We start from the raw sequence: 69457 nt of genomic DNA on the forward strand, positions 1-69457 counted from the left end.
GCATTACGGGAATTCACTAATTACTACGGCCCATAGGGGCACCGCCGGAGCTGTTGTTTTACCATCGGTCCCAGGCAACTCCAGGGAGCTGCAGTACCCGGCGGCCAAAGCGGCCACCTCGTCGACTCGCAGGTCCTGTGGGATTCCGTGATGCTTCAGTGCTTCACCCACAGAAGCACGAGTATAGCAGTAGGATGTGGGGTTAGGTGTCTGTCCACCTCTTCCTTTTAGGTACAACGTAATGCAGCGCCTGGTCCCGCCGAAGCTCGGTATCGACCGTGACTTATTCATAACTGGCGGATCCAGGAAGCGGTCTTGGACACTACGGAGGCTTACCCCAAAAAGGTTTCTCCGAATTAATTTAAAAATTCGGATTTCGATTCCTTCCGTACTGCTTGCGTACTGTGAATAACCAACATTTCCTAAGAAAAGCTGTGAAGTTTTCTTTAATTCTCGAAAAGCGATTTCGGGCGCTGCCCCGGTTGTGGGGGAAGACATTTGCCCCAAATGCCTTCCCCTGGATCCGCCAGTGGGTTGCCACACCCCGAGCTTAACTAAAAACGTCTTCAAACCCCACCAGAAACCGATGGTAAGGTGAATTCAAATCCAATAACTCATCTTTGTCTGCCCGCCTAAATATACTACACATGGTACGGCACTCGGCCCTGACGCAGCTTTGAGCCGATCGTGACATTTTCGGCTTTCCCGGCCCAAGCTCGATTAGAAACGTTCTCCTTCCCCACCCGATTGCTGATGTCAATTAAAATTCAATACCTCATCTCTGTCTGCCCGCCCATAACCCAGTCATTGCACACCGTTCAGCGCCCGGCCCCGCCAGAAGTATCCTAGCGCGCTGAGCAGTTGCCTCCAGCCGCGTCATCCCGAGGCCCCGCGCGGCCCATAACTGAATACATTGCGCGAATAGCCGTGTCGCCCCCCTGGGTATGTCAAGCGCGGCGCACCCGCCGCTAACTCACCAAGGTCGACAGTATTCATCTATAAAATTTCAGCTCCAGTTATTGATTCGGTCTACTTGCTAGCAAATGCTGACGTCATAAACCCACTACTTATATTCTCCCGTCAGGGTTGCTGTCTGCTGACCAGGGTTAGGGCGGGTTAGGGGCTATAGAGCCTTGGTCAGGGTCAAGCCCAAGCCCTAAAACATGCCTATCAGTACGGCTCGAGAGCATAAAATAAGTCTGGAAAGGGATTATTTGAGGTCACGTTCCCCAAAACTAACTACCGTCTAGTGTAGGGGAGCGGGAGAGCGGCCGTACCAGCTTGGAGATTAGTTTGAGTCAGTGTCCGTTTTTAGTTTACCTTAGTTTTGTTAAAATTGTACGTGTGGGATATTTAGGCAGGGGTCTGAAAGGAGGCAAGCGCGGCGGGAACCGCACGGCCACATCGGCCGCCATCTTTAGCCTCGAGGCGGCTGATGGGGGCGTGGCCTACTCGGGCGAGGGACGAGACGAAAGCGGGGGCAGGGTATATTGAGTAGCGGGGGAGAGGAGATCGGGGCTCTTGGTGTCTGACCTGATGCGTCGTTAAACAACCAAGAAAACAAACAATCTTGGTGTCTGACTGGCGACTGCCGTCCGGTACGGACATCGAGCCTTGCATCGAGCCCCCGACTGCTCTCTGCTGCTGGCTCACCTGGCTCGAGGTAGGTTCCTGTCACGCAGGGATTGATGCTGGGCTCAAAGCACATCCCATAGTTAGGATAGGAGCACCGGGGTGGAGGTTCGTAGGTAGTTTCGGCGCGTCGGTAACCGTTAGGGTAGTGATAGGGTAGAAACTAGCGGAAACGGAAATAATCGGTCGTCTCGGATCCAATTCAATGCGCAGTCCTTTATGATGTTCGGTTTTACAATAAATGGGGTTTGAATTGACCAGATGCATTTGGAGATGGGTTGAGTCGGAGGAGAACGGAGGTTGAGCGGAGTCAGATTCATTCGGTGCCTAGTTAGTCATTGTGGCTCAGGAGCTTAGCTCCAAACCCAGGGTTCGCTACAAACCGCGTGTGCCCCAAAATGGCGGAGTTATTCACCTGAACCACGATGCATAGTTTAGTACATTTAGTTTAGAGGACAGTGGCCCGGGTGGCAGACGGGTAAAAGGCTGGGAGACGTCCCGGCCGACCACTGATCCTGTAGAGTAGAGTAGAGATCCGGAGGGGAGGTAACGAAGGGCCTACAGGACCGGCCTAAGCCCCCCCACAATAGGCGCGGAAACCGGGGGGCAGCGGGGGCAGCTTGCCCCCCCTCCAACTCAAGGGCCGTGGGGGCGGTGTCCCCACAACTTTGAGACGGAATACCGCACTTTTTTGCAAATGTTTTCTTTTTTGTTGAAAAAGCCAAGGGATGAAAAATAAGTGGCTTAAAACCGGCGTGAACATGGATTTGGGGGTACCCTAGGTTGATCTCTTATTATGGTGTGCCCCCCACTCTGAAAGAAGTTCCCGCGCCCCTGTCCTCCGATGTAGATTACAAAGGTGTGATGGTCTTAGACTCCCAAGGGAGCATCCGCTTTGACTGGCGAGGGGGAGGGGGTAACTACAGCAAGAGTCAAGAGTAAGACTGCTTCATTTTATGTAGGCACTGCATCAGGCGACAGGCGTGCCGCAAAGTCGGGTATCAGGTCTGAGCTACGTTCCCCATGAGTCACGATGCCCCAAAACCGATACGGCCGCCAGTCCAGTCCAGTCCACCAGTCCTATTATCACCACATATTGCTGGGCTCGCTCGATAAGCTGCCGGCACCAACCACCCGTCCGCTACCGGTGAATGAATCGGCCGACACTCAAGGCTGAGCTGCCGGTACTAGCGCCCAGTGTAATCTGCCCAAGAGCTACGCCTGCTGCTGCAAATCAGGAACATAGGGCTATTCAGCCATGTTTTCCAAAATATTACGTCTGTGACAGCGCATAATTGGACACCGGATTTATTTGCTGCATTATTTTACACATCCAACATTTGCACACTGATGTGCATTTTGGTGAACACGACGCAACACAGCTCATCTACTTCATTCCGTCGCAAAACAATGACAATGCAATTGAAAAGTCACAAGCATCTGACACAACAGTTTGATACTGCGTTACTTTTCTTTGGTGCGATGGAAGGAGACGGGTAATGATAAATGATATAAAGGATATGTTGCCCATCGACCGACTGTAACATGGCGTGGTGACTAAAATGCTATGCGGTCTCCAGCTAACAGAAAAAGGTTGCCGCCGGCGATATATCGTGTCACTATGAAGGCACACACTTGATAAAAACTAACTAAAATAAAATCCTTTTTAAATTATCTACAAAACAACAGAAATTACTTCACCAGCCTAAACCGATCCGCATACCGCATTGCGTTTACTGTAACGACAGCAGTTCACGAATCTCGATGATAAAGACACGTGTAACCGCGAAACCATATGTACACTTTCGAGCACCGACTACCACCTTCCCTTATCTCCCGAATGGAGGTAGCCGCAGCCCGCAGATCTCGCTTCACAGCCGCTCAGTTAGCCGCGCTCCGGCGGTGTTCGGCCTTCTCCTCACGGTCCACCATGGAGCTGCGCGCATGCGCAAACGCCGACTCCACGCGGGAGGCCGTCTCGCGCCAGGCGTCTCCGAGGTCGGGCAGGTCGGTCAGGTCCAGCGAGATGTGCGATGACAGCCGCTTGTACATGCTGGTCTCGCGCTTCTCACTGCCGGAGAGACGGGCACAGATGGGCCGTCACAATGACGTCATTGCATTCACCTATTTATTTGAGTCAGTACATGTCGCGCTGTTTTCCTAATTTGCCTGTTGCGAAATTGCTTTGGCAAAACTGATCTTTGAAAATTAAACTTACTTAAGAGAAAAGGCAAGCATGAAAGTCATAAAAATAACTACACTGATATCAAAAACATGATGGGCTGAACAAAGCAAATCAAGCAAGATAACTATAAACAACAAAAGCCAGCCGCGAAAAAGTTATCCAGTTTACTATGGTTGTCAGCACATAGCTTGCCATTGGCAAAAAAATTGAAGCGTGATTCGTTTCTTTGACCAGCTTTCATTGCGTTGGCGAAGAGCATCCAACTGGTACATTATGACCTACAAGTCAATGTGAACCAGGGGTGGATACTTCTGCTGAGCTGGGGTTTCACAAGCGCAGCAAATCCGCAGCGACCTTGACCTCCGCCGTCTATTGCGGCTCCAAGCCAAGCCCGCATGGAATTGGGAAAGCTCGTGCTACCCCAACTCGGCACAATTGTCCACCCCTGATGTGAACTGCCTTTAAAGTTATACAGTAAAGACCTTAAAATGTTGAGAAACTACAGTATAAATCATTGATTGACAGGAAAAGTAATGCAGCAGTGAGCACCCTAAGAAAGTTTTACATACATAGATTACTTATAAATTCCTCAAATATCACATAATATTCGACGATAACAATGTCCTGAAAACGATCAATTAGCATTCGACTTTGAAGATCACCTATAGCTTGCAATTAGCATGCAACAACAACCATAAACGTAAAACAAGTGAATGATGTTGCTAACGGCGGTTGAAAGTTGAAACATGCATTTAAACATGCAAATGTTGTTAAGAACTCAGACGATTAAGCTATAATCTATAAATATGTGAACTGTCCCGTTGATGTTGGCTTTAAAATCAATAAACAGCGTATGTACATTAGCGATGCGATGCCGAATACGGTAGCGCAACTCACCCGTTCAGCTCAGCTACTACCGCGATGGGTCGGGTCTGTCTTTATGTCAATGCTCTGTGCTTCGTCACTGAACAAATGAGGGAAATAATACAGACCAGTGAGCAGAGATTTACGTAAAAGGATCAATCCAACGAGCAACAAAAACAACACAGACATAGACCGTTAAACCAAAATGGCAAAAGCGCATGGAGGGAACAAAACAATACCTAACTATGCGTGGAATAAAAGTGGAAACTGTGATACTGCAACCAATTTAAAAAAGAAATGGAAAATCATAAAAGCAAAATAGAGGTCCGGCATATTGAGATGTTGAACGAAGAACAAAATACATTCTACGGAGGTTGAAAACGTGCTAAGAACAAATAGTCTATAGATAGTCTACGTCTACATAGATAGTCTCTACGATAGTCAAATAGTCTACGACAAATAGTCTATAGAGAACTGCTAACAGACGGAGATTTACACGTTCATCTGTATTTATGAAATATAGTATGAATTTGTCATCAAGCAATACATAATAAATACAATATCATAACAGTGCAGGCTGACTGTTTATCGATCAATGCTAGACGCTAGTGATAAAATATCGTGCATTTGATACATGTAAGGGTTCAATCAGTGTTTCTTATGTTCCAGTAACCTTTTCCGTTTCTCTTCATACAGAAGCTGTTGTCGGAAGAACAGAGAGTTCCTCAGGAGTTCTTGGATGTTCGAGAAAATCGGCTCTGCCTTCTGCATCGCCTTCACAGCACTGAGAACAAAATGAGAAATTAAGATCAGACTTTAGAGTGGTGCAGGTATAAGAAGAACGAGTGGTGAAAGCTCACTGAAAACTTTTTGATAGATATTAGAGAATAGTGAGGTAAAGTGAGAACAAATCCCTGAGACACGCAGTTCACAACAGTAAAACTAAAAACTTCCCAATTTGACGAACGTAATACAGTACCGTACCAAACAATGCCACTAACAAAGGTACGCCGTTGATTATGAGTTGACCCCCGTCGGGCCGTCGCCAGCCGCCGGCGCGCACCGGTGTGGGAGCACTCACTTGATGGCGTACTCGGCGTCGTAGCAGTGTCCCTGGAGCTGCTGGTGCAGCTGCACCACCTCGGCGCGCCGCTCCACGGTCGGCGGCAGCGACTTGCGGATGTGCTCCTGCATCCGGTACAGCGCCAGAGACGGGTCGTTCACCAGAATGTGCATGTTTTCGGAGGCACGCTCCGTCGCTGCCGGAACAGAAACTGAGTCGCAGTTCCTTCCTCTCAAGGAGAAAGAGTCGGAAGCCCTGAGAAACTCTCGATACTGTACTGTAGAATTACCACGGGCCACCGCCGCCAGCCATAATTGGGCTCAAAAGCTATGGAAATATAAGCAATTTGGGCACCAACTCTTGCATGCTGAGAAGTAATGCCCTGAGGTCACTACTCTGTCTGATCTTGAGGTTTGCTGGGCTGGGAGATGTTAATAGGTATGTGTTATTCAATTTCAAATCATAATTTTTAGAATTACATGTTAATTAAAACATAGATTTATGCAGCTTCTCACCTTTCTTAGCTCGAGCATCCAGGTGTGGATCATGTGGAACTGAAAAAGGTAAAATAAACAATTTTATACCTATTTCAAAAAAGGTTAAAATAGGCTGTGATAGGCTAAATAGCCTATCACAATTACATACTTCTGAGTAAGTTTTAAAAATCACCTGTCATTCAATGAAACAGAAATATAGCTCGCGTTTGCCATCCAGATATTCAGGGATCCAGGATCACCGGTAGTTCTTTGGTATTGCAGGGACCATCGATGCAATAAGTCACATTTCTAGAACGCTTTTGTTTCAAAAATGCCCCTTTTACTCATTGCCATTTCCGTTGTGCAAAGCGTCAGCCGTCAGCCTTAAGCACCAAATGATCCCGGTGATCAAGGAAAACTATCCAAATATCCGGATGTTGAGCACACGCATAGATACATACAGGCTGCAGCCCAAAAGTGTCAACAATCAAACTATACGTACACAATACACATGTAAGCTGAACATTGAACTTTGAAGAATGGTTAGGGCAGGGCACTCACCATTTGCTTCCCTGGCATCCATGATTGCGATATAGTAAGTCCAATGTATGTACAGTTTCTCATCTACCAGCCATTTGTTGACTTAAATATGAACCGATATACACAATATAACCGTTTCAAAATGGCAGTATAGCTCAAATGTCTGTATATCTATGGCTCAAATAAAAATAAAAAGCATAAATGCAAAGCACGGGCGGCACGGACACGGCCACAAAATATTTTTTACTTTATTGGTGTTCACTCTGATGTACTATACGCTAATCCTGCATGCGCACAAACTGTTTTCTTCAGGTGTCGTTGTCCGTGAGCATTCTTTACTAAAGTTTTCGAATACCAATATGTAGGAAAAGATGTATTTGTTGCGCTGAGAATGAAAACAACTTATGCTACCATATCACCCTAATAATGCTGCCAAACCTAAAAACATGAAATCCCGTAAATCCAAGTAGTAAAGGAATCTTGTAAATCCCGGCCTAAATCCTTTTCCTCAGCTTGAGAGCCAATATTACTTTTCACTTGCTTTTCACCATAAGGCACAATCACTCATCAGCTGAGATTGTAATGCCGCACATAACTAATTGCAGACTGATTCGTCAAAAAAAAAAAAAAAACCATCAGAAATGGGATCGCGGGAGGGACAAATGGGAAGGCGGAAGGGACAGCTTCCAGATTAATGGAGTAACTATTTATCCACCGGGCAAACGGACACAACAAAAATCCGTATACGCACTCCGAGCCTCCGACGCACGGTAGAATCAAAAGGCAACGTAATAAAACAGGAATGGCATTTATTATCATGGCAGCCGACAACAGCCTGGACCACATTCGAGGTGTCTTTGAAACGACACAAATGACATTAGAAATCCGTTTGGCATGGTCCCAAACTGGCATCATGAACATTTGCTGATCAATGACAATGTTTCATCCCCCCTCCCCGTCCTACGCTTCAGCGCAGCCTGGGACCACCCGCTCTTCACTTGAGCAGGCACCGTAAATGACCTAATGACACTATACGCAATGCCGAATCGTTTCCGCATTATATCTGCATCTGCGCAATTCGGGTTCAGTGCATCGCGGCAGAGCGTCGATCCATGTAGCGTGGCAATGAAATGGACCAATGAGACACGACAAGACCCTCGTCAAGATCTGGCGCCATGCCTCACCGAGAGTTGCCGCAGCGCAGCGCCGTCAGGGCCAGGGGTCACTCCGTCACCCCGCTCTCGCCAAGCCTCCCCCTCGGCGCGGCGCCGAGGGGGGGGGACGCCCCTCCCCGCTGTCTCTGCGAGCCCCGGCGGGGCGGCCGTCACACGGTCAGCTGGCTGACGCAGTGGATCACCTCGTTGTCGCCGCCACACACCAGCCGGTCCTCGCTGACGTCAAGGCTGTTGACGGGCAGCGGGCCGGCCGGCAGCAGCGATAGCACGTCCAGGTAGCGCTTCGAGGCGTCCAGCGTCAGCCACGAGGTCTGCGCGGCGTCCGCCGGCGGCTCTGCCGGACGGGAGAGAGGTCAGATCAACTGGTTTGCGAATGAAACAAAAACGTTGTTATATTTAACCGGACACATCATTAGAGGGACAAACTGCTGTCTGGGCCGAATGCTGCTGTTGATCCGTGACGGCCTGCATGACCCTCCAACTCCACGGAGTCGGTCAAGGCTGCCGTTCCCCAGCTCGGCTGTATGACTAACCCCTGCCGGAGGTGTGGAGGCGCGCGCTCGGCCCGCTGGCTGGGAGTAATACTCACCCCTGCCGGAGGTGTGGAGGCGCGCGCTCAGCCCGCTGCTGGGAGTAATACTCACCCCTGCCGGAGGTGTGGAGGCGCGCGCTCAGCCCGCTGCTGGGAGTAATACTCACCCCTGCCGGAGGTGTGGAGGCGCGCGCTCAGCCCGCTGCTGGGAGTAATACTCACCCCTGCCGGAGGTGTGGAGGCGCGCGCTCAGCCCGCTGCTGGGAGTAACACTCACCCCTGCCGGAGGTGTGGAGGCGCGCGCTCAGCCCGCTGCTGGGAGTAATACTCACCCCTGCCGGAGGTGTGGAGGCGCGCGCTCGGCCCGCTGGCTGGGAGTAATACTCACCCCTGCCGGAGGTGTGGAGGCGCGCGCTCGGCCCGCTGGCTGGGAGTAATACTCACCCCTGCCGGAGGTGTGGAGGCGCGCGCTCAGCCCGCTGCTGGGAGTAATACTCACCCCTGCCGGAGGTGTGGAGGCGCGCGCTCAGCCCGCTGCTGGGAGTAATACTCACCCCTGCCGGAGGTGTGGAGGCGCGCGCTCAGCCCGCTGCTGGGAGTAATACTCACCCCTGCCGGAGGTGTGGAGGCGCGCGCTCAGCCCGCTGCTGGGAGTAATACTCACCCCTGCCGGAGGTGTGGAGGCGCGCGCTCAGCCCGCTGCTGGGAGTAATACTCACCCCTGCCGGAGGTGTGGAGGCGCGCGCTCGGCCCGCTGGCTGGGAGTAATACTCACCCCTGCCGGAGGTGTGGAGGCGCGCGCTCAGCCCGCTGCTGGGAGTAATACTCACCCCTGCCGGAGGTGTGGAGGCGCGCGCTCAGCCCGCTGCTTGGAGTAATTATACTCACCCCTGCCGGAGGTGTGGAGACGCGCTCAGCCCGCTGCTGGGAGTAATACTCACCCCTGCCGGAGGTGTGGAGGCGCGCGCTCGGCCCGCTGGCTGGGAGTAATACTCACCCCTGCCGGAGGTGTGGAGGCGCGCGCTCAGCCCGCTGCTGGGAGTAATACTCACCCCTGCCGGAAGTGTGGAGGCGCGCGCTCAGCCCGCTGCTGGGAGTAATACTCACCCCTGCCGGAGGTGTGGAGGCGCGCGCTGAGCCCGCTGCTGGGAGTAATGCTCACCCCTGCCGGAGGTGTGGAGGCGCGCGCTCAGCCCGCTGCTGGGAGTAATGCTCACCCCTGCCGGAGGTGTGGAGGCGCGCGCTGAGCCCGCTGCTGGGAGTAATGCTCACCCCTGCCGGAGGTGTGGAGGCGCGCGCTCAGCCCGCTGCTGGGAGTAATGCTCACCCCTGCCGGAGGTGTGGAGGCGCGCGCTGAGCCCGCTGCTGGGAGTAATGCTCACCCCTGCCGGAGGTGTGGAGGCGCGCGCTCAGCCCGCTGCTGGGAGTAACACTCACCCCTGCCGGAGGTGTGGAGGCGCGCGCTCAGCCCGCTGCTGGGAGTAATGCTCACCCCTGCCGGAGGTGTGGAGGCGCGCGCTCGGCCCGCTGGCTGGGAGTAACACTCACCCCTGCCGGAGGTGTGGAGGCGCGCGCTGAGCCCGCTGCTGGGAGTAATGCTCACCCCTGCCGGAGGTGTGGATGCGCGCGCTCAGCCCGCTGCTGGGAGTAACACTCACCCCTGCCGGAGGTGTGGAGGCGCGCGCTGAGCCCGCTGCTGGCCGTTGTGCCGATATTCCACTGGCAGACGGAGCCGTCGTGGGCGGCCGAGAACAGACTGTCCGGACAGAGCCGGTGGAACAGCAGGTCGCTCACTGTCGGGGGAGGACAGACACAGTTTGATAAGACAGACACACTCACTGACGGACAGGATAGGAGATGCTAACTGTCCGAACAGAGCCGGTGGAACAGCAGGTCGCTCACTGTCGGGGGGAGGACAGAACAGGCTTACCAAAGGACAGGACGGGACAGACACAGAGCTGGACAAGAGATACAAACACTACCGGACATAACACTCACTGACCGTCAGGCCAGTACACACATCAACGGCTGGCGACGTGAAATGGCACGGATAATACGTTAATACGATATTCGATATCTGCATCTTCGGTCGGTTGATGTCAGACCGAAAGTCACCTCCCTGTTCAATAAAATTGACAATAAATACTACACATCTTAAACAAGTTATACTTGCAGTGTCGTTCAGTGCCGTTAGCTTTGAGTCGTCACCAGGTGCCTCAGCATAATCAAACAACGCTGGGTCACAGTGTTCAAATAGTCGCTTACCCTCGTCGGCGTGCGACTTGAGCTCTGTGACGGGGAAGCGCGGCTGGCGCATGTCCCAGATGCAGATGACGCCGTCTCCGTCACCGGAGGCGAGCACGTGGTACTGGGTGGGGTGGCGCGCCAGCGCCGTCACCGCACACTGAAAAACAAGGGTAACACCAATGACGGCACGACCGCCCAGCGCCGTCACCGCACACTGCAAACAAGGGTCAATTATGGCACACAAAAAAATTGCGGCACAACCGAACAAACGGCCCAGCGCCATCACCGAACATCCATAACTGATGACACAGCCATTACTGAACACTGAAAATATTGATCATGGAACACATCTGAAACAAAAGCCAAACTAAGATCGACCATTAAAACATCGTGCCCCATTGCGCCGGCCACTGAAATCACCGAAAAAAAAACAACAACATGGAAATGCGCATTAACCCGCGCCCTGCTGTGGGGGGGGGGGTGTTTGAGCCCCCCCCCCTTGTGGTTTTTCGCGAATATCTCAAAAACGGCGGCGCGGAGCGCCGCCGTTTTTGGTACACCTTATCATACATCAATTCTACACATGTTGTGAAAATTTCAGACCAAGGTCATTCAAGGTCAGGTCACCAGGTCACTTGAAGTGACCTCACCTCATAAAAAGTTTCAATGTCTGTCATAACTACACCGAGTGACCGATCGCTTTGAAACTTTCAGCGATTGCTGAGAGCAATAGCATGTACAAAATGTATATCTCAGAATTTTGATATCGATGACCTAAGGTCAGGTCAATTTTGCGACCTCCCCATTATAAGTCAATGGGAGAAAATTGAAATGCGCCTCTTTTGGACGTAAGACATTATAAACACTCCCAAACACTGAATTACAAGTGGTTTAGACACACTGAACATGAAAATGGTGTCTGTGACCCCTGTTTATACCCTGAGGTCATCTTAGGTCACGAATGGTATCTAACAGTTTTTCGCAAATAACCTTTGATAGAGGCATGCTAGAGCGATGAAAACGCCTTAGATGTGTTCAGCTCGACGATACGGATCGACTGATATGCAACATGACCCTTTCCGGTCAGGTCATGACCTTGACCTGAGGTCAAATTTTCAAGTTGACCTTTCAAGGTCAAATTATAGTTCATTCGATGCGTCTTGACGAGAGGAACACGATGCCGGTAAAAGTAAGCTCGTACAAGGCTTGGGTCAAAAGGTATTGCAGAAAAACTGTTTCCGAAAAAATCGGCTATTTTTGCAGTTTTTGCCCCCTGCAGGCAAAACCGTTGACGTTAGGTCAAATCTGAGAAAATTGCTCAGAAAGGGCGTTAATAGGGCTATCGAATGCGCTTTTGCGCGGCGCTGTAGCTCTATTGGTTCCCGAGTTATGCGTTGGCTTCTTGGAAATTGTCGACAGTCGACCTGGAAATCGGCGAAATTTTGCCTTCAATGACCTCTGGTGACCTGACCTTTGACCTGACCAAAAAATTGACCAAAGTGATTTCCTCATTATTTTTGACGCTCTTTCGAACGCCGCCTTCCGCGTATCGCTACGTGGCCCAGGAGCCGAGTTAGAAGGGGGGGTGTTTGAACACCCCCCCCCCCCCAGCAGGGCGTGGAAATCCAGGACCCCCAGCCGGGCGCGGGTTAACACCCCGCTCACCTTCCGCGCACAAGCTTCACCAAAATAGTTTCTCAAACATATAATAACAGAATGCATAACATATACCAAGCTATATAGCATGTCTCCCGAATCCGTTCCCCACGTCCCAACTCCCAATTCGGCGCACCAGGCCCAGGACCCTGCGCAGGGCCGAAAGCCCCCACCGTGCGGCCCCTGCCGTCACCGACCTGCTGCTGTGAGGCCATCACCGAGGATGTGGGCTCGTCGCTGTCGGCGCGCAGGTCCCACGACTTCAGCTGGCCGCGCATGTTGGCCGTCACCACGTGCGAGTGGGTCACGTGCTGCACGCGGTACACGCTGCACGTGTCCGCCGCTGCGGGGGTGGGAGGTCACGTGATCAGCACCCGGTACACACAGCAGGTATCTGCCGCTGAGGGGGAGGGGTTACGTGATTAGCAACGCTCCGATAAGGTCCAGCAGGCATACATTGACTCATGTCGTATTGACTCATGGATTTCAAACGCAATTATGTCTAATGCTGAGATAAATGACGAAGGTAATTTTGGGAAGTCATAGTCAAGGAAGTCATGGCAGTCAGAAGAAAGATAAAATAGAGGTCCCACTGTCGTCAGCCGGCGGCGTCTCACCGATGACTCGTCCGGGTTTCTGTGAGTGCATGTTCAGCACCACCATCCTGCCGTCGTCGCCTACCGAGACGAGCTCCTGTTCGAACGCCGAGAGCCAGGTGCACGGTGCCGCGCCGCGCCTGTGTACAGACGGGCACACGGCGGTCACAACGGGAAACACCGGGCGACGGTACTAACACACAGGTACTGAGCGATTGACACAGGACGTAGCGACTAAAAGGTGCTCAGTAGATAATGTATAGGTCATTGCAGCCTAAATTGCAATTAAATAGGTTAGCGATTACGTCCGTACGACACCCTGTCAGTGATACAGCTGGGTGTAAAATCGTCCCAGTGACCCCCTCCCCCCCGGCTTTTCCCCTGTGGCGGTGGCTGTCCCCGCGACCCATGTGAACCACGTTTCGTTTGCCTCTAAATAAACAAAAAGGGCAACGAGCGCGTTTCCGAGATAAGCTTCGGACCTGCGGCGGCAACGCCTGCAGGCCGCTGGACCTCCAGCTACCGCGCGGAGCTAACGGCGCTCGACTCTGCCCTCGCGTCCCTCCTGAGCGGGGGGGGGGGGGGGCGCTGAGGGCGCTGCTCCGCGGGAGGTGCGAATATGTACCGACTCCCAGTCGGCCCTGCGTCGCCTCGCGGAGGGCCCGGCGGCGCAGACGGGTGTCCTGGCGGACAGAGTCTGGCAGAGGCTGCTGGACCTAGCCGACCGCGGGACGCACACGTCCCTGCAGTGGGTTCCCGGCCACGCCGGGCTCCCCGGCAACGAGCTGGCCGACGAAATCGCACGGGAAGCCGCCAACCTGGAGCAGCGTGACGTGCCGATAGACCTCCCGTCAGCAAAAGCCAGGCTGAGGAGGCACGCCCACCGGGAGTGGGAACAGCGGCTGCAACCGACCCGCTACGCCCTGCAGAACGGAGTGCGCCCCCCCCCCCCCCCCGGCTGAGCGCCTGGGACTCTCCCGCCGGGAATGCGCGGAAGCCGCGAGACTTCGTACCGGCCACTCAATGATGGTGCGGGAGTACCGGCACAGAATCGGCCTGGAAGACGACCCCACCTGTCCTGAGTGCGGGCTGGGGGATGAGACGCTAACTCACCTCCTGACCGACTGCCCCGCCCGGGCAGATGTGAGACGAAGGATATTCGGAGATGACGAGCCGGAGATGAGGGAAGCACTGGGAGACCCGACGAAGCTGGTGGTGCTCCTGAAGCGGCTGGGCCGCCTGTGAGGCGTCCCCCCGTATGGCTTCCAGCCAAGGGCCGGAAGCACTTTAACTTCAACTTCAACCCATGTGAACCGAACTGACTCTGATTTGTGGAGGTTTGCATAGCCACCGCCCGTGACCCGAACTTACTCAGTGTGGTGGAGGCCGTACCCGTGATACCCCGTGCAACGAACTGACTTGGTGTGGTGGGGCCTGAAGTCGGTCCCAGCGATACCCCGTGAGGTGAGAATTGGACTGACTTTGTGCGGTGAAGTCGGTCCCAGCGATACCCCGTGAGGTGTGAATTGGACTGACTTTGTGCGGTGAAGTCGGTCCCAGCGATACCCCGTGAGGTGTGAATTGGACTGACTTTGTGCGGTGAAGTCGGTCCCAGCGATACCCCGTGAGGTGTGAATTGGACTGACTTTGTGCGGTGAAGTCGGTCCCAGCGCCGGCCCGTGAAGTGTGAATTGGACTGACTTTGTGCGGTGAAGTCGGTCCCAGCGCCGGCCCGGCTCCAGTCGCTCGGACACGTGACGGTAGAGCGTGACGTCACCGTCCGAGGTGGCCGCCGCAAACACGTCCAGCGAGACATACTGAAACGGAGACATAACAGCTGAAATCTTCACAAGATGGGTACCCTTCCTTAAACGACAGGTAATACACGCCCTTTACGTGCATTACCATGCCATAAGCGATGGCACCAACAACGTTTCTAAACTATCATTTTCGCCAAAAATATTTACCGAAATCGGAGCCCGACCTTTAGGTCATTCACCTGCCCTTAGAGGCTACTGGCTGATCTGATAAATAAAAACTGAGCACCAATCACTGCGACTCGTAATGGCTAGCATACTCGTTTTATTCAGTGCTTCCTCTAGCTTAATTAGGGTGAAACAGCGAGAGATTTGCACTCCATCCCCGTTTGATAAAATTGAATATATAAACAAAATATCGCAGAGGAGTAGGTTGAAAACCGATAATTCCTACAAGTATCAAGGCAGTTGGCAATTTTATGATAATGATACAGCAATGAGCATACGTCGAGCCACGGAGGTAGTGTGGCTGGTGCCTGCTGAAGTGTCTGTACTCACAGACAGACAGTTGACGTCTGGTCGGCAGGGGAGCCGGTGCAGGCAGCGCGGATCGTCCCCAGAGTCAGACCACTGCCACAGCTGCAGACAGTTCTCCTGGGGGAGGGGAACACACAGAGACAGAGTTACATGAGAGTGCAGGAATGCTCGTAACAACCCTAAAGCAGCAAATTTTGAATAGATCCTGGCATTACACAGGCCCACTCCCCTACCCTTACAGACGTGCATTTGCCTGCATTCATGTACTTATTCTTAAAATATTCCACTTTTGGGTGGTATTTTGCACTGTTAACAAGAGTTACCTTTCTAGGAGCATGTTGTGAGGGGCTCCACATTTACTGAAAATTGATTATGCAGATCCACCCCAGCTCTCTGCTTATGTAATTATTCATCTTTGGGAATGTTCATACTTATTTGGTACTCTTAATAATGGCCTTATATCACATTAACACTGATGGAAGCAGTACCTAGGGTATCTTGTTTGACAATAAATTAGTACCTACCTACAATGGTTAAGCCACAATGCATGATTTCGAAAATTGATAATAACCATGATCACTTTAATGACATATTAGGGAATATGTGGAATTTTATCTTTGAATAATATGATTTCAATTATAACAAGTTAAATGTCATAATTTAATTTAAACTACCTATTAATAATTTATAGAGTGGCACTTTAAACCATTTACAAGTTAATTGCATGATACATTTACACCTAACATTGTATGTTATGATAGTGGATATACTGTACCTCATCATCCCAGCTTCCAGAGACAAACTGGCTGGACGGTGTCAGAGTGTCTTGTGGTGTAGGACGCCATCTCACACAACTGATCTTGGTGGACACAAATGTGTTGATTCTTCTTATTCCTTCTGACATAATTGGATATCTGAAAAAATGCACAAAAATGTACATAAATTAAAAGTAGATAGGTATCTAGTATCTACCTTCAGCCCTACACAAAAAGTGCAATGCCTGCTTTCTGAGTAATTACCAACACAACGTCCAGAAAAATGCTTCCAAAAATGGACAGCCTAGTAAGCCAATTTTATTGTGTTTACAGAAATAATAACCTGCTTGCGTCTTTATCTTAAATTGCGTGGAATCTGAAAACAGGTCGCCTGCCGCCTGAGGCGATTGGATCAAGGACCTTGAAACTCGCTTGGCCTAATCATGTGACAATTAGCCTGTTCAGGGCACAAAGAGGAGGAGAATATCCCAATAATCCTGTGACTAAATATGCCGTCCGGCGTTCCGTTTTCAGATTCCACCTTAAAGGGACCCTCCCACCTTAACATTAGTTTTGAGTTGAGATAGCCAAGTTTGCGGCCAGGCTCAGAAACCACCATTTATCCCGGTCGCAACCCCCGCAGCTTTATGGTGTTCAAGAAATTTCTTCCCTTTACTTGCAGGGTGGGACCAGCGTGGTCCCTATCGGCTATCTCTTAACCATTACAGGAATCTGATGACGTCATCAGGCTTTCAAACCTCCGTTAAATGTTTGACTAAAACATTTTGTAGCACGCGGTGGTATATGCTGCTTTGAGCGCAACAAATGCCGCACTTTCAAATAAAGTCGCTAAGAACAGAGGAGATCCCAAAAAGTAAACAAAAGTAAAAGTCTAATATCTTGAAAACCGGTGAATATTTTTCGATGAAATTTGGTAGATATTCGTTTTTGCTCTTTCTGAACCGAGCGACATCACTTTCATGTCAATTCATTAACTTTTTTGAAGGTGGGAGGGTCCCTTTAAATTGAAATGGCTCAAGCCGGCCAAATCAAATAACCATACCTATATCTCAACATCACACTATGGTACCCTGTCTACAAAAATACTTTTTAGTACCGCCACCCACATTACACAGAGCCTTTTCCATTAAAGGGTAAGTGCTAAATTACCAAGTTGAAGTTACCTACTGACATAAAGACACTATCTCCTGAAGTCCCTCTAGCTCACAACAAATCCCCCGGGAGGACTTCAAAGAATTTCATGTTCACCAATTCTCTCTATATGCTATCTCAGCACATGAGAACAACTCGTTCCTTTTGAAATTTCCATTTTCTATAAACGGCCTTACTAAATTTGATGAAAATTATTGCCTTTTTGAAATGATCCGTTTCCAATGATGCACGGTATATAGAGAACTCAATGATGGAAAATATCGACAATAAGTATACAGCGCTAAAATATTTTTAAGAATGTTCATAGAAAATAAACGAGACAAGCAAAGCATGACTTTTGATTGGACAAGTCAGACCGAGGTCAATAAGCGAGGACAACTGAACACTATATTTTTGTAACAAACGCGCTATTTACGAATCACTTAGAAAGAGAAGTTTCTTTTTATTTTTATTTGCAAGTTATTTTGTCATGTTACAAAAGCCTTTTTCGAATTTTTTAATATTTCAAAATGAAATTTCGTGGGAAAATAGGTATTCAAAACAAAAAGAAAAAAAGAGAAATCCACTGAACGCACCTCTATGATGCCCTTTTCCGGTGGTGAGCCCTCAGCCGAGGCTACTGTCCGGCGATTCTGTGAAATTCGCCATGGTATGTGCATAACGCGTCCGGTATTGTGAATAAACATAGGTGGATGAAGCTGCTCTTCGATCGTGTACTTTATTTTATTTAACGTTCAGCTTTACCGTTGTATTTTTAGTTCGACGTGTGCGCCGCTTTTGAAACGTCATGCTGCATAGAAACAATGAAGCACCGTTAGCATTGCTGTTTAGGATTTAAGACATTAGAATGTCAAAAGCATGTTGTGCCGAAAATATAGATCTTGTGGTAAGAGAATATTCCTATTTAATTTGTAGGTGACTGTAGTATTCATATTGTATATAAATTACGCAGTACATTTTGAAAATTTATAATAATTCTTTAACTGCTGTTTTTTTCCAGGCTTTCATCAAGCTTGTCAAGAACAAGGCCTACTTCAAGAGGTACCAGGTCAAGTTCAAGAGGCGCAGGGAGGGAAAGACTGACTACTATGCCCGTAAGAGGTTGGTTGTTCAGGACAAGAACAAGTACAATACTCCCAAGTATCGCCTGATCGTCCGCTTTACCAACAAGGACATCATTTGTCAGGTCAGTCCTTTTTAAGAATTTATGTGCCAATTGGTGAATGCTTTATAAAAGATGACCACGATTGTAAAGGTATTTGAATTTACCAACAGTCCTATAAGGTGCAGTAGGTTTAATGTAATACATTATTCAGTAAAGCAGAAGAATGGTAGAATGGGAATACCTAGGAACCTACAACGTATAATTTCTGCTGTTGCGTTTTTGTATCAAGAGCACCATAATTGTAGATTAGACCTTTTCTGAACAAATACCTGAACTTGTGGGCACTTTTTGATGTGTGTTTAAGGTTAATGGTCTACAATTATATGCAGGACAAATTACATTGTAGGAAGTGGAACCATGGATTATGCCATCTGCGATGGCAATGGCCTAATTGTCACACCTGTGGCAGGTGTTGGTCCTACAACTAACAGCTGTGTCTTGTGTGGATGGTCCTGGGGCTGCTTTGGAAGGCAGATGATTTTATGGCCCCAGGCTAGTCAAAAATGTTAAGTGTTCAGCTTATGTAAATTCAAGCTCATGGATTTTGCCAAGTCTCCTGCCATGGTATTAAAACGTGCGACTGATATTTACCTCAAAATATGATTGTGGGCTATACACCTTTGCATGTGTCCAGTTCCTGTGTTTGACTGTGAAAACACAGGAACTGGACTGTGTGATTGACTTGACTGTGTGAATGAATAATGAAATTTAACTTCTTTTCTGGGACCAAAATTTAAAGTAAATATTTCATTACTGCCTTTCTTACATGCAGCATTTTGTTGAAACTAACTAACCTATCTGATTTTAGGTCTGGCTAGTTTATCACAGATCAATGAATGTTGGGTTGTCGTAACATGCAAGGGCCCTATTCAGCTAAAAATGTGAACTAAGGGAGTCACTTTGGTATTAGTATATATAAGGTCCGAGTGGCGAACCGATTATGAAAAGCATACTTTACGATGCATTTTGACCTCCTCATTTCATATCTGATAGTTATTCCTTCTGGAACCAAGTATCAAAGCACCTATGAAATACTTACAGTTACCGGAAATCGCTACCGCACTCCACACCAACTCCACACTATCGCAATGTGCCGGGCGGCAATTACTTGCGCAAAGCTGGCCAAGGTCAAGTAAATCAAGGATGATATCTAACAGTTGCTATTCAACTGTGAATAATGACGTCATAATACTTCTCGCGGCGAAGCAGCGCAGTGCCGAAGGCAATGCCTTAGGAGAGATTACAGGCAAGAGTAAATCAAATATTTTTAGGTTAAGTGGTTATGTATCTGGCTTCAGGCCGAAGGCCTGAAGCCTGATGCATGACCACTTAACCTAAAAATATTTGATTTACTCTTGCCTGCAATCTATTCCTGCAAGTAACTTTTTCCTTATCCCCGGTAGGCAAACATCAGTAGGTTAGGTCAGGTTAGGTTAGGTTAGGTTAGGTTCCTTTTTTTGCATTTATGACGTCACTTTCATCACACCATTCGTATCGTTTTCTTTTTCCCCACCCAAAACCCCTGTTCCTAAAATTTCCCCTGAAATGGCAGCAATCCATATATGGCAGCGCTACAACGCCCACGTTTTTCATTCGTCGCGTGTTAATGCCGCCGGGTGGTATCGTAGTGAAATGAGTTGGTGATTTGGTGTTTTTTCCACGTTTCCAGTACATGTAAGTATCATTTTTGGATTCAGGATGTCAAATAATGCAAGAATGTGAAAACTTTATCTTTTAACAGGCACTCGGACCTAATGTATACTTTTACCGTCACTTTTTTAGAAGAACATAAGCAGTAAAAACCAGGAACATATGGATCTTCAAGTCATTTCTGCATTTTTTTTTTTTGCAAAATTGAACATCTGAGGCAAGTTCTGCTTACACGAAAATCGCCAATCGCCATCCTTGGTTATTTTAGCGCAAAGTCGCCGATGAGTTTCGCCAGTCACGTGAAAAAGTTGATCATTGATGTGAAAAATAATGGAGACATCCTAATATCTTCGCTTCTGTTGAAGTTGAAAGGAAATTGCCACTTTTGACCTTCGCCCGTATTTGGGTTTGCCAGCCGCGAACGTATAGGGGGGGGGGGGAGGGGGGTCTGTTGGACCCCCCCTTGCCGTTCAGCCCCTGATCGAGCTAGAGCTTTGCGAAAAAACGAGCGTGTTACCCATGACCAGAGGAAGCCGATGATACCTAATTTCAAGGACCAAGGTCCTAGGTCATCCTAGGTCATTTTTGAACTTCCAGGTCAGGCCAATGACCAAAAAGTCTGGAAAATCGGGATGTTACATTTTCGTATTGTTAGTTTTTTTCGGGGTGCTGATCACGAATTTCATTTAAGTTATAAGCACAGCTGATGTATTTGTGCATTTAGGCCAGGTCTGGTCAGTTGAACCAGTAGGCGTCATGCCGGGTACTCGTAGTAGGTGTCAACCATCACTGACGGCTTAGTAACATGTTACGAAGGCACCAAAACTAGTTCTTAAATGTTCAAATTGTTTCTAACTTCGATATCAGTTCCAAAACTAGCCTAGCAACATGGTTAACTCGAAAAAGTGAACTAAGGTCATCAGAGGTCAGTGACCTGACCTGACCATCACGTGACCTTGACACCCACCAGCATGCATGCATGGGACCAGCACCATTTTACATGTTTGAACGCTTCAAACTACAAAAACACAGCAAACACGCGGATAATGTGAGCCGACATACGCCGAATCGCGATTTAGGCCAAACATGGTCTCGAGAAATAGGTCACCGGTCCAAGGTCATTTGGGTTAGGGTCATGTAATTTTCAGGGTACGTGTAAAATTGATTAACCCGAGGGTACTGAAAGTGTCGTCGCGATCGACCGCTTCTTACGCGAGTTATTCGCGAAAAAACACAGTGGGATCGTTCGACCCCCCCCCCCTTCCCCGCTATCCGTGCGATGGTTAACGTGGGGTTTTGAACTGAACTAGCAGTTTTGTAGCTTGGGCCGAGACCAGCACAAATCAGGAGCTTTTCCGGCCCAACAATCACCCTAGGAGATTTGGTCTTTCTCGTTTCGAAATCCTTGCCTTGTGCAGGAATTTAGTGCCTTACGAAAGAATGCCAAGAATGCAGCCACCTGTAGCAGAGGCCTGCGTCAACCAATCAGCATGCAGTTGGTTTTGAGCTACGCAATATGATTGGAACTGTCGTATTGTCGATTGCTCCGGATCAAAGCGTTGTGAATGTCACAAAATACGCCATTTGTTGTGGTTTGAGCGAGCTCGTAAATAAGCCCGACAGATAGCGAGGACGTGTGTTCGCTGCTTTATTGTAGGGCTTGACCTTTCCTGTCTAATGAGACCCTGCAGAGCCGGAAGAGTAATAAGAATGATGGGGGCCGGGGCGACATTGGTCTGGGCGGCTATGCCGGTACGCCGCTGGTGCTGAGTCTGTCGGTCACTCCATCACGCGAGAGCGAAGCTGTCGCATCGGAACTACTCACGACAAATGAGACCGCCCGGCCAGGATCGGGGAGGTGTGGAGGAGATGGCCTTGGTCCTGTCCTGCAATGTCTCACATCGAGACTCTGGAGATGCGTTATATGCAGCCTCGACGTGGGCCGGTTGGTGGCGCTAGCTGTCGCCGGCGGAAGGCAGGTGGCTCCCGTGACACGGAACTAAACGTGTGACGAGCGGCCATTCCCAGTTGACTTGTCCAACTGTCAGCAACAGAGTGCATTGATGCTTCCTCTGATAACGGTGTCTGTGTTTTCCGTTCGGCAGGTAGCGTACGCCCGTCTGGAGGGAGACGTGATCGTGTGTGCCGCATACGCTCACGAGCTGCCCCGGTACGGCGTCAAGGTCGGGCTCACCAACTACGCGGCTGCTTACTGCACCGGCCTGCTGATCGCGCGCCGGCTGCTCAAGAAGATCGCCCTCGACACCGTCTATGAGGGCAACCAGAACGTGGACGGCGACGACTACCTGGTGGAGCCGGTGGACGACGGTCCGGGCGCGTTCCGCTGCTACCTGGACGTGGGTCTGGCGCGCACCACCACCGGCGCCAAGGTGTTCGGTGCCATGAAGGGCGCCGTCGACGGCGGCCTGGACATCCCGCACAGCAACAAACGCTTCCCCGGCTACGACGCCGAGGGCAAGAGCTTCGACGCCAAGGTGCACCGCGACTACATCTTCGGCCAGCACGTGGCCAACTACATGAGGCACCTGCAGGAGGACGACGACGAGGCGTACAAGCGCCAGTTCGCGCGCTTCATCAAGCTCGGCATCACTGCTGACGGCGTAAGTAGACCGGAGGTCGGGAAATGGGGCTCAGACTTCGCCACCGGTGTTGTGATTTGCGGGCTTACAGTAATTGTGGTTTTGTTAAGTAATACGAGAGTTGTAGTCAATCAGTCATCAGTGGGCAAAGACCTAGTAGGCAACAGGCCATAGTCGTAACCGTCATGGTAAAATGTGTCGGGATGTTTGTCTAGTCTCTGATAACAATAGTGGATTTTTCTGGCAGCCCTTTTCTGTACCGGAACAGTCAAAGGCTTTCCTCTTATCTGGTCCGATTTGAAATAAAACGAAAATTGGTCCCGTGAGGGTCGTCATTTTATAAATTGCAGCTCGTATGCTCAAAGCTGCCGATGACGACAATGGTGGGGCAATGAATCACCGTATCAAAATGCATGTTATCTGTCGTAACGAGACATGTGCATTAGGGTGTTTCACATTTTCAAAGTGCCATATTGCGAGTCATATCGATGTTCCCCTCAAATGTCATCTGCTCACAAGTTTCTGTGTAAAATTTCACTTCATTCTGATGATGTTTAGAGGTCGCACATTTCTGCGACTTTTCATCTCTGATTTTGTTTCTGGCCGTAACATGAGTAGTCTTCCTGCGAACTGATTTGGTTGAGAAAGCCAGGCACTGGCGGCGGAATAGGGGGTGCAGGGGGTGCAGCTGCACCCCCATCGAAAAACATGGGGGTGCAAACATATCTTTTTTGCACCCCCAAAATCCATACAAGGGGCCCGTCGCACCATCCAATATATTTTCTCCTGAAAACCAGTGATCGGGAAACGAACACTGATGTGGAATCATCCGGGATGTCCGATTATGGTCAGGAGCGCCCCATGCTAGTCTTTGGGGTCCCCACACCGGCTAGAAGTGTCCCGAGCCGCGTTTGGTGCTCCACACGGCATCTGAGGGCCCCCACGACGGCCTCAGAGGGCCCTTTTATGACGATCTCTGAGGGCTCCCACCTGAGGGCTTTGTCCCCTGGGGCCCTACAACGGCCACTAAGGGCCCTCGTGACGACCGCTGAGGGTCCCACATAGGCTCCAGGGGCCACGCTGGCCTCTGAGGGCCCCTATGACGGCCTCTGAGGGCCCTTACGATGATCTCTGTGGGCTCTCACGACGAACTCTGTCCCCTGGGGCCCTATAACGACCACTAAGGGCCCTCATGACGACCGCTGAGGGTCCCACAGGACTCCAGGGGCCCCACTGGCCTCTGAGGGTCTCTACGACGGTCTCTGAGGGCCCTCGTGACGGCCCTAGACCCAACTCAAGTCTGAGGGCCCATTTGGCTTCAGGCGGCCCAGCGACGGCCTCTGAGGGCCCCAACACAACCAGGCTGCGGGGGCTATGCTGGCATCTGAGGGCTCTGCAACGGTCTATTGAGGGCGGCAGGGCCCTAACAACGATGGCCTGCGAGTCGTGGAACTCAACCGGAAGGCGCTGCCCAAGCGCACCAAGGAAGGATGTGCCCCCTTCTCTGTGTAACGAGTTTTGGTGACAAAAGTGTGCGACCCCTAAATATACTTAAATTTGGGTTTCAAGCGTATCAATCGATTCAGTTTTACGGGTAGAGTTGGGGCAAAGTCGATATGGCTGAGTTTTGAACCAACATTATTTTACCATAGTGTAATGAAACACCCTAATGTGCATGGATCCGAGAAAATGGATCTGGGATCTGATTCCCACGGATCCTGATCTCGTAACCGACAGGATCATAAATCCCAGTGCAATTTTTTTGCTTGATATCCAGTGAGATCATAGATCCTCACTTTTTTTTTGTCAACACAGAAATAAAAAACACTTGTTGCAACTCACAAACGTTCTGTTTTAGTGATTTTATGTGATTGCACGTCATAATCCATAATTTTGTGGAACGTATTGACAGGAACTCTATAAAACATCGTTCCAAATGTGCATGGTGGGATGCACTCAGAATTCATAGATCCATGTTCTTTGTTTATCGTGAGATCGTATAAGGTCATAGATCCAAGATAAATTATTCACGCAGGATCCGATGGGATCATAGATCCTAACGTGCAGTTTGCTTGGAGATCCACTGAGATCATGATCCATCGCTCGGATTCATGCACATGTCTGATCGTAACCCCGGTGAATGCACGGGTTTTGGACTCGTACCTTATGGAATGCATATAAAAGGGGCTGAACATTTTTAAATGGGAGTAAAGTAAGATACTTTTTATCATTGCTGTAGAGCTGCTTTGATAATTTCTTAAATATTTTTCACTCTGGTAGTTTAACACGCGCAGTGGAAGGGTTGCGAGTACTACGCCCAGTGGAAGGGGGGGGGCGGATGTCACCCCCCCCCCTAAGATCTCAGCTCCCACTAGAGCTAGAAAGACGAAATTTGGAGGGTAGGTGGTGGCCATGGGGAACTCTGTTGTGTGTGAATTTCATGACCCTAGGTCAATATCTTCAAGGTCAAATGAGGTCAAATGTGGTCAAATCTGCCATATTAGCGACTTTTTTGCGTTTACACCCCGATAACTCAAAAAGTTACCGGCCGATTTTTTTAATCTTTCACTATACGAAAGAGCAACATTTGTGAGTATGTATGGTGAATTTCTAGATAATCCAACAATAAATATGGCAGAAGCCTGCGAAGGGTACCTAAGATGTCGCCGGCTGAGGCGGCATCGGCCGACGCGGGAAACGCGGCAATCACAATTTTGTGTTAACACACTCATAACTCAAGTTGTTACCGGCCGATTTTCAAAATTCTTTGACCATATGATTGCCTGTACATTTCTCAGTCTTCTCACCGAATTTGACGCGAATCTAATATAATCAGCGGTAAGGAGCGCGATGTAAAGACGGAACCGTCCCGCCCCGGCACAGTCTACAATTCAGGCGGCGCGTAACGGCTAGCGCCGGCCGCCGCGGCGGCAGGATGTTTGACTTTACACCGCTATTACTAGAAAAGTTGTGAACCGATTTTCATACTTCTTGCACGAGAAGATCCGCAATTGAATTCTGGACAGGTAGCCGAAATTTCACATTGATATTATGCTTGCGGCGCGAGTTATTGGCGAAAAACAGGAGGGGTGGGCGAAATCCGCCCCCCTTCCACTGCGCGTGTTAAGACACTTCCACTGTTTCGTGTATTGTTTCATTTTTGGTAGTACGAGAATGAGTCGTATTGTGTGGTATGCGTGCAGATATAATTACGGAGAGCGTTGTATCTTTCGTCCATCTATCATTGGAGCGTATTGTTTCTGGTCAAATATGATCACTTGCTCACAAGGTCAATTGCTTGTCCGACTTGTTTTCTAACGTCGGTCAACAAGTTGTCATGTTTGGGCTAGAAAACAAACTTGTATGGCTTAACGAACGCTGATTGCTTCATGCTCATGTGTTTTGTAAGTGTTAGGCTTAGGTCATTGCATTTGCTATTTTAATGCAGTTTTTAACGCTTCCGTTTCTGATTTTGCAGATCGAGGGTATGTACAAGAAGGCGCACGACGCCATCCGTGCCAACCCCGAGTACAAGCCGGCGCCCAAGAAGAAGGTGGAGAAGAAGCGCTTCGGCGAGAAGAAGCTCACCTACGAGCAGCGCAAGGCCAAGGTCAAGAAGGTCAAGGAGGAGTTCCTCAAGCAGCTGGAGGCCGGAGAAGACGTCGACATGTCGTGATGGCTTTTTCGCTCTGCGCGGAAATAAAGTATCCGACCGTGATCCTGTGTATATCGATTTCTCCGGCTGGGCTGTGAGGTTTATAATATATGTGCTGACTTGTCAGTACTGTGGTATGCAGGCTGAGCGGGGGGAAAGGTAGACATTGACCGTGCACAAGCTGCAGGGTCAATTGAGTCGTCAATGGATGGAAGTGCGATAAATTTGATTTTGTCCAGGTTTTTGATGATCATGATGAGGTTTGCGATGAAATTAATTGACGCTCGGTGGACGTAGTTGAGCGCAAATGATTACATTACTCATGAAGTATCCATGATTAACTCGCGCCCTGGATTGTTTGTTTGTTTTTGTTTTGTTGGGTTAGGCCCTTTCGGTCGACAAGACCATTGCAGAGCCGGAAGGATGATAGGAATTAGGGGGAGACATTGGTATGGACAAGTGGACAGGCACCCTAGTGAGTCGCCGGGGCTGAGCCCGTCCAGAGGACAGGCCACCCAGCCCCAAGGCACTCACTGCACCCGGCTACGGGGTGCGCTCCCTCGGGAGCAGCGGTGCCGCTCCAAGTGAGCAGCCCGCATGAGATAAAGTTGCCTGCCCAGCCCGGAAGGGGGCTGTGGCGTGGAGGAGAAGGATTTCAGTATCCTGAGGATAGAAGCACGGACAGGTGGGCCCTGGATGTCTTGCAGCGATTTTATGATGAGCGATGATGGGGGGGGGGGGAGGGGAAGCTCGCATGCCCAAGGGACGAGCTAACACTAAAAAGAAAGCTTAGCACTTTTATTTTAGGGCTGGCTATAGGTAACGGAGCGCGTAATGTCAGACGTTCGTGTCCATTGATGGAAATACCGCTGCGAGGCCAGGCAGGTTAGTGCATGTAAAATTGTAAACCAACCCGAGAGAGCGTATTTATTCGATATTTTTCACACGAATTCAGTGATGAGCATCGCCTCCGACCATCCTTTTGCACGATCAGCTAATTTCCATGGCAACCTGTTGGATGAGGTGTCGCCTTGTTATATGACGTCACCAGGCAGTAAAAGAATGATTTTGTAAACGAGATTGATTAAGTGTTATGTGTTTCTCTTTTGTAGAAACTACTTTATAAAAAAGAGAAAATATTTCGTCCATTATTTTGTGGGACGTTCAGACGATTATTTTTGTATATATGGTACGTCATAAGATGTCTCCATTGATTGGCTCTGATTCAAGGCTATGTAAACGGTCACTGCTCAGTGGCCAATTGTGAGGGGTATCACCGTATCACAACTCTTGCTGCTCAGCAGTCAGCGGTGTTGTCCACTTTCTGTTTCTAGCAATAAGCAAGCTTTCTAGGCTTGTTTCTAGGGAGAAACAGCCTGTATGTAAGAAGGGTAGGGTAAGATTATAATAATACATTGCATGGGCATTGTGCATAGGTCTGAGGATTGGATGCTAGATCACTATCTGCAATCTCAGTGGATACTGGATCTTGCAATCGACTTGGGAGTGCATGCCGAACTTGATGTGATTAAACTTGTTTATATACACTGTGGTTAAACTCATCCAACATTTGTTATATCAGATTCACCTGGACAATGTGTACTGTGCTATAGTTGTGTAAATGCCATGTTCCATGATCCATATGCTTCCTGGGAACTGAAAGTAGGATAACATTATACTGGGATATTCGGAAGAAAATAGGATCAGAAGAACCCGTGGTTTTCCCACTCATTACTGGATTATCATTGTTTTCTTCTTTTCCTCTGTTCCATCATACATTGTACATTCTGTCCTTCCAGTGTTTGTCAAGTTCTTTTTTGAAGTTGTTTGTTGTGTCACAGTTGATTATGTCCTCCGGCAGGCTATTCCAGAGATCGATGTTCAAATTGGGTTCAAATCGAAGTCCACATTGTTCAAAGGGCTGGTGAAAGGTGATGTTTTGATGCAGCTTCAACTTCTGTCCTTTTTCAGGATCCCAATATTGAAATTTTGTTGGAATTTTCATTGAAAGAGAAATGGCTGGATGCTCTGGGGAGGAAACTGATGAATTCCAAAGTGTTTTTGGCAGTAGTGACTTTCAGCTTACTCCAGAATTAAGAAAAAAGGCAGAAGAAGAGCTTCAAGAGAAAGAAGAGTGGCGGGAACGAGACATTGCAGCACTGAGAGACCTTGTTGCTGGTACGTTTGTTGGTCTTGCTGTGTATGGCTGTAAGATAATCTACCATATTATCTGTCAGTCCACATCTTGGGCTTGCCTAGAGTCCTAGACTACCTATGTTTGGATGTTCCCCTTATTCATTGTTTGCTGTTGTTCATCTTGTACCTAGCTTTTGAATTCAGGTTCCATATCTTCAGTCTTTACCCCAGTGCAGCAAAGTTGCTGTCACATGGATGACCTAAACTTGCATACACATTGATGGAGAATACCTGAGACTTCCATTTTTAGCACCCTGTTTGTCAACTCTCCAACCATGGTTCATTGAATTATCCCAAATGCACTTGGTGCCACCCTTCTATGCTGTTTGCAGATGATGCTGACTTGAACTCAAGAATGGATGATGAATTTCTGCTCAGATTTCTTCGTGCTAGGAAGTTTGACTATGATAGCAGCTTTCAGATGGTAAGTTATTGCTCAGCAAATGCACTTTTTTGTGCATGGGAATTTCGTTATTTTAGTAATATGCTTTTGTGTTTCGATTATACTGCTAATTGAGCAGTTATTGAGAGCACCTTCCATATTATTTTGGTGTACAGTCACAAATTGCTCGAGGTGAAAGTATTTACACAAAGTACCTATACCTACTGTAAAGTGTGATACCCACTAAAGGATAAATGATCTCCTTGTGGCTTGTATCCATCTGTTCCATTCCAGCAGCTCTGCCTCTGTCCTCGACCCTGCTCGTCCTGTGGCCAGACTCCAGACAGCACATCCCTCTCAGCTTACCGCCTCCTCCGACCTCCGTCTCCGGCTACCGTCTCGACCTCAGCATCAGCGCGCTGATTATGTCCGACCGGGTATCCTCTAACTGTCCGTGCTGTCTGTGGTCGGACGGTGCAGCTGCAGCAGTACTACTGGACGCGCGCCCGCCACCAGCACCTGTTCGACCGGCTGCTGCCGTCCACCCAGGAGCGCGTGCTGCGCCACGGCCTGCAGATGGTGCTGCCGCAGCGCGACCCCAACGGCTGCCGCGTGTTCGTCTTCCGACCCGGTGAGCGGCCGCCGACGGGCGAGGGTGGACGGTTCGGGAAGACGGGGGGAGGGAGTCTTGGTGTGCCATTGTGCGAGGACTGAGACGGTTGCATTTGTATTTGCTTCCATTCTTATTAGAAATGTTGCTATGCTATTCTAGGATGAAATGCTGCTCGAACCAAAGGCTTAATTATTTATTAGTGACCTTTCATTATTGGATGTCCACGTTTGCTTCTTATGTGTCGAGACGTCATTTTTCATCGAATTTATATCGCTCTTGCCGAAGCCAGCCGTCTCTGTAGTCTGTGGGGTCACGAGTTCACGATGTTTTACTATCGCACTCGTTCCTTGGCTGACAGCTCTGTGATACAGCTTTCCACAATAAATAAATCCCTTACATGATGCCGTCAATTCAACTGTTAGCGTGCCTTTACGTAGCCTGTTGGTGCCTGCTGGCTTATGAAATGCATGCACACAGCGTGGTTCTCCCTCCTTCTCTACCACTCTCCCCCACTCTTTTGACTCCCCCTCTCTCCCCCTCCCTTCCCACCAGGCGCCTGGGATCCGAGCGCGGTGACGATGGACGACATCTTCATCTCGAACGTACTGCTTCTGGAGCACATGGCGCGGGAGCAGGCCACCCAGGTCAGTCGTCTGATGTGAAGCTGGTGTGGTACGAGTCGTTTGACACATCAGCAGCTAGGCCAGCTCGGCGATTCTACATCGAGTTCTTTTTTTTTGCAATTTGCTCTTCTGATAACTAAGAGCGCTAAACTTGTGCTTGAGGTGCGCAGAGTGCGCAGAGGAAACGTGTTTGACGGAATAGGATCTCCAGACGGATGGACGGCCGCTGCCTCCTCCCCGAGAGTGCTAGTCCGTCTCAGCTCCCCACGGAGAGTACTGGGACTGAACCGTCTTCCCCAGAGAACGCTGGAACCGTCCCGTCTTCCCCAGAGAACGCTGGACCGTCCCGACTCCCCGAAGAACGCTGGGACCGTCCCGTCTCCCCCAGAGAACGCTGGGACCGTCCCGTCTCCCCCAGAGAACGCTGGGACTGTCCCGTCTTTCTCAGAGAACGCTGGGACCGTCCCGTCTCCTGTGTGCGTCTCGTTGGCCGTTCGCCGGCGGCCGGTCCGACTCGAGAGTGTTATAAATCACGAACTGCGCGTGTGCCGCGCGGGCTGACCCTTGGACCGAGCCGCTCCCGAATGTTTGATAGCAATCGACGCTCGCCGTATATCCACGGCGGCAGAAAAAAAAAACGATTGGCGTCGCTGGCTACCTCGGTAACGGCAAAATGCGGGCGTCACTAGCCGCATTTCTAGACTTACGGCTGCGAATCTGAGCTTGGTTTGTTGAACTGGCTTTGAAATTGTGGTGGATAGGGGTCATGCCATTTCCTTCCTACATTGAGATATGAACCAGAAAATGACATTTGGGGAAACTGGAGACTTAAATCAGACGTGTCATGCCCGGCAGTTATGTAACTGAATCAGATGGAGCGGGGTTATGGGGGAGGGCTGATTGAGCTGATGTGTTGAAGTGGAATAGGCACCCACTCTAAGCTGTCACTGTGTGTATCAGAAGAGCTTTGTAGGCGCACGAATCTGTCTGAGTTCCCACACGCGCGTAGCCTTCTGATAACGCCCGATTCTCACCTTGCCGTGCTATCAGGGATGAAGTTAGCTGCATTTAATTCGGTACGGGCGGGTTTTTCACAAACCTAGTCTCATGTCGTACGCTGAAACACCTCGAACGGTTTGTTATGTCAGGTGTCGACGGACTGATGTATCAACTGTCAGCAGTGCTTGGTATAACTTATCACGCTGTGTGCAACTTGTCTCGCCCGTTACCCGTCCACTGTCACGTGTATCCCCCACTTATCCGCCGATGTGCAGGTGATTTGAACGGTGGTCTGTCTCGCTCTCGCTCCAGGTGTGCGGCGTCGTGGCCATCCAGGACTTCACCGGGTTCGGGTTCCACCAGATGAAACACTTCACCACCGAGCACATCAGGAGGATGATCTCTATTCTGCAGGTGAGGGGCCGAGAAAACGGCGCTAACACTGCGCAGTCTGGTTTGATTGATTTGTTCGATTAGTTATGCCAATTTTACCCGATTCCTTGGTTTTCGAGGGTAAATCGGTACCTTGTCAACAGCTGGCGCTGGTCTATAAACGGGTCAAACACTCTTCAAAGATTGGGACAAATATCTCAGCTAAATGCGAAACGCTGTATGGTCGGTGGCGGGCCGCCTCTCGGCGCTGTGAACGCTGGCGACCTCTGTGGGTTTTGTTCAGAACTCCTCGGTTACTGCCGCCACCAACCGTCGGACGCTCGTCACCTGGAGACCGGCCTGGGAGGTGGCGCCACTCACACAGGCGTTTTGGCATCGCTGGGACCCTGTCCCGTCGGAAACGGAGCGGTCTGTTGACTAGTGGGGTCTCGGGAAAAAAAAAATCCTCGTAGAATCACCGACTGTTTATAATTGCTTTCCACAAAAATGTGTTTTATTGCAACTTCAGTTGCATATGGGTTGTGCTGAAGTGGGGTCGCGCTGTTTCCGCAAATCCTGCCGCACCATGCATCGGTCACGTGGGACTTTTTTTGCGGAGTGTTGCGGTTGTTGTTTTAAGTTCCATTTTAAAGTGCTATAACGAAAAGCAAAATTGCTGCATTTGACATTGGACGTGCATTTACTGCTTAAAAGGTTTTGGATAAGGTAGCTTTTAGAACTCGTCAACAACGCTGCTTTTTATACCACAAGTTTTTTATGGTGGGATGTTCGGAAAGAGCTGCGATGATAATAATTGGCGGCGCCTGGCCGGTGTTCAGTCACACGACTCCTTTAATGGTATTTTTTTGTGTGTTCTATCACAGTCACGCGGTTATCGTTCCTCGTTTCCTCTCTAGCTCGTTATTCTAGCGGTGTTGCGATTCCAAATTAAAGAAGGTATAAATACACCAGGCGGATGTATTTTTGATAGTCAGCAAAATGAACAACCATGGCAGGGCAGGGCTCCGACTCGGCCCAGTACAAACTCTGCACCAAAATAAGCCTACTCCATGAAATGAGAGCCTCGTTCATGGCTCCCCAACCCGTGAATATCCTCCCTGAATAGGCGCGTTGCCGTATGAAATAGCGACCTTGCAAGGCACGCTCAAATGTTACGAATGTTCCGCGAATATGCTCGCCGAACAGGCCGCTCAGACTAGTACGGCTGACATATTCACGGCGCTGTGCTATCGGTGGTTGGGGCCAAAAAGCGAATGAGGAACGAGCCGGACAGACTCAGTCCCAGATTTAGACCCTCGAATGTATATGCGTCGCCGAGTAAGCCGACAGCAAGCCTCTCAGACGAGTCTGCCGACGTCCCCAGTAAACGCATATAACATTCGAGGTCCCAACGCACCAGCCGCGACAACAGACATTGCCCGACTGCCCTCCGCCGGCGCACACTCACCCGACCTCGCCTCACAATCACGTGGTCAGCAGCCGACCAATCACTGCACGAGTCCGCGCCGCACAGCCCCGCTCCAGCGAGAGATGCTGTGCCGCAATACAGCGGCCGCGCGTCGGCCGGGAAGCTCAGCCGGCGGCCGGGCGAATCACTGATCACAGCAAGATACAAATATTACTTAAAACCACTCATGACCGAATTTCAACATTCTCCCCACCAAAAATGGGGTTTACCACATTTTTTTCACGCAAATCACTCCGGGAGAGAATCGCTTCACACGCGTGGTCCTCTTAGCCGCGACGACACGATCACTGTCCGCGACATCCCGATCGGCGCTCCGAGGCTTCGGCGCCCGCTCGGGCATCCCTCGAGCGGAGAGGTCATCACTCCGACGCGCCGAAAACGCGGCACGTTCAGGTGCAGCACCGGCGCATCTTGGCACGGTGCGGCAGCTTTGTCGATTTAGCAGCACCGGGCGCATGGTCGCATCCCTCGGGCGGAGAGGTGGTCCTTCCGACGCGCCGAAAAAGGCGGCCCGTCCAGGCGCAGCATCGACGGCGTCCCGGCACGGCGCAGCAACCATGCCGGCCCAGCGGCCCGGCGTACGGCCGGTAAAGGAAACTGAAAATAAGAAAGAAACAAACGCTTCGTAAGTAGAGGGCAAACATAAACATTTAAGGCAATCATGGCAACAGGGCCACTGCCAAATGGCCACAGACTCAGCCGCCAGACTGAGTTTGCCCTCACAAATAAACAACATTTATACACTTATCCTAAGCATTAAACAGATAACCCTCTAGTTCTCAGGGGATCAAACGGTCCCTTCTCAGCTGGGGATCTGTCAGGGCACTGCGGTTCATGGCCAGTTCTTCCCCACAGCGCGTTTCACTGCCAGAAGGCTCCCCACCATGGGACAGCCTCGGGGATGAACCCAACTGGGGCGCGTTGCGGTGGGTTCACCCACGACGGCGCCACCGATGCCACCGCCAGATCCCGCCGGGGTGCTTCCTCCGCACGGACGGGATGGGTCGGGGGCCGATGATCGAGGGCGCCTCACGGCACCACGACGGCCGGGAGCAGCGGCCATATGTCGGCCTCTCGTCAGAGCCCCAGATCGGGGGCGGCTCGTGCAGCTTCTCACTCATCAGCTGCGGGTTGGAGTGTGAGTCGCACATCTCCTTGTCATGAATGCCAGTTGGGCTCGCGTCCCAGTCAGCAGCATCGGGCCGACTAGAAGGGCACTGGCTCGTGTGGGGACCATCATTGTCTCCGCCTTTCAGCTCATAGTCAAAAATAGTATCAATGGCTCTCAGCCCATCAGCCTCCAACTGATCCTGTAGGACGACCTGATGCACGTCATCAGCCGCTACGAGGACGTCAACCTCACCACCCTGGAAATCATCAGCCATCTGGATCTCAGACGGCAACCGAGGTGGCTGAGCAGTTGGCAGCGATGAGCACAGCACGTCTGTGCTCTTCATGTCAAGTTTGAATGACGGGCTTTCGAAACGACTTTCAATATCAACCTCATCTCGATCATAGGCGCAAGGCTGCTCGGTTCTCTCATGGAACCCGATACAGGCAAATGTGTCGGAGCCCTTATCAGGTAGTCCCAGCTCCAGAGCCAGGGAGCTCCTGACATAGGAGGCGTCAGATCCTCCATCAAGGAGATCACGTGCCGGCGTGCGGCCATTGGGACCTGCTGCCACAACAGCAGCGGTTTGCAAGAAGCTCTTTCCTGTAGAGCTGACATTATATCGGTGACGACTGGGCAGCTCAACACCGTGCGTCTCAGCCTCTGCACAAGTACCCGGAGCAGGAGGCTCAGGAGGCTGGAGTGGTTCAGCATCAGGGCTCAACTCAGAAACTGCTGAGGGTGAGCGCTGCGTTCCAAACTCCGCATCATGCAACAGCGAGTGATGCTGGCGGCCACGCTCAGCACACGGACTGCCCAGACATTCCCTGGCCAGGTGTTCAGAGTCGAGGTCTCTGGTGGTCACCGAGAACGTTGCTGGTGGGTCAACAGCAGAGCATTCACTATTCGGGCCCCTAGCAAGCTCTCTGACCCGAATTTCCTCCTTCAAAAACACCAGGAAGTCATCAAAGTGGTGACTCGATCGTCGGGCCCACTCCAGACGCCAGTCTTCGGGGATATTGCCCTTCACCATGGGCAGCAGCAGGCTGGATAGGCTCTCTGAGGAGACACCCAGAGTGCTGAGAGCTCTCGTGTGCGCAGACAGGTGATCTATGAAGGATCGCATGGCCTTCAAGTCACCGTGGCGGACTGATGACATGTTCATCAGCTCCTTCAAGAGAGTCTCCCGTCGCACATTCTCGAGGTCAAATCGCGCTTTCAGAGCTGACACCGCCTGCACATACCCGTCACCCGTGACTGGGATGCCCTGAATGGCCCTTAATGCCGCTCCGGCAAGATGTGACCTCAAGACCACGAATTTCTGCACGTTGGCATAGCAGTGGTTGTCGTGCACAGCAATCGAAAACAGTTCCCAGAACTCGGGCCATCTCATCACATCACCATCGAATGTGGGAATCGCCACGGTGAGTGATGATTTCAAATCGGCGCTACCAGCTGCCTTCATCGACTCTGCCCTGAACTGGGCCTCCTCTGCCTTCTCGAGGCGAGTCAAAAGACGAGAACCGAGGAAAGCCTCATCCTCAAGAGTCTGAACATGATTTGTCTCATCGGCCTGACCCTGTTTGTCCAGCTGGACCTGCAAGCCCTGCAACTCAGCATGGATCTTCTCCACATGATGGAGTTTGAGGGCAAGCTGGTCCTGATCTAGGGAGGCCCGATCTCCTTCCCTGTAGGCCCGGAGATCGTTGCACGCTTTAGTAGCCTTTGTGCGGAGACGCGACCTAGCAGCCAGTAGCTCCTCCATGTTTGAGTGAAATGGGAACTAAATCAAAGTACAAAGTGGACTGTATGTTCAAAACAAACCATCAATTTACCCAGTGGACTCAACAAATTTAATGTCCGGTAGCCATGGGGACTGTGTCCTCCACTGAATAAATGATCCGGCCCCGGTGGACTATGTTGCGATTCCAAATTAAAGAAGGTATAAATACACCAGGCGGATGTATTTTTGATAGTCAGCAAAATGAACAACCATGGCAGGGCAGGGCTCCGACTCGGCCCAGTACAAACTCTGCACCAAAATAAGCCTACTCCATGAAATGAGAGCCTCGTTCATGGCTCCCCAACCCGTGAATATCCTCCCTGAATAGGCGCGTTGCCGTATGAAATAGCGACCTTGCAAGGCACGCTCAAATGTTACGAATGTTCCGCGAATATGCTCGCCGAACAGGCCGCTCAGACTAGTACGGCTGACATATTCACGGCGCTGTGCTATCGGTGGTTGGGGCCAAAAAGCGAATGAGGAACGAGCCGGACAGACTCAGTCCCAGATTTAGACCCTCGAATGTATATGCGTCGCCGAGTAAGCCGACAGCAAGCCTCTCAGACGAGTCTGCCGACGTCCCCAGTAAACGCATATAACATTCGAGGTCCCAACGCACCAGCCGCGACAACAGACATTGCCCGACTGCCCTCCGCCGGCGCACACTCACCCGACCTCGCCTCACAATCACGTGGTCAGCAGCCGACCAATCACTGCACGAGTCCGCGCCGCACAGCCCCGCCCCAGCGAGAGATGCTGTGCCGCAATACAGCGGCCGCGCGTCGGCCGGGAAGCTCAGCCGGCGGCCGGGCGAATCACTGATCACAGCAAGATACAAATATTACTTAAAACCACTCATGACCGAATTTCAACAAGCGGTCTCCAACATTTTAAAGATGCTGACATTTGTTACGAATGACAGTCCTTTTACACATTTTTTTTGTCGTGTATTTTTTGGTGTGAGTGAACTCGTCGTCATTTGTATCTTTTTTCTTATACCTTTTTAGATTCACAGCTATTGCTGAACTTCTTCATCCTCAAGCAATTATGCCTCAGTTAGGTGACTAAAACACGCTTTTTTCCAACTGCCATTGGGTACATCATGCTTTCTTACTACCGGTGTTGCGGCGTAAAAGCCCAGTAATACGAGCGGGCCGACGTTTCGTTTGAGCTCCTCCCGACCCAGCCTCGGATCGGTTATCGACACATCTGATGAGCCTGTGACGCCAGCCGTGACGTCAGAGCGCTGAGGGCGGTCCCGTCCAGATGACTCCCGTGACATGAGAAATTAAGTGTGTTAAGTGCCCGTTAACTTGGACACGGAGATGAGGGTCTGGCTTACCCCGCGATATGCTGTGATCCCGATACGTTCAATATTCGGCTGCCGAGGCGGAGTAATTGGGTGGCCATTAAATGATACTGAAACAACAGTTATTTCTAACACGGATCTAGCGACAGGCGTATTCGATTTTTTGCCACATGTATTTTCGTCCACATGTATCGGCTTGGTTATATTTTTTTTTTTTTGGATGTGACAAAAAGTGGTCGACTTCGAAATCCCTAGATCATTTTGCTTCGTAGGTATCACAATTCACATAAAGTCATCTATTACTTCTGGAGAAAGAACCGAGTCTTTGATAAATGAACCTTTTTACCCACCCTCACATAACATATAGTATGCCTTGCAATATTAACTATTTCTCTCTCTCTCTCTCTCTCTCTCTCTCTCTCTCTCTCTCTCTCTCTCTCTCTCTCTCTCTCTCTCTCTCTCTCTCTCTCTCTCTCTCTCTCTGTCTCTGTCTCTGTCTCTGTCTCTGTCTCTGTCTCTGTCTCTGTCTCTGTCTCTGTCTCTGTCTCTCTCTCTCTCTCTCTCTCTCTCTCTCTCTCTCTCTCTCTCTCTCTCTCTCTCTCTCTCTCTCTCTCTCTCTCTCTCTGTCTCTCTCTCTCTCTCTGTCTCTGTCTCTCTCTCTCTCTCTCTCTCTCTCTCTCTCTCTCTCTCTCTCTCTCTCTCTCTCTCTCTCTCTCTCTCTCTCTCTCTCTCCGTCTCTTTCCCCACTCCCTCGCTCCCACATCCCCGCAGTAGGAAGGTGCACGCTATTGTTATTACCGCCGCCCGCAATTTCGTGCCCCTGTCCCACAAGCCGTCAATGCGTAAGCCGGCAGTCCGTCCCCGGGTGACAACTGCCGCTCTCAGTGTCGGTGCTGAGAGCCGGCGGCAGCAGCGAGCCGTGCGTGGCCGGATGGCCGTTTCACCGGCGTGTCATTAGCATTTAATCTCGGTATCTGAGTCGGTCCGGCCGCGGTCCGTTTCCGAGGAGCCTGTCGGCCGGCGCGGCGCATCTCAGCGGTCTCCGGCCGGTGCGCCAGTGCGCCGGCCGGCGGCGTTTTTAGCCGCCTCTCGCTGCCGCGGACGGCGACGGCTCCAATAAACACACGGCTCGATTACGATCGCGGCCGAGTGGTCGGCGCGGAATGCGTGGGTGATGCCGCGCCGTCGAGAGCCCGGGCACCACGCCCTGGGAGCGGGGAGAGGGCGGCTGTGTCGGACCACCACGCCCTGGGACCGGGGAGGGGGCGGCTGTGTCAGGTCACCACGCCCTGAGACCGGGGAGAGGGCGGCTGTGTCGGGTCACCACGCCCTGGGACTAGGGGAGCTGAGAGGGCGGCTGTGACCTGGGGAGAGGGCGGCTCCCGTCATCCCGGCTAAAGCTAAAATGCTGGGAAGGATATGGCAACAACCTATATCGGAGGGACTGTTTGCGAATTAGTGAAAAGCAGCTTCGGTCAGTCGGTGATCTTGTATAAGCTGGCCTTCTTTTTGATGGTGTTGATGTAGATTCAAGAATGACATCCTATTACATTTATTATTATTTTCTCAGCAGGACTCGGACTCATGTTACATCTACCCGTCCAACCTTCATAAGGACGTTGGCCGTATGAGCCGCCTTGTGTTTGTGTCATTTCACCAACCTGTCTACCAACCGTCAGTCGATCTGTCGCCCGCGGAGTGACCCGTGGCTATCATCTCATCCCGGCGACATATGGATTTGGTGAAAACTAGGAGCGATTGTGGGAGCTCCCATCCTCCCGGCAGCGCGCCTGTCTGTCGGTAATTCACCTCCATGTGGAGGTGGCCATAGCCGGACGTCAGCCCGCCGTATTTGGATGTCAGTCTGTGGATTCCTTTTCACTCATTGCTGGTGTTAGCGGAGGATGACGCGTATATTTTGCTCGGACGTCACGCGCGGGGTGCGTGCCGTCGTTTTGTCCGTAGAGGGCCGCCCGCCCGCGGCGTAATGGTTGTATCCGTGTGGTTGCCCGGCCCGGTACGGATGCACCGACACACGTCTGGAAGCGCCGAGCAACTGACGGAGAGCCGTGAAGTAGTCCGTACCGCGTGACAACGCCGCCTGATTTCATTTCGACGAGTTAAGGAGGAAGGGTGGAACAAGACGAGTGCAAAATTGCATAGTTGGCGAGACAGAAGATAGGTTCCGAATTGTTTAAAAAAAAAAAAAAAAGAACGCAGCACGTGGATATTAGCTGTTGGATTGTAAATGTACGCTTGTGTTGGTTGTTAGTCATTCATGGCTCAATTATAGTGTTGTAAATAATGTTTTTGTTATTTATTGTGCTACGGTTCAATGATCTTAGTTCACAGTTAATGGATGTAGAAGTTCGGTGCCTAGAAGCCCCTAGAGTTGTTACTAATGAAGGTAGTATTTGGACGGCGCCACCTAGTTGCAGACGCTGTTACCTCTGGTCCGGAGAGTGCGTCCGATGTCTCGAGATGATATCCAGTACGAAGGGTATCGAGGGAAACTCGGTCACACGAATAATGACAGACAACAGTGCCCTCGCATGCGTGCGAAGGCACACCCTGGCAGGTCCAGCCGAGCACGATAAGATGTGTATCGCTGTGCCCACTGCCTCAGTTGCGTGCGCATGCTATGAACTCCGACATGGCGATCGGTCGTAAGGTTTCTCAATTTGATCCCGGATGAAGATAGAGCCGCTAAACGTCCGAGTCACATAAATCGTTAACTGGACACATTTAAACACTTTCCTGTGTGGAATGTGTTTACCCTACCATTTTCAGCTACACATCTTCTGTAACTAAGCGGCCACATCTTGCCCATTCACTACCAGCGTAAGGCAGCGCACGCGCGGGTGATAAACCACCCGGGGCGGCGGCCGTTTTCTCTCCGGGGACGTGTGTAGTGCGGCACCTCTCCGCCGCGGGGATGGATCTGCTGGCCGGCGGCCGCTGCTGTTTGCTGCATCGTGCCGCGGCGTGATAACGGGGTCGCCGGTGGGCGGCGGTGATGCATTGGTGTGTGCCCACCGGGCGCCGCCCCGAGATTTACTGGGATGTTGGTGGTGCTCCGGCCGTTTTTTATGCAAACAGAGGACTTTCTACATTGTTCGTGAAAGGACGAAATCTGATCTTAATCAACACAGCAACCATCGTTTCCGTTTACCGGCGTGAGATTTCATCGAGTAACACTGATATCGTCGCTGAGCTATCCGGCGACAGGACCATTTTCAAACTCCCACGATTGGTGCTCTCTGTTATTCTCACGGTTTGCTTGTTTAATGGAAAGCCGATGGAATCGGCATTCAGCTGGCATCCCAGAAATATGACGGGCCCGTGGAAATATGAAAGGTACCAAAATAGCTGATATAGTCCGTTACATTCCTCACACGTCTGGACGGGCTGGTGGTGGCGGCAGCCGGTCCATTGTCCCAGCACCCTCGGTACTCGGTAGTCTGTCCAGTGTCCAAGCGCCCCCGGCAGTCTGTCCCAGCACCCTCGGCAGTCTGTCCCAGCACCCACAGCAGCCTGCCCCAGTACCCCCGGCAGTCTGACCAATGTCCCAGCACCCCCGGCAGCCTGTCCCGGCACCCAGAGCAGCCTGTCCCAGCACCCTCGGCAGCCTAACCCGGCACCCACAGCAGCCTGACCAATGTCCCAGCACCCTCGGTAGCCTGTCCCAGAACCCTCGGCAGTCAAACCCAGCACCCCCGGTATCGTGTGACTGCCGAGCCGAGCCGGCTGCTGAGGATGGTGGCCTTGTATTAGGGGCAGAGGCGGTCCGTGGCTCACCGGACACACATGCATGAAGGAGTGAATGAATACAGTGGCGACAGAGCCCGGAATGTGACTGAGATGAAAGAACTCGGCTCTACCCCAATGTCAACGTTGACGGACTCGCTACTAAATATTCGGAATAGGAACCATTCCCCCACCCAAAAAAAAAGTGTGAAAGTTTGCTAGTCAAAATTGTAACTGCTAATTGGCTGGCTTGGAATTAAGATTCCTCACAGTCACGTCTATTGTGGCAGCTCTTCCCTCTGCCGATGTTACGTATTTTGTGACATAGCAGCCAGCTGTTTTGATAAATGATGACTCAAAGTATTCCAAAATCCATATAGTCTTCTTTGCTGGTAATGTAGTTATGCGCCTCATTTCCTTCGGGAAACCACTCCTGTCTCCTACATTTCACTTAGCCATTCAGGAAGTCTAGCTTTTTACAGAGATTTCGATAGATAAGTGGTCCTTTGGGGAACATTACACATCAGACTTTGACCCTTATGATGGTGTTATGGCATGTTGGTACGATTACTACGTAGTGTCAGCTATCTTTTTCTGTATTTTGACGGCGGTTCCTCCTTTTGCAGGGAAGCTTTCCGCTTCGGTTCAAGGGCTTTCACTTTGTATTTGAGCCGAGGGTGTTCTACTGGGCCTTCGCAGCTGTGAAGCCCTTCCTGAGCAAAAAGCTAGCCGACCGGGTAAGTGTTTACGGCGCCGCGTACCCTGTCATGGTTCATTGGATAAGATGGTACGGCTGTATTACCACCTCAGTACCTTCAATGTTGTCCTCGTCACACCAACCTTTGGTCAGATTGTATCGGGACATGGCAAGTTGTGAATCGACTTCTACAACTCTTCCTCTTTTTATTCATTTTTTGTCTGCATGACATCTGTACTTTCATCTCGTATTTTTATCGCGAGGCTTATTTGTTTTGGCAGTTGCTCATGCTCTTCTGTCGTTTTAACCCTGGGATTATAATGTAATGTGACACCATTAACGTGTTTATTACCAAAGCCCTTTTGCTCTGTGTGATTTGGCGTTGGCAACAGCATTAATGCTTTCGTGGAAGGGATGCATATTGGTTAGATGATAAGATACGGACGTACCGCTAGCCCACATTGAATGCGGCCCGTCCGTTTTCCGATACGATCGGGCAGGTCGGTGCTCTGAAGAGTGACGGCAGCTCTCGGAACTGCTTGCCCGCTGGTTTATTCACCCTTCACTGTGCCGACTGTTGCGAAACGCGTGTTCCCTTTGATTGGGATGCAAGACCGCGCTGGTGCGTCCCGCTCTTGCATTCAGTGGTACCGCAGGGCGTATGTTTAAAGCTCTAACTGCATTAGGAGGACATTTTCCGCTTGATCACAGTGCAGTTTCTTGTTCGCTCGCTGGTGATTATTTTAATGGATGTAACTGGCTCAAAACGGATATGGCGCACCGCTGCACGAGCGCGATGATACCATACCTTTTTTTTTCTTCCAATCGATTGTTGATTTGCTTTTCAATCAGCTGTTGACTTATGACTATTTCTAAAATAATGTTTTCTTGTCTCCCCGAGCCGTTGGCGCTGTGTCTCTGCTGTTCGTGGTAACTCTGTGTCCCACCGTGTAAACCACGGGTCACCGCTGACACTGCGCGGTGTCTGCGTCGGCAGCTGTACTTTCACGGCAGTAACCTGAAGTCGCTGCACGCGCACTTTCCGCGCGACTCGCTGCCGGCGCAGCTGGGCGGCTCGGCGCCGGGCTACGGCGGCGAGGAGCTGGCGCGGCAGCTGCTCGACAGCGAACACTACTTCGCTGGTGAGTGTGGCCTGACCCCTTACCCCCTGTAGCCGGAGACGGGCGGCGGATGCCGGCTGTACTCTGTCACACATAGTATCCGCTCAGCTAAATCACTGCAGCTTGGGGCTGTTTTTTTTTTAGTTTGGTGAACACGAAACATTGCTTTTGCTCTCAGCCCACGCTAAGCACACTAGTTGTGTTTTGAAATAATTGTCAGGTCTTGCTGCCATTTGTTGATCAAAAGTAGAGCGGGCTCTGCCGATGTAGGTCAGAAATACCATGTGACGCCAACGCGGAAATAATCCGGAGCGGACGCTGCTCGACAGCTTTCATACCCACAGCACATTAAGAAAAAATATATCGATCAGTTTTTTACACTTTCCGTAATTGGATTGTGTTTTGTAAATCTGCGGCCCGGCGCTGGGCGTGTGGTTGGTCCTCACCGCGATATCTTGTCGCCAGGCTCCGCCCGACACGCGCGTACCTCGTGACTCCTTTGGTGTGAGCGTCCGGGAACTCTTAGCTAGGAAACCTGTAGAGATGGGAGACGGGATACGGGCTTAGGTGGTAAATGATTGATACGACCAGATACGACTATGTAGTTTGAATTCACACACACAAAAAAAAATGTCAAGTCATTCTAACCAGTGTGAGAAAAAGAAAAGTGCGGTGAAAATAGGTTCGCTGATACCGCCTAGCGACGAACTGGGTTTTGGTTACTATGCGAAATATTGTGCTCTTTTCTCACTCGTTTTTGAAGATCTCTTTTCTTGCGCATGTGTATATGTACAAGGAACAATAATATCGGCCCCATTCCAGCTCCAGCGATTTACATTGCTGTCCGGCCGGTTTCACGTCAGTGGCAACCGTTGCTGGCGTCTCATGTGAATTTAACCGCTGATCGCGGGCCGTACTATATCATCGGGCGGGCGGTATGCCGACGTGCACTGTACGGCGGCGAGTATGGATTATGGAGACGATGACCCGGTGTCGTACCCACGCGGTGACGGCCGGCCGTCGGCTGACGGTATCAGGGCGTCCGGGAAGGGTAACGCGCCGATCCAGGCACCGGCGGCCCTGTGGCGCTGCCGGCCGGCCCTGTGACGCTGCCGGCCGGCCCTGTGGCGCTGCCGGCCGGCCCTGTGGCGCTGCCGACCGGCCCTGTGACGCTGCTGGCCGGCCCTGTAACGCTGCCGGCCGGCCCCCAAAGGTGCAGCCGGCTGATTGAGCGCTCTGCGGAGCTCCGGTGACGGGCCAATGTGTCAGTCCCGCCTGCCGCGGCCGGCGTGCGCCTGTTGCCGGGCGAATCGGCGCGCGGCAGAGGGGCACGTGACCGGGCCGCGGTCCGCCGTGGCCCCCTATGCCGGTGACACGTGGGGCGCGGCCGGGTCGCTGAGCGGCAGAGCGCCGTGGCCGGCCCACTTCCCGTCGCGCCGGCCTCCTCGGGCCATCAGGAGCCGGACGGGCGGACGAACGCTCCGATCAGACAGGGCTCGCCGCGCGATGTATTATGTATTGTATTTGTGTCTGCCGGCGGTCCGACGCTGGAGAGGGTTCCGTATCGCGCTGGGACCCAGAGGTGTAATTGATCCGAAAACGTTTTACCAGAGACGGCCGACAGTCTGGTAAAACAGATGGAACGCGAGCGGAGAAATGCCTGATGGGCGTTTGGATAAACCCATATGGCCACTAACCGCTACTTTCATTGACGTAACCGTGTTGTAACCTCGTGGCTTCTTTGAACTCCAAGGACTTTTGGGTTCGGTGCACCCCGAATGGAGATTACAAGGCACGCTTATGGAAGTTTCTTGTTCTGTTCATAGAACTTCGTTGGCCGATTAAATAGAGGTAATAATGTAAAATGCTGTGCAGCTCCTCCCAACTCGGCAGTTTGTCGTTTCGACTGACATCTGTGTGTGTGTGTGTGTTTTCAGAGCACAACCGGTACGGGTACACGGCCGACTCTGGTGGCGTGGCGGAGCCGCCGGCCGCCTGCCGCCCGAGGTATTACCCGGGCGCCTTCTGCATGCAGTCGGGCGACGAGGATGACTAGACGCCCGGCGGAGCGACGCCGAGCGGGCCGAGAAGAGGGGGGACAGAAGGGAACTTCAGTGAGACAGGACAGCAGTGAGTAGAGGATGGGACAGAACATGGGGCTGGACTGGATAGGGCACTGGACATTATGCCCAGAGCTGGCTCTGCGTGGAGTCCACTGCTCGCGGGTGCTGCTGCCAGGCGGCGAGTGCGGTTGTTGGCCGACCGTTCCGCCCGCCCTCTCCCAGCTCCAGTTCGGTCCGGTCCGGGACGCGCCTCGCTCGGTGATCTGTCGAGGGGCGGTTATATGCAGAAGATTCCAACTTCCCGGGGGTACTGTCATGGACCAACGGCGAACTGCGACCGTTAGTTCCTCGGTGATAGATTTGATCGATCGGATGATGTAATGGGTACATTGAAATATCAGTAAGTGGCTGCTGTTAACCGTACAAACGGCGCATACGCTGCGCGTACAAATGATCGTCATGACTTCTTACTCCGGGACCAAGTGCCAATGTGATACCCGAGCCCGTGTCAGTAATTGCCCATGTCAGAGCAGTCAGTGAATGCTCTGTTCGCTGGAGGCAGAGACACGGAATGCCCGCAGTGCTCAATGTGATGCGTTAGCTCCAGGGCCGGTGTCCCTGGAATGTGACGTTTTATTGTCTGGACGGGTTTCGGGCACACGTTAATACGGGCTTATTTACCTACTTATCTTTATGGGGCGTAATGTGATGAGAGCTGGGGACCAATGATGAATATTTTCACCCAGGGGTGAGAGACATATCAGTGATTGTCGCAGGTCTACCCTGCTTGTTGAGCTTTGATGAATGTTGACGTGACTGTATTTAGTCGACTAATCTGCGTTCTTATAACGCCGTAGGCAGCTGTGATTTATATCAGTGAATGTTGTGTCTAGCACCAAACAGTTCCGCGTAATATGTCAGTAATTTTTATATGTGGGCAGAAGCACTTGAATGTTTCAGACTGCCCGCCATAACCAAAAAGGATGGTTCGACTATGATAGTGTTCGTGCCCTGCTGACTGATCGGGATAGTGGATAAGGTTTATGATATCAGTGGATGCGCTTCGTGCATGTTTGCCCGGTAGTTGCTGTCATTTGTTTATACTGGTGTTTTGGCGTCTTGTCATTCCGTTCCGGAGTAGTACCCTGTATCATGCCTGTTTTGCGACATTCCCTTTTGACCTCTCTACGTGCCAGGTATACCCACCAACTCTCACGGAGCTAGATGGTGACATTCCTCGTTTATTTCGTTGTTATTTCCGCCTATGGCTGATTGACACAGTATAGAAACAGCAATAGGTGTGTTCAATGTTACTCGTTGGTTGCCTCTGTCCAACACTCTGAGCGCCGAACAGTGACTGGCGAGAGCATATCCGCGCGAGTCACCAGGTCACAAACGTCTGTGTTATATGTGCCATCGGACATCGAAGATGATATTTGGGTGGGCAGCGGTGGTCTGTCTGACATGTTATGCTGTTGATGAAATATATATTTTATGGAGAAATATCTGCAGTATCCCTGATTACCTCCTTGCTGGTATCAGATGAAGTTTCAGGTGCTCAGCTGATCTCGCGGACCTCCAAGCCTTGGTCCAAGCCGAGCTGTGGTCGAAATCAGAGGCAAAGATCGCTTAGTTTAAAGACGCTGCAGGTCATATTTATATACGCTCATCGGGGGAATCGGAATCGGAATCGGATAGTTGCACCCGTGACCCCACCCGGCATTTGGCGTCATGTTAGCCGTTTTCACGACGGGCTATCTGGCGAATGCACCTAATTGAGCGAATTTGCACCAAATCTTACAACAAATATATTCATATCAATTTAGTTGTGGTTAGTCGAAAATAATGTATGATAATTTAAAAAAATAAGGTCTATAAGCATCTGTGCAACCCATACTGACAGCTCTTCATTGAACAAAATGAACTTAATTTGACCAGATCTGCACCAAATGTGTACCAGGTGGCCGTCGTGAAAACGGCTACTAGTCATCAAATTAGCCCTCGCCGGACCTATTGGTTTTCTACATACGCGCCGGCCGAGGGAGGGCGGCGCGTATGTGGCGGCCCCCTCGCCGTTTCGCCCCTGGTGGAGCTAGCGCGTCGCGGAAAAAACGAGCGTGTGCGCCGTTACGAGACGCAGAGATTGGTACCCGATTTTAAGGTCCTAGGTCAACCGGTGACCTCTGAGGTCAGGTCAAGTGCCCCAAGGTACGGTTCAGTTTTTGGCGAATAACTTCGCAAAAAACGGCCGCAGAGCCGCGATTTTGGCAGCATCGTGTTCGCCTCGCTCAGGCGCGTCGAATGATATACTTTTTGTCCGGGTCAGGTCAACTTGGGGTGTTGACCTCAGGTCAAGGTCAGGTCAGCACCCCTAGGTCACGAAGTTGGTCGAAAGAGGTCATGTCGCATATCATTCGATTCGGCAGGTCTTCCTGAGCCCATTGGCGGCTTTCCCGACTCGCTAGCTCAATTTGTTCCGGAGTTATTGACGAAAAACTAATATGACCTTGATGACGTCATAAATGACGTCACGCAAGGTCAACATTGCAAAAGTGACGCATCTTACCTTGCAAGGAGTGCATCAAATCACGATTCTGTGTGCTTGAGATAGTTGGAGATCGTTCCCGGCGCCAGAATAGCAGTTTGAATTTTTCCCCATTGACTTATAATGGTGAGGTCACGAAAATGACCTGACCTCATATGACCTTTAGGAAAAATCCGAGATATACAAGTTGTGAGAATCATAATGGATACTAGATCCTGCAAGTTTCATTTCCCTGTGACATCTCCTCTGGCAGTGAGGGCGTTGCGAAGTTGCGACATCTGAAGACCGTGCAGAGGTTCACTTATGACGTCATAGGTCAGTGACCTGACCTGACCCAAAAATGCGGTTGGTGTCAAAAGATGTGGCCTGAATCAAAGGTCAGGTATGCCAAGTTTCAGCTCTCTATCGCCAGCGTGTTCGGAGCTATCGTGGGGCGGCACCCGCCCCCCCCCCCTCGGCCGGCGAGGATTAGATCAGCAGTTTCTCGACGACGACTCATGTAAGAGGCATGCTAGAGCGATGAAGGTCCGTAATGTTCATCAAGAATGTTCTTGAACCACGCACCGCCGGAGCACCTGGATTTCTAGTTTCTACGTCGTGCATACGGGCGGCTCGAGCACGCCACTCCGTACAATGCACTCGTTGAGCTCGACTCCTGGGTCATGTAACGATGCTTGTAAAGCGTCTTTCGAACAGCGTAAAAAACGAAATTAGGGTATTCAGGTCATTTTCTTGCGTCGGGTCAGAGGTCATGTCACCAGAACTCATCCAAGTTCAAATTTGGCCTATTTCAATAATTTTGGGTAAATCGGGCAAAGACTCGGAGACGGGTAAAGCCACAGCGCTGGGGAAACGCTTTCGATAGTTTTTAATGCCATTTCTGAATAATATCCTCAGACTTGGACCTAAGGGGTTTAGCCTTCAGAGAGCAAAAGCTCCATATGTTTTTGCGGAAACTTTATCTGCAATATTGACCGACTCGTGACCTGGCTGTATTGCCACAAAAACGTTTTAAGCACGTAGCTGATGGTTCCCATACCCGTTTACCCGTCCAATAATTCTGCAGTCCACCATCTCACGCCATGCTTCTAGCCCAGCTCGGATCAAGCCGATCCTGCCTCTGGTCCCGTTGTTGTACTGAGCAAAAACGACCACGAATGATGCATTACCAGCGATCACTGGCAGAAGCTTCCAAGACAGGTCTGTCAATTCTGTCAATCAATTATATAACTAGGACTTCTAACCGTCAGATTTGTCTTCCAAATAAGTCAGCCTGTGGAGATTGCTTAGGGAGGGCACTTTTAGCAGGAATAGGACGGTGGCGGGTGGAGAAACTGTGCGTTACTAGCGCTCATTTGCGGTTACGTGCATTCTTACATATATAACTTTCAGCGGCGTTGTTGCATTTGCATTTGCGAAATAGGACATCGGTGTTATGTAGGGCGGCCGTGCTCCACCCTGGCTGCTTTCGATGCACACCTCCGACTTGGTTGAAACCCGTATCGACCTAGCTGACACACAAAAAGCTCTAAATAAGCCTCCAGCCGGCCCACTGGTGCATTTGCATCGATGTTTCTCAGTACATTAACCAGGCCTGTGTCCTCTGACGTCTGACCAGATGAAATCAGCCGTCGTTGAATAAGTCAACGTGTCGTTTCGTGCCCGAGAAACTGCGGCCAGTGGGTGATTTTTAGCCCCGTCCGTCGGCGGGCCGATGACCCGGGGCAGATAGGGTAGGCTGGGTCGTCAGAACCGGGTCCGGTACTCGGCAATTCAGCATTATTGGCGAGACTTACAACCCAACGTCCGGGGGCTGATGTTTCATGCACCAAGTGGAACTGCATGCCATGAATTTCAGTTTCCAGGGGGGATTCTTGAGACAGAGTAGGTAGTATAGTCATGCTGTGAGTGCAGGGACATTATCATAAGTGATATGATGACTTGCCGGCGCCTCCAGAGCAAGAAAACTGCTTCTTTAAATATTGGCCTAAAAAATAAATGCTCATTCACGCATGCCATGCTTCATATTCGATCTCTCTGAAAGTCATATGACGGAGTGAGCTCTAAAGGGGTGCGGTCAGGTGTTCTTAGGGTATAACTTGTTCAAAATACCTAACCCTCACCTATAACTTCGTTACGACTTTCAAAAATAAAAATCACTTATTCGTCAATGCTATTGTTGTTCACCGATTAATATGTCCAAAGTTAGCACATGACGTCTACTATGCTTCTTATCTGTCGCGCGCCGCACCGAATTTGGCACACTATCTATTCAACGTCCGACGGCCCTTTCTGAGCCTGCATAGTGCATAAGTCTCGCAACCAGTATCTGAACGAGGTCATCAGCCTGAAATTTGGCTCGGCGCTGGCCTGAAACATTCAACGCTGATGCAAACTTGTGATAGACCGCCCTACACTCGGTACCGTTAGGTGCCCTTTTGTCACGGTTAGCTCATCTTTGCTGTCGCTTTAGTTTTGTGTCCGCCTTTCGACCAAACATCTGTTGTTAACCGAATAAGTACTCTACTTAGTACTTACCACTGACAAGCACCAAATATCTATCGTAAATGAGCAGCTTTAACCTTTGAATTTCCTATATTTTTTTGCTTAATGTTGAAACATTTCAATGTTAAAATGATCAAAATATTGATGAGTAAAGTGCTGCAACGTTCCTTGCAGGGCCTCGGCTAACATGTTAACTACTGGGGCAAATGCCCCAGTAGAGTCGAGGAATGCCCCAGTAGTGGCCAGGCTTTGCCCAACCTCCACAAAATGAGAATATATCAATATTAACGTACATTCTTTCATTCGGGAGCCGCTGAAGACGTTTGTGGCAAGAAATCAGGGGCGGCGGAAGAGGGAGTGCACGGTGTGCAGCTGCACTCTCAATTTCCATCCAAAAACATAGGCGTGCATTGGCAAACATATCTTTTTGCACCCCATAATCCATCTTCGTTCGAAAGAGCGTCAAAAATAATGACGAAATTACTTCGGCCACTTTTTTGGTCAGGTCAAAGGTCAGATCATGGTGCAGGCCAAATTTCGCCGATTTTCAGGTCGAATATCGACAGTTTACAGGATGCCGACTCATAACTCGGGAACCAATTAGAGCTACAGCACCGCGGAAAAGCGCATTTGATAGCCATATTAGCATGCTTTCTGGTTATTTCTCTTAGATTTGACCTAACGTCGACGGTTTTGCCTGCAAAGGGCAAAAACTACCAAAATAGACGATTTTTTCGGGAACAGTTTTTCTGCAATAACTTTTGACTCATGCCTTGCACGAGCTTTCTTATACCGACATCGTGTTCCTCTCGCCAAGACACATCAAATTAACTGCAATTTGACCTTGAAGGTCAACTTGAAAATTCGACCTCAGGTCAAGGTCATGATCTGACCGGAAATTGTCATGTTGCATATCAGTCGATCTGCATCGTCGAGCCAAACACAACTAAGGCGTTTTCATCGCTCTAGCATGCCTCTATCAAAAGTTATTCGCAAAAAACTATTAGATACCATTCGTGAACTGAGATGACCTCAGGGGCATAAACAAGGGTCACGGGTGCTATTTTCATGTTCAGTGTGTCAAAGTCACGTACTGTGTTTTATAGTGTTCAGAATAACTTTCGTCCAAAAGAGGTGGTTTTAAATTTTATCCCATTGCACGATAGGACCGCGACCGGAATTAGCGCGACATTGGTGGATTTGGCGACCTTTCCCAAATTGAGTTAAACTGTGTCACGTAGTTCAGAAATGTCCATGGACCACGAATCTGCAAATATTTTTCGTCCATAGTGTACAGCGTCCGCGCCACATCAGCCCAAACACAAAGTTTTGTGCCAAGCATCGTAGACCCGTTTTCGTACGGAGAAAAATAGCTGCTAATGTAGGCAAAAAATATATCTATTTATTAAACGGCTTTATCAATATTTTCGACGTCTAACCTGATAGTTTAGACCATGGGCTACACGATGGAAGAAAAAACTCGTAGCGGAATATATAAATACGCTTCAAATGCTAATTTTTTTTTTTTGGTGCTTTAAAATTGTTAGTTAATCTTACTGTTATAGATATTCTGGAATGCCGATATAAAAAGTCCCGCTAGGTACCGCTATTCTTTTATCAATATGGTGTTTACCAATCAATTGCCTTTCAGAAAATTTATAATTTAGCTGCGTCAGCCTGCGGCAGCGAAAATGAGGGGCATTTTTTTTTACTCCCAGGTCGCCGCGGCCGGGAGCCGCGAGTAACAGAACCTCAGGAATCGAACAAGGTTGCCAAGTACCAACTATATTAAAGTTTTGTCCGGACATATCCGTACCTTCTATCGGAGTTTCTGATACACTTTTCTGACCCGTAATAAATTTGTTATATAGGCCATCAGATTTCCATCTATTATATGTTATATATATAGGCCATCAGATTCCCATCTTCACGGTTTTGGTGGCTACATTATTTGCTTATCGGAATTTCCGGTGCCGTCATGACCTGGCCTGACAGGTGCTGCCGTCTTATCACGTGACCGAGCGAAGTCGAGGTCAGGGCAGGTCAACCGATTAATTAATCAATTAATTAATGAATTAATTAATGATTAATTAATTAAATTAATCAGAAATTGCTTAGAAAGTACACCGATTACCATTTTTATGATTCTACCATCCTTTTCATGTGAAAAGCGGGCACGAAATACGAAAAAGTACCGATGTCGCGCTAATTTTCGCTCCGGTCCCATTGTGCATTGACTTATAATAGAGGTCGCAAAATTGAGCTGACCTTAGGTCACCGATATGAAAATTCCGAAATATAAATTTGTACATGCTGATGCCCTTATCAATCGCTGAAAGTTTTAAAGAGATCGGTCACTCGGTGTAGCTACGGCATACACTGAAACATTTTATGAGGTGAGGTCACTTGAAGTGACCTGGTGACCTGATCTTGAATGACCTTGGTCTGAAATTTTTACAACACGTGTAGAATCGATGGATGATGGAGCGCCGCCGTTTTTTAGATATCCGCGAAAAACCGCAGGAAAAACCGCAAGTGTTCAAACACCCCCCCCCCCCCCATCCAGCAGGGCGCCAACACACTTTGACGATTTGCCCCAGTAGTCAAAATTCCTTAGCCGAGGCCCTGGTTCCTTGGTTCTGAGCTTCTGCGGTAAATAAAAAGAGGTCTTTTCTCGACGAGAGCAGTGCGGGATCGCGCTACAATGTTTTTACTCATCACAAAGCGCGCCTCATAAGAGCGTCGTAAAATATCGGCAAATCGTTTTTAAGAAGATGCCTACCTATAGTGTCAAGTTGACGTGTAAGTTGAGCTCCGTATTAGTCATACCCACAAATATCTTTGTTATTTTAACAGTGGAATGTTTTCGCATAAAACGGGCCAAACGGGCGCAATAATTGCAAACAGATTCCATTTTGGGCCACTCGTGTCGTAGTGAAGCATTTTATCCTTTTTTTGTAGGCATAAACTAAAAGGCTTTATATAAGGGGTTTAAAATGCATTGTAAAATATGTTATTAAATGGTGACGCATAAAGTCACTGAAGTGGGGCATCACAAAGGGCTGTCTCCTACAGTGGCGGATCCAGGGGTGGGGGGGCAAAATGGGCATTTGCCCCTCCCAAACGGCATAATTTTAACATTACGCCTATGGACGAGGCATGGAAAGAATCGATAAATTGTTATAGTTTGCCCCCCCCCCCAAAAAAAAAACTCTGAGCTGGATCCGCCTCTGGTCTCCTAAAAGTAAACCACTACAGAAATGTCTGACTCAATACAATCCCGTACCACTGTCGGATACCTAGGTGTAAGCACTCAACGTCAACTCCCATGCTGGTAATGCTTTCATACAGCGTGCAGTGCGAACTGCGAATTCTGCCATGAGAGTCGGCGACGGTGCATCTGCACGGGAGGTAGGCTGTGCCGCAACGCACCGGAGAGTGCGGCACAGCCTACATACAGTGAACGGCCGCCAGATCGCCATGCAAGCATACTTACACGGGCAAAATGAATCGAAATAGATCACTCTTTCGTCTGGCAAAATTTAAATAACCAGTACCACAATAACCAGAATGTGCCGCGTACAAACTTAGAGTTGTGGGAATGCTCCGCTTGCAATAACTTCATGGCGATCACTCACGGCAATAACTGACCGATCGCGCCGAAATTTGACAGGCGGGTAGAGACAGGTTATAGGGTGAATTGCACACGGCACATGGCAATGTCGATCCATCGTCAATCACCTAAAATTGAATACTGGTTTTGCGTTGTGAAAATCAAATGCATCTGATCTGTTGGCAAATGTTTTAATTCGAATTGCTGGGCTTAAAGTGACCATCCCACCTGAACATTAGTTTTGAGTGTTGAGATAGCCAAAATGTGGTCCCTGGCTTGCACTTACTGGTTTGCGCACTCAAAAGACCGAGAAATGCCTCAAATCGAAAATATCTAATTTCAAAGTTGCAGCACTTTGGATTCAGAGGGGCTAATGCATTAGAATGCCCCCTCTGAATGTGTGACGTCAGCGCAGAGCTAACGATTTTAAATCTTTTACTAAAAGTTTGTTAGCACGTGGTGGTATATATGCTGCTTTGCGTGCAACAAGTGCTGCACTTTCGAATAAAGTCGCTATAGGAGCAGCGGAGATCCCAAAAAGTAAACAAAAATAAAAGTCTAATATATCTAGAAAACCGGTGAATATTTTTCGATGAAATTTGATAGATATTCGTTTTCGCTCTTTCTAAACCGAGCGTCATCACTTTCATGCCAATTCATAAATTTTTTGAAAGTGGGAGGGTCCCTTTAATTCGCCAAATGTCGCCAAAGAGGTGGCCGATACGAGTTCTGTTTCGCTTCTTCATTCATATCAGCGGCCAGACAACCGATCGGTATTGTAGGTACCGCTATGACGACCAGGTTCACTTACCGGGAATCACTGAAAATTAGCTCGGGTGCACCACTTACACAGTGTAATTAACAAACATTGATTGTCAGCAAAAGTGCTTGAATGTTCATCAATTGGCTTTATGTAGATGTACGATTTCAGGTCTTATTTAGGAGTAGGTATGTAAGAACGATGAGAAGGGCCGGGGCAAGCTGATAGTTGGGTGTTTTGATCTTTCAGTGCACCCCCATAGGCGTACATAATGTTTAAAATCCTGGCCTCCTACTGTAGCCCCCCCCCCCCTGGGGGTCGTGGATTTCCATGCCCTGCTGGTGGGGGTAGGGGTGTTTGAACATCCCCTTTCTAACTCGGTTCCTGGGCCACGTAGCGACACGCAGTAGGCGGCGCTCGAAAGAGCGTCAAAAATCATGACTAAAATAGGTACCTATTCAGGTCATCTTCAGGTGAGGTCAAAGGTCAGCCGTCAGGTCACCAAAGATCATAGATTAAATTTCGCCGGGTTTGAGAATTTTCAACAAAGCGGCGCACAACTGTGGAACAGATATAGCTACAGCGCCGCGGAAAAGCGCATTACATAGCTCCTTTAACCCTCGCCGGCACAGGGGGGTTGATGCAACCCCCCCTAAGGTTTTTCGCGAATAGCTCGCGTAAAAAGCGGCCGATCGCGACGAAACTTTCAGTACCCTCGCATTGATCAATTTTACACGTTTCCTGAAAATTTCATGACCCTGACCCCAATGACCTTTGACCTGTGACCCCTTTTCCGTGACCATGTTTGGCCGAAATCGCGATTCGGCGTATGTCGGCTCGCATTAGCCGCGCGTTTGCAAGCTTTTCGTGGTTTCAAACGTTCAAACATGTGATTTGATGTTGCTCCCATACATTAGGGTGGGTGTCAAGGTCACCTGAAGGTCAGGTCAGGTCACTGACCTTTGGTGACCTCGGGTGACCTCGGTTCACTTTTTCGAGTTTTACATGTTTCTAGGCTAGTTTTTGGAGCTGAAATCGAATTTAGCAACCATTTGAACATTTACGAAGTAGTTTTGGTGCCTTCGTAACTTGTTACGAAGCTGCCAGAGGCGGTTGAAACGTATTACGAATACCCGTCACAACCCCTACCGGTTGACCTGACCTGACCTGACCCGACCTGGTCTAAATGCTTAAAAACATCATCTCTGATCAAAACACACGATATTCGTGATCAGCACCCCGGAAAACCACATAGCAGCCACACTTTACGACTTTCTAACAGGTCCCGATTTTCCCGGTCTTCGGGTCATTGACCTGACCTGGAAGGTCACCCGATGACCTAGGACCTTAAAATTGGGTGTTATCGGCTTTCTCTCGTGACGGGGAACACGCTCGTTTTTTTCGGCGAAGCTCTAGCTCGATCAGGGGCCAAACGCGAGGGGGGGGGGGGGTCGTACCAACCCTTGTGCCGTCGAAGGAGGCAAAATGGCCTGTGCCGGCGAGGGTTAACGCTTTTTCTGAATATTTTCTGAGATGTGGGTAACGTTTAGCTTCCAGAGGGTAAAAACTGTCAAAACGGACCTTCTCGTATAAAACGTTTTTTTTTTCTGCAATAGCTTATGCCTCAAAACTCATACGATATTTATTTTTCCGGCATCGTGTTCCTCTCGTTAAAGACGTGACGAATGAATTACAATTCATTCGTTCGTGTACACATTTTATACAGGCTGTTGCTGTTATCAACTGCTGTAAGTTTCAAAGCAATCGATGTAGCTCGGTGTAGCAATATTTCAAAGCATCATGTGATACCGAAAGGGGCAAGGCTCTTTCGGTGTTCGGATTGCCTGAAACGGATAGCGGGTATCTCACAAAGCTGACATGCCACTTTGCTGATGACGTATAATAAATATGTCTTGACGAAACTCTTGATAATTCCGACATAGTAAAAGCAGATCATTTGCCCTTATAGCCTCCCCTCCATGAGTGAAAGCGCCCTCCACGGAGCACGCGGAGCCCACCAGTGCATAACGCCGCGGCTGTGCTGTCACCGTCTCGACCCTGTCCCAGGTCACTCAATCTCCGGCAGCGGCCGGCGTACTGTTGTCACCATGGCACCAGCCTCACTCGCAGAGCTCATTTCACTCACTAATCCATAGTGACATGCACATTGACTTTCATGCTCCTAGTTACGGGGCTCTCATAGCATTCTCGGAGTGTGGGGGCGTATAGGAGCCCCTTTAGCATATGTAAGTACACATCCAATAAGCTCACTGTATTGCCGTCACCTTGGGTGAGCGAGGGCCGCTGATCCGTCCTCGGCTCCCATAATGTTTACCAAACAGCTGGGCGGCGCGGACCGACACCGGTCGACCACCGGCGCGGCGCCGACACCCCCGGCCGCTGATCACCCATCAGCAATCACTCGGCGGGCGCCGGGGCGGACGGCGCCGCTGCTAATTGGCGCCGCTGCTCGGGCGGGCGGCACACGCCACTGACGGATGGCCGGCCGGCAGGGGAGAGCCGGTCCCGTGACCGCCGCCGGGCCGCGCTGACCCGCTTCGGCGGCGGTAGCGCGTCCCCTCTCGGCGCACAGGGCCGTCAGTCGCCGCCGCCGTCTCCGCCTCGTCACACCCGACTCGGTCCGCAGCTCCAGCCAGCCGCATCACTCGGTGTCAGCGCAGTCGGCCTCGACAGACCCCGGCGGTGGACTCTCGTCTGAACCCCGTCCCTGCCAGTGGCCAGCATGTCCATCGCGTGGTTACCAGCGCGGGGAGCGGCGCTGCTGCTCGTGGCCGTCTGTGTCACCCTGCACGCCACCAGTGCCATGGAAAAGGACTTTTGGTGAGTGAAACTGCGCTCTGGCGGCTATCGGGGGAAAATATTGTAGTCTTCTGGTGAGTGTATAAGCGTGCCCTGGCATTTGGATCATCAAAACAATTAAAGTAAAGGCTAGTAAACAGCTAGTTGGGTAAGTAAGCTGGTGAGACCCACTATTTGTCTTAAAAATACTAACGAGGCAGCAGGTAATCAGAGCAATCTTGTGTAATTTAGAAAACTATTTTAGTTGTCATTAGACCACAACGTCTTTACTCTTATTAATTTTTCTTAACTCCAAGTACATACCTAGCCAAACACTAACAGCCTTGAAGTACCTACAACTCATACTAATAAACAATAACCTCTTCCACGACGGAACATCGGGCACCAACCTACTTGATCCGCTTATCCGTTACGCATCTGATAAATTTTAGTAGTTGTTTTCAGGAAGGGTTTCGAATGAGCCCTTCGAATAAAATGTCAATTGCTTTGCTTCTTTGCTTTCAAACCAATCCAATAACAGGTGCGGAATATTCCACCGCGAAAAATGCTATTAGGTACTGAAGGGGTATTGTCATTGCGAAAATGAGAACGCACTCCACCGTATCCGCACGAATACATCTTAACCGACGCTAGAACCGATTAAGATTCGTTCACACACACGTTACGAGTGCGAGTGCCGATAACCGGTATCGGAGGAGCGTAACACGGCAGCCTTGCAAAGCGATTGTCCGCGCCTTGATCGTACGGAAATGTAATCACTTGATCCCCTCAATGAACTTGTGCTCACCTGTGCAGACTGGGCAGAATGATCGAGTCGAGTAAAACAGCAGGAAACGTGCCCAAGGAAGCGCAATTCATTTATTTTTGGTCCAGGAAATGTCCGATCATTTTCTTGAATTTATAGGACAAGCGGTTTTAGTCGTTCCTAACCCAACCTTTCCTAAGAGAAGATGTGTTTCCGAGTCACCTGAGTCTGACGCCTATACTGCCAAACTGACCGGAGCTTAGAGCCAGATCGTGACTCAGAGTCAATCTTCTCAGGCCATTTTCGACTGGAGCCTGAATGTCAGTGATCTATTCAGCTTTTGTCATTCAGTGATGTTCCTGTTTCTTGAATGTGGCGTAAATTGTCACCTTCAAACGGCCCGACTTTTTCGGCACTGGCTGACATATCGGCGAATTGCGACTTCATTGTCCCAGAGGTGAACGTAATTCTTCGAGGTGTCAGAGAGGCCGCGGCAATGGGCAGCTTTCCCCCATTCAAAGAGGGGAAGAGGGACCGGTGCGCCTGAACCGACCGCACCGGCGGCGCTGATTACCAAACGGACGCCAAAACCGGACCGTGATACATGGGACGGGACCGTTGCGGATTTCGCAAGAGGGCGAGTCCATCCCCATTCCGGACACTTCCCAGAAAAGCCTTCTACTTTCCTTTTCAAACATCCAAAGCACTTTGTTTTAGTGGCACCAATAAATAAGGTGCATACACAAAAAAGTCTCACTTTCTGATGAAATAGTTCATATAGTAAAGGACAGTTGTTTGCGGATATGTTCAACACAAGCACACCGATGTTCATATCCGATGCGGGCTCATCGGAACCCGTATATCGGTGGGCGAACTTGGCCGTCTACACAACCTCCTCTCGCGCAGCATGCTGCCTCGCTGCCGCAGCTCTGACATCCACCGTCCGGACCAGACAATGACATCGTGCGCGTAACAAGTCGGACACTTGTCCTACACGGCCCACTTTCCATTTACTGTCGCACAGACGCGATCGTAGTAGTCCGAGCGCGTGGCATAGTACGGTCCAGCTCAGCTTCTGCAAGGCGATTCAGTTCCGAGCGTGTGGAGCCGTATGACGTCATTGGGTAATCTCTGCAGTGTTGAGGGAGGTCAGGGAACATCTACATTGCACATTAAATCCGCGAAGACGTCGCGCCCGGAACTGACTCGTAAAGTACCGGCATTTATTGAGGTATGGCAATGGCACTGCCTACCAGCGACCAATATAGTCATTTCGTAGGTTTGACAAAATTTCGAATCGTTATGTTCTGAAATAGGTGCTTATAATGCAAACCACGATTCTGGAGCACCGATTGTCATTCACGGATTCATTGCGATTCCAGACAAGTTTCTACGCATAACCCTTGACCGAAACGGGCATTCTGCCGTCCTCATTGGGAAAAATTAAACCTCGGTTGACCTCGGATGATCTTGACACACGATGGGCCGTTTGTGATATAGCAATGGCTTTGCTATCTAATGTGTATGTATTTGACATCCGTTTTGTTCTAAACAATGATAACAATATTTTGAATAACTAAAGTGCAGATATTTAAAGAAGAAAGAAATTTTATTTCATTATAAAATTTAAATATTTAAATATTCAATTAAAATATTTAATTGAATCTGTGGAAGCTCCTAACCAAACCCCGACCTTGCATGATTGACCTCTAAACAGCCTTATATTTAATTGCGAGGGCCGGTTGTTCGTATGGACGTATGGATACCACTGACGTATGGATAAACTTTCTTTTGGTGGAAGATTGCTCGTAGTATATTCTTGACGAACTGTAGCGACTGCGACACCCAGGTTTTATTACGGATACGATACACACATACCAGCGCATCGTTGCCATGTGTGCCCACCGATGTGGACCAATTTCTCAGCAAAGGGCGCAAGCGCAGACGCATATCCAAATCATCGCGAATAGTCACGCCTGCACCAAGTGCACACATTTGGTTGCTAAGGGAGGACCGCGTCCCCTCCTCGCCGCGGCCAGCTGCAATGCCCGGGGCGGGGCCCCCGCCACGTCTGTCTACCCTCCGCCGCTCTGACGGACGCAGAACGTCAGCGGCTGCTCACCACTCTGACAGAACACGACCGGGGGCCTGGACTCACTTTCTACGGCGCTCGGAATCCGCTGCCATTGGATCGTTAATTCCTTTTCTCCTTTCACTCTTCATGCTAACGCTAAACACAGCATTGAGGCGGGTTCACTGTTAGGTATATTGCTCTACTGTAAAGTAGCGCGACCCTGCCACTCGGAAGCATTTCTGCAACGGCAGCTCCGTACGAGCCAATATCATTCGTAAGATGATTGACTGTCTTTTAAGTGTGTTTGCATGTATTTGGGTGATTTTAATGAAGTAGTTAGTTTTGAGAGCAGTACACTTTTCAAGAATGCACAGTGGCCCTTTTTCAGAATTAGCACGCATAAATTCAAAATATTTTTTCTCTTCTTTTGAGTAAAAAGTAGTCTAATCGTGTGCAAAACATTCCAAACTATCCGATGGTGCCATTTTTACCTCCTAAAAAAATAATTAACTTTGGTAAAACTGACCGCAAAATCGAAGTTTGTCGAGAGCCGCGCAGACACCACTGGCGGACCCTAAAAAGTAGGGTGAGATGAACATCAATTTGTAAGGCTTTCGGTGAGAAAATGTTAAAAATTAGTGGCATGGCTGTGAAGCTGAGTTTACGTAGAAGCCCTAGAAACCACAATTTTCATTGTATAAACTTCAATAGACCACTTTTGCCGAATATTGTGGACACAATAACAGGACAATTATTAACTGGAGATGGCGGCATACAATTGAAGCTTTATGTTAAGTAGCACACTCTGGAACATGTCGTATTATACATCGTTCAAATCGCCGATCTCTTCTGACCATGTCTACCAAAGGGCATCGCGCCATTTTGCGCCATTTTGCTTCTACGGTGGATAATGTGAGCCAGTTCAGTCCGCGAGCGGCTGTGGCTCCTGTTCGATACGACTAAGCTCATTGACCTGGCTCGAAGCTGGTGTCACCTGGTGTGCGCCTAAATGTGGCTTGACTTTTGCCATAAGATGTGCTAATTGAAATTATACTAACGGTGGCTGGCAACAGCTGTAGCTGCGGTCACGTGACGCCCTGGGGCGTCCTGGCGGTCAGTGCAGCGCGGTCGGCTGGCGGGCTCGCCACACTTGCGTTCGGAGCGGCCTGGCCGGCGGGCGAGCCGTGCGAACGTGCGCCAAATCTTGGCCCGAGCGGCCTGTCGCTGTTGGGCCGAATCTCCTTGGGCAGTTCGTTTCTTTTCTTCTCTTTGCATTGGCAGGGAATACGTCCTTGATCACGTGGTGATGTCTTGCACCACTTTCAGGTATTGTGGGAATTAATGCGTGCTAATTCTGAAAAAGGGCCACTGTGGAATGGCGTGTTGCTCGCCCTCTGTCCTCCGTATCGCACGATCAGACAATGCGGATAGACGGCAAACATTTTACATTCGGCGTTTGTAAGGTGCCCCCATAGCCGGATGACCCGGCTGTTGGCCGATTTCATTTCACATGAAAAGTGATCGATTCACTGACATTTATACAGAATGCCCTATTGCATTTTAGAAAGCGGTAACGTCTGCAATACAGTATGCACACCAGTCTTTAAAAGATTAAACATGAAAGTGCAAAATGCATACGTCAATCTAAATACAAAGAACTGCTGAGGCCCCCATTCTTCCTGCCCAGTCCTCAACGGCCTTCTGGGTCAGGAGTCAGCTCAGTCGTCCCTTGAACCCTGACGTGAATGTGAAATCCAAATATTCGGTGAATATCATGGTCGGAGGGGCATGCTCACTCAGACCGTGCATGCATGCTCGCTGCCGACATTCCTCCTTTATCTGCGCTGTTTCAAGGAGCGGCACCCTCATATGCTAATTGAGGCGGACATCTGCACCTACTCGTAATCAAATTCATACGACAGGCTATTCAATGAGGTGCGATTGTAATTCGGTTGTAAATTGCAGCGTGAAATGTGATGCATTGACCCGCTTCAATGGTTGAGGTGTATAATGTCCCCGTCCTAGGGCACTACGCCTCGTCCTGCTCCCCTAGCAACAGGCTCGGTAGAACCATGGGGCAGCGAGCCGATACCTAGCTATAATAGTAATGCTCTGGGATGTCACATTTTCTTTGCTATATAGGATGCCCAGCTGTTTCCCACCTAGTAATAACGCAGGAGCCGTGGCGACAACAGACACCGGTTCAAGAGGATATGGTATCCCACTGGGATACTATATCCTCTGGGATAATCCCATAATCCTCTGAGATAATCCCAGTCTAGTATATATTCTAACTGTCCTGATGATCGTAGTTATCCTGTCAGATGTGGCATTTATCTCGCGTCGAAGCGCAACTTTCCTCCTAATTGTCCGGCGCCTAATGAAGTAACCTGAAGTCTGAACAGTGAACAGTAAACAGTCAGGTCTATGACTTATACAAAAAATCACACCGCCGTATCCCCTCTGCGATGCTCAGCCTGCCGTGGCGTGTGTCTGACCGTCCCGTGTCTGCCGTCCTCAGGAAGCCGGAGCCGCTCTACCGACCGGTGCGTGCTGCCGAGAACATTACGCGCGCGGCCCGCCAGCGGCGTAACGCTGACCTGGCGCTGGCTATCCCTGACGGCGCCGTCATCGGCATCCTGCCCAAATTCGGCTGGCTTCTCTACGAGGGACACAGCCACGAAGGTGAGAGACACAATGTCAGCGCGGCGACGGTGATTTATGGCGCAAAACTTGCCAACCAACATTGGTTTCTCTAAGTTCTCGGGCATTTCACATGGGCATTGGGCTGGGCATGCCCTCTGAAGCCGCTTGGATGTCTCAGTGGCCCAAGTTTGGTTTATATCCTGGTTCCCACATAGAGAGAATAGCGCGTTGTGGCTCATTAAAACGAGAGCCGGTCGCGGCGCGATCTTATCTCGCCACCTGCCGCCGGGACTGGGACACGGACCACGCCGGACGCTGCTCCCGTGTCGCCGCACCGGGAGGGGCTGAAGACGGACCACACTGCTGCAGTGGCGGGTATCAGCGGCTGGTGGGGGCAAGTAGTAAACACCAGCAGACAGCAATCCGCGGGCCGGGGTACCGCGCCGGACGCCGGAGCGCCGAGGGGTCTCATTTTCGGCCGAACTGGACGGAGTCGGGCATTCCTGGCGGGACTGTGGCCATCGGTCCGAGTCTGATAATTGTGTCCGAGTGCCACAGCCAGAGACAAACGAGAAGCAGGTTTTATGGCGGAGAAATGAGCGCAGGGAACTGGGGCACGGTCCAAGATGCTGATGATATTGACGTTTTCGAAATTGTTCCGATTTGATATGATAAGCTTTCATAAGAAGTATTGATCTCGGAACGTTGTTTCACCAAATGCAGATTGATTATCTCCGTGTAGTTGTACAGGGTGACACAAAAAAACGGTCATCACCAAATTTCGAATAACTTCGGAAGTTTTATTCCGATCATCACCAAACTTCGGCCACTTAAGGTCACACCTATGTAGCATACATCCACCAAGTTTCAAGTCCTCACTACGAACACTTTTAGTACAGTGTGTGTTTTACTGACGCTCCACAATGTGCTCCAGGTGAGCGCCACGGCGCTGCAGGGCGTAGGCACACTTGCATCCGGCGGGCAAAGTTGTCGATAACCCGATGGCTGTGCACTTTACAGAGTGCAATGGCCTCTGGAGACAGTGCTCAGGGGGTGTGCTACCCCTGAAACGTTATTCTTATCGGGTTATCGGCAACTTTGCCCGCCGGATGCAGGTGTGCCTACGCCCTGCAGCGCCGGGGCGCTCACCTGGAGCACATTGTGGAGCGTCCGTAAAACACACGATGTACTAAAAGTATTCGTAGTGAAGACTTGAAACTTGGTGGATGTCTGCTACATAGGTGTGACCTAAAGTGGCCGAAGTTTGGTGATGATCTGAATAAAACTTCCGAAGTTATTCGAATTTTGGTGATGACCGCTTTTTTTGTGTCACCCTGTATCATCACAAGTGTTATTAGAGAAGTGAAAAGTTTACAGCTCACCCTTTCCACGGGCACAAAAAGTGATGGAAAAGTGAACGATGGTAGTATTTACCTAGAAAATTATATTATCTTGGGGAGCCAATTCTTAGCCTGATACTAAGCAGCCCGTCTGTCCCGAAAACGGATCTAATTTCTCTTCTTTCAAAAACGAATATTAATCGGAATGGATTAATTAATTCTTTTTCGAGGGGCACCGGTAGTATCGCATTGGAGGCACGGCAAACCTCTCATTACCAGTTACTACCAGCACCACATTCCTTTCCTTTGTAAAGCATACCACTCTCTGTAGGACAGCCGAGCTGTTCGCGGTCCGTTCGTACATTCGTCTCCCGCCTCACGGTCTGGCGTGCCTGCACGTCTGCCGAGACAGCTCACTTGACTCGGCCATCAAACCACGCCCCGGCCCGTGTCTGTCTGTGACCTCTGACCCGGCTCGCGTCTGTCTGTGACCTCTGACCCTGCCCGTGTCTGTCTGTGACCTATGACCCGTGTCCGTCTCGGACCTCTGACCTGTCCCTCCCCGGCCCGTGTCTTTCTGTGACCTCTGACCCGGCGCGCTCCTCTGTCGCTTCCAGAGCTGGACTTCCGCCTGGAGACAGAGTTTTTGTACCGTTTCCCGCGCTCCAGGGCGTCCAAGGTGAGTGCATCACGTGCCTCGGACACGATCAGCTGACTGGGCTGAGACGAGGCCACTAAACGGTGTCCGGGGCCGCCGCTCAAGGCTGGGCAGGACTTTCACTTGTCTCACGGGTTACACGGGATGGTCAGCTGCGCTTTGTTTGTATTGGACATTCAATGTCTGCGTTGCATATGTTGTTACGAATTGATTCGGGAAGGTATCCATGACCATTCAATGTCTGCGTTGCATATGTTGTTACGAATTGATTCGGGAAGGTATCAATGACCATCCTATGAGTCAGCAGTAGGACAAGATTCTCTCTTTGTAATTCAGCTTGTTTTTATCAATATCGAAATATAACTCTGTCTCCATTAGCAATAGCGATCTTTAATTGTCATGAAAAAAAATAAGACAGGCGAGAAGTTAATCGGACATCCATTGAGGCGAGCTGGGAGCCGTCGTGGTCGGGTGTCCACCCCGAGTCTCGGACCGTGTGCTGAACACTCCCCCTGACCCCTCCCCCCTCGTCAGGTGGGTCTGGAGCGTGCCGACTACTTTGGCGAGGAGACGGGCAACTACTGGGAGTCTCCCCACATCCTGCAGCGCAAACGGCGCGAGGTGCGCGACAACCGTATCATCCGCGACAAAAAGATGATCTACAAGGGCATGATGAACATGTTCCGCAGGTGCGTATTGGGATGTAATGTAAGGGATTGCATTGCTCGAAGCCCAGCCAAATAGCCTGGGCGATGGGTGGTCAATTCAAATTGAGTCACAGGCAGGACTCGATAAGTCATGCATCTTATAAGACTCTGTAAGCCTTGGCAGATGCAGTGACATTATTGTAGTGATGATGTATGAACTGATCGCTCATTACCCGTCAGTTGGTCTTGTTTTGCCCCTTTTCATACTGCGGCCCGAAGGTTTGGACTTTGAATTGTGAAAAACGCCCGCCCGCCGCAAAACGCAAACACCGCAAAACGCGCAAAACGCACGCCCGAAACGCCAACGCAAACGTGGCAAAAAAACAATAAACATATATTAGCTGCACCTTTTTCAAGCAGTTGCAGGCTGCTGTTTGGTTGTTTCGTGTTTCGCCCAGTTCCCGACGATACCGATGTCTAGGCGTGCTGTTCCATTGCAGGTTTGGTATGGACGGCAAGCTGTGTCTGATGAAGACGGTGTGCGAAATCTCGTCGTCGCCGCTGCTGTTCGATGGCCTAGTGGGGGAGCTGCTCAACATCGCACTCATGTGAGTGACCGCCCGGGCCGGGATGGCGCCTCACAGGCAGCGCTATACACCGGCCACGGGTGCTGTCATTGAACCAGTCGGCATTCTGTGCTAAGCATTATAGCCTCATATGCTTTATGAAAAACCCAAACTGATTTTTATTTTCATAATTATTAATTAGACCGCTTAGTTGTCATTTTATTTCATTATTCCGAAGCATATTTATTATCGTTTCCTTCTGTTGAAAACAATTGTTCCATCACATATGCAATGCGACAATGCATAGACAGAGGTCCCGACCGCTTGTTTTCGGTCCGGGCTGCTATGCTCCACTGACCTCATCACACCAGTGTCCAACGCCACCAGTGACGCCACCACCTCTGTCCCCGCAGCCCGAGTCACAAGCTGGGCTCCGGCCCCGGCCTGGACGACTACAGGGACGCGGAGAAGCTGGGCGCCGAGGGCGGCGACTGCGCGGCCGCCTACTCCGAGTGTCCAGTGTCGCTGTTCCGCAGCCGGAAAATCGCGTAACGTCGCACCGTAACGCGTCACGGCGCCGGTACAAAGTGTTGTTACGGTGTCACGGTTGTTACGGTTGTTACCGTGTGACGGGCTAACCTGTACGACACAGAGACGCCAAGTTGTTACGATGCTTTGCTCAGCTAGTTGTTAAAACTAATTGTTACGATGTTTTGTTGCTAGTAAATAGGTGTGCGCTGTTGTTCGCATTCCGTTTAACGGGAATGAGTATGTTATGAGAGTCGTCCAGCATACATATGTCGTGGCTATTTATTTCTTTCGCTTGCTCTTTGTGACCAGACTTATTCGGAGGCATCTGGGGCCCACGGACGTCTCGACATTCCAGTGCGTTGTCAAGTCGTATTGATTGCGTCGCGTTTAATGACTACCCGGAGTTGTTTGTTTATGGTGCGTTCGGTTCAAAGTGAGCCGCCTCACCCATGCGTGACGCGTTGAGCCATCCATTTACGGTCACGTAAGAATGGCCAGTCTATCCGGGCCTGCTATTCTTGTGACTGTCAGGACGTCTCTCGGGGAGGGGCGGCACTTTCCCTCTGCCTTCCAGGGACCGTCCTCAGCAAAACGGATCTCTGAAAAGCAACAACGTCGTGGCCTCCGATGCAATCCAAAAAAGTCTGTTAACTGTACCGATTTTGGGACATTTCTCGATAAACTTTAAAGTGCCAAGCACAATGTAAAAAAAAAAAAACACGAGTGTGGTGACCTCACCCAGCGCCATCTTTGGGCTGACACAGTGTTACTGATGTTAAATGTCATCATGTTGTTAATGTTATCATATGTCATCAATAACAATACATATGAATACAATTTCGGATGTGTTGTTTGCCTTCCATACATCAGTCACGCTTCCATTAACCCTCGCCTGCCGAGGGGGGGGGCGGGTGCCGCCCCCCCCATAGGGTTTTTTCGCGATAGCTCCGAACACGCTGGCGATAGAGAGCTGAAACTTGGCATACCTGACCTTTGATCCAAGCCGGATCTTTTGACACCAACCGCATTTTTGGGTCAGGTCAGGTCACTGACCTATGACGTCATAAGTGAACCTCTGCACGGTCTTCAGATGTCGCAACTTCGCAACGCCCTCACTGCCAGAGGAGATGTCACAGGGAAATGAAACTTGCAGGATCTAGTATCCATTATGAGTCCCACAACTTGTATATCTCGGATTTTTCCTAAAGGTCATATGAGGTCAGGTCATTTTCGTTACCTCACCATTATAAGTCAATGGGGAAAAATTCAAACTGCTATTCTGGCGCCGGGAACGATCTCCAACTATCTCAAGCACACAGAATCGTGATTTGATGCACTCCTTGCAAGGTTAGATGCGTCACTTTTGCAATGTTGACCTTGCGTGACGTCATTTATGACGTCATCAAGGTCATATTAGTTTTTCGTCAATAACTCTTGATCAAATTGAGCTAGCGAGTCGGGAAAGCCACCAATGGACTCAGGAAGACCTGCCGAATCGAATGATATGCGACATGACCTCTTTCGACCAACTTCGTGACCTGGGGGTGCTGACCTGACCTTGACCTGAGGTCAACACCCCAAGTTGACCTGACCCAGACGAAAAGTATATCATTCGACGCGCCTGAGCGAGACGAACACGATGCTGCCAAAATCGGCGCTCTGCGGCCGTTTTTTGCGAAGTTATTCACCAAAAACTGAACCGTACCTTGGGGCACTTGACCTGACCTCAGAGGTCACCGGTTGACCTATGTAGGACCTTAAAATCGGGTACCAATCTCTGCGTCTCGTAACGGCGCACACGCTCGTTTTTTCCGCGACGCGCTAGCTCCACCAGGGGCGAAACGGCGAGGGGGGGGGGTCGTACCCGCCCCCCCCCCCCCTCGGCCGGCGCGTATGTAGAAAACCAATAGGTCCGGCGAGGGTTAACCCGCGCCCCACTGGGGGGGGGGGCTATTTATAGCCCCCCCTCCCGTTTTTCTGCAATAACTTCCAAACCACTTGACGTATCGACGCCAAACTTTCAGTACCTTCGGCTGCATCAATTTGACACCTTGTGTCAAACTTTGAACTTCGTACCTACCATAGGTCGGCTGAAAATGACGTCAGAGTGACGTCATGTTCGGCCGATTTCGACGCAAAACATTGAACCACGGCAATCGCTCCCAAGAGCTCAGTTTTTAAGCTAGATCCAATTTCTTTGCATGAGAGGACTCAAAATAGACTGTGCTATCAAACTGCCATCTCGGATTTTCAAAATGTTGAAAATTTCGAAAATTTTATATAATAAAATTCAAAATTTATATTCTTACATTCTTTTTCATTTTTTTTTGACTTTTCGAAAAAAAACGGAATATATGTGATAGAACGCATTATTATGACTAACTCTAGCAAGTTTTAGCTAAATATCTTCAGAAATGGCCAAGTTATACGCATTATTGCAAAAAATTAACAATTATTAATTTTTCAAATCAATTTTTTCAGCACCAATTTGACATCGTACGCCAATATAAATAGCACCATCGTGTTCCTGAGCTCAAACTGCATCCAATAGACACCTTTTTTGTTGAAAAATTATAACTTCAAAATTTGACCTTTTTGACCTGAAAGTGACCTGACCTAAGCTAAATTTGACTCAAAATGACCTAGAATGACACAGACGACATCAAATTCGAAATGTTTGGCCTAAATGGACCATAAAACATGTGTCACGTGACCGACGGATGATATAATATTTTCGTGACCTGTGATGACCTGACCTTGACCTGAAAATCGAAGTACAAGTTTGGTACCCTCAGAGTATCTAGAGCATCTGTTCACGAGTGTGTGAACCAAAAATGAGCCTGATCTGACTTGTAAGACGGCGGCCAGAGCCCAAAACGTGAAGAAGCCAAAATGCTAGTAGTTTTTACTTTGACCTGACCTGTGACGTCATCGGTGACCTCGAGGTCAATGAAATTAGGTTTCGCTCGACAGTTTTACCGGGGCTATCAGACGCCGGTGGGGCGCGGGTTAACCCGCGCCCCACTGGGGTCTGTGTATAACACGCCCTACTGGGGGGGGGGGGGCTATTCATAGCCCCCCCTCCTAACTCCGAAACTACTGGGCCGATCGTCAAAATTCAAACGGCGTCTGATAGCCCCGGAAAAACTGTCGAGCGAAACCTAATTTCATTGACCTCGAGGTCACCGATGACGTCACAGGTCAGGTCAAAGTAAAAATTATTAGCACTTTGGCTTGTTCACAT

General features: G+C 50.0%; 5 protein-coding genes across 16 annotated transcripts; 3 read left to right on the forward strand and 2 right to left on the reverse strand.

The window, feature by feature from the left end:
* Positions 1–2918: 2918 nt before the first annotated feature.
* LOC122394440 (BLOC-1-related complex subunit 8 homolog) lies at positions 2919–7009 on the reverse strand. Of its 2 annotated transcripts, XM_043391315.1 has the most exons (5): positions 6782–7009; positions 6260–6298; positions 5763–5940; positions 5355–5465; positions 2919–3703 (listed from the first exon to the last, which is right to left on the reverse strand). In XM_043391315.1, exons 1-5 carry the CDS (start codon positions 6801–6803, stop codon positions 3514–3516), a joined length of 540 nt encoding a protein of 179 aa, XP_043247250.1. In that variant the 5' UTR covers positions 6804–7009; the 3' UTR covers positions 2919–3513. The 2 variants fall into 2 exon arrangements, with proteins under 2 accessions (XP_043247250.1, XP_043247251.1); XM_043391316.1 differs by lacking the exon at positions 6260–6298 and having other exon boundaries at positions 6782–6990.
* Positions 7010–7552: 543 nt separating this feature from the next.
* On the reverse strand, positions 7553–17487 carry LOC122394441 (nucleoporin Nup43-like). Of its 10 annotated transcripts, none has more exons than XM_043391324.1 (9): positions 17365–17487; positions 16036–16174; positions 15282–15377; positions 14668–14783; positions 12988–13106; positions 12568–12713; positions 10733–10871; positions 10126–10260; positions 7553–8269 (listed from the first exon to the last, which is right to left on the reverse strand). In XM_043391324.1, exons 2-9 carry the CDS (start codon positions 16162–16164, stop codon positions 8085–8087), a joined length of 1065 nt encoding a protein of 354 aa, XP_043247259.1. In that variant the 5' UTR covers positions 16165–16174; positions 17365–17487; the 3' UTR covers positions 7553–8084. The 10 variants fall into 10 exon arrangements, with proteins under 10 accessions (XP_043247259.1, XP_043247257.1, XP_043247260.1 ...); XM_043391322.1 differs by having other exon boundaries at positions 17208–17464; XM_043391325.1 differs by having other exon boundaries at positions 17387–17457.
* A 244-nt stretch (positions 17488–17731) lies between these two features.
* LOC122394442 (60S ribosomal protein L5-like) lies at positions 17732–26384 on the forward strand. The gene is made up of 4 exons (XM_043391328.1): positions 17732–17837; positions 18189–18374; positions 22109–22624; positions 26082–26384. The coding sequence occupies exons 1-4, from the start codon at positions 17835–17837 to the stop codon at positions 26277–26279; spliced, it is 903 nt and encodes a 300-aa protein (XP_043247263.1). The 5' UTR covers positions 17732–17834; the 3' UTR covers positions 26280–26384.
* A 1154-nt stretch (positions 26385–27538) lies between these two features.
* LOC122394444 (alpha-tocopherol transfer protein-like) lies at positions 27539–46266 on the forward strand. 2 transcript variants are annotated; one of them, XM_043391329.1, is made up of 9 exons: positions 27539–27649; positions 28230–28436; positions 28787–28878; positions 29317–29467; positions 30002–30093; positions 31384–31485; positions 41509–41619; positions 42577–42721; positions 44638–46266. In XM_043391329.1, exons 2-9 carry the CDS (start codon positions 28274–28276, stop codon positions 44754–44756), a joined length of 975 nt encoding a protein of 324 aa, XP_043247264.1. In that variant the 5' UTR covers positions 27539–27649; positions 28230–28273; the 3' UTR covers positions 44757–46266. The 2 variants fall into 2 exon arrangements, with proteins under 2 accessions (XP_043247264.1, XP_043247265.1); XM_043391330.1 differs by having other exon boundaries at positions 27621–27636.
* A 10520-nt stretch (positions 46267–56786) lies between these two features.
* On the forward strand, positions 56787–67052 carry LOC122394419. Its single transcript, XM_043391288.1, has 6 exons — positions 56787–57027; positions 62347–62510; positions 64429–64490; positions 65004–65158; positions 65617–65724; positions 66096–67052. Exons 1-6 carry the CDS (start codon positions 56930–56932, stop codon positions 66232–66234), a joined length of 726 nt encoding a protein of 241 aa, XP_043247223.1. The 5' UTR covers positions 56787–56929; the 3' UTR covers positions 66235–67052.
* The last annotated feature ends 2405 nt before the right edge of the window (positions 67053–69457 follow it).

Source organism: Amphibalanus amphitrite, unplaced genomic scaffold, assembly GCF_019059575.1.
Source record: "Amphibalanus amphitrite isolate SeventyFive unplaced genomic scaffold, NRLGWU_Aamphi_draft 000591F_arrow, whole genome shotgun sequence".
NCBI lineage: Eukaryota > Metazoa > Arthropoda > Thecostraca > Balanomorpha > Balanidae > Amphibalanus > Amphibalanus amphitrite.

What these genes read in the sequence shown, in the direction of transcription:
- LOC122394441 (XM_043391321.1), bottom strand. Translation starts at nt 17,278, where the DNA reads ATGAAATTCTTTGAAGTCCTCCCGGGGGATTTGTT. An exon ending in CTGGAAGCTGGGATGATGAG is followed by an intron (nt 15,378 to 16,035) that starts GTACAGTATATC and finishes CCCCTCCCCCAG; the next exon opens with GAGAACTGTCTGCAGCTGTG. An exon ending in CAGACGTCAACTGTCTGTCT is followed by an intron (nt 14,784 to 15,281) that starts GTGAGTACAGAC and finishes TCTCCGTTTCAG; the next exon opens with TATGTCTCGCTGGACGTGTT.
- LOC122394444 (XM_043391329.1), top strand. Translation starts at nt 28,274, where the DNA reads ATGGCTGGATGCTCTGGGGAGGAAACTGATGAATTCCAAAGTGTTTTT. An exon ending in CGTGTTCGTCTTCCGACCCG is followed by an intron (nt 29,468 to 30,001) that starts GTGAGCGGCCGC and finishes CCTTCCCACCAG; the next exon opens with GCGCCTGGGATCCGAGCGCG. An exon ending in GCAAAAAGCTAGCCGACCGG is followed by an intron (nt 41,620 to 42,576) that starts GTAAGTGTTTAC and finishes CTGCGTCGGCAG; the next exon opens with CTGTACTTTCACGGCAGTAA.
- LOC122394442 (XM_043391328.1), top strand. An exon ending in ACAAGGACATCATTTGTCAG is followed by an intron (nt 18,375 to 22,108) that starts GTCAGTCCTTTT and finishes TCCGTTCGGCAG; the next exon opens with GTAGCGTACGCCCGTCTGGA. An exon ending in TCGGCATCACTGCTGACGGC is followed by an intron (nt 22,625 to 26,081) that starts GTAAGTAGACCG and finishes CTGATTTTGCAG; the next exon opens with ATCGAGGGTATGTACAAGAA.
- LOC122394440 (XM_043391315.1), bottom strand. Translation starts at nt 6,803, where the DNA reads ATGGATGCCAGGGAAGCAAATG. An exon ending in GGATGCTCGAGCTAAGAAAG is followed by an intron (nt 5,941 to 6,259) that starts GTGAGAAGCTGC and finishes CTGTTCCGGCAG; the next exon opens with CGACGGAGCGTGCCTCCGAA. An exon ending in TATGAAGAGAAACGGAAAAG is followed by an intron (nt 3,704 to 5,354) that starts GTTACTGGAACA and finishes TCTCTCCGGCAG; the next exon opens with TGAGAAGCGCGAGACCAGCA.
- LOC122394419 (XM_043391288.1), top strand. Translation starts at nt 56,930, where the DNA reads ATGTCCATCGCGTGGTTACCAGCGCGGGGAGCGGCGCTGCTGCTCGTG. An exon ending in CGAGGGACACAGCCACGAAG is followed by an intron (nt 62,511 to 64,428) that starts GTGAGAGACACA and finishes TGTCGCTTCCAG; the next exon opens with AGCTGGACTTCCGCCTGGAG. An exon ending in CTGCTCAACATCGCACTCAT is followed by an intron (nt 65,725 to 66,095) that starts GTGAGTGACCGC and finishes CTGTCCCCGCAG; the next exon opens with CCCGAGTCACAAGCTGGGCT.